At 43.9% G+C, this 62,994-nt stretch overlaps 1 protein-coding gene across 1 annotated transcript; it reads right to left on the bottom strand.

Moving 5' to 3' along the window:
• Positions 1-19,265: 19,265 nt before the first annotated feature.
• Positions 19,266-62,357, bottom strand: LOC134346090 (proline-rich transmembrane protein 1-like). Its single transcript, XM_063047394.1, has 4 exons — positions 62,180-62,357; positions 42,958-43,253; positions 27,293-27,466; positions 19,266-20,895 (listed from the first exon to the last, which is right to left on the bottom strand). Exons 1-4 carry the CDS (start codon positions 62,196-62,198, stop codon positions 20,719-20,721), a joined length of 666 nt encoding a protein of 221 aa, XP_062903464.1. The 5' UTR covers positions 62,199-62,357; the 3' UTR covers positions 19,266-20,718.
• Between the last annotated feature and the right edge of the window lie 637 nt (positions 62,358-62,994).

Here is a 62,994-nt window from a genome sequence, read left to right as displayed (position 1 = left end):
TTACTTTCCCTTTTCCATTTATGATTTATAATTAACATTTTTAATACTTACTATCGATTTGTACTCCAGGGAGCACGAAGAGAGGAATCAAATATCACTGTGATGATTGTACGTTCTAGTATCAATTGTTTGGCGACAATAAAGTATAAAGCATAAAGTATCTATGAATCTCTGCCTTAAATATACATACAGCCTTGGCCTCTACAGCTGCCTGTGGCAATGAATTCCACAGATCTCTGACTAAAGAAATTCCTCTTAATCTTTGTTCTAAACAGATGCCCCTCCATTCTGAGGCTGTGACCTCTGGTCTTACACTCTCCCACCATAGGAAATATCCTTTCCACGTCCACGCTCTCAAGGCCTTTCACCATTCATGTTCACCCCTTATTCTTCTGAATTCAAGTGAATACAGACCCAGAGCCATCAAACACTCTTCATATGACGAGACAGTCAAACCTCCTTTGAACCCTCTCGAGTTTCAGCAAATCCTTCCTAAGATAGGAGACCCCAAACTGTTCAGAATTCTCCAAGTGAGGCCAGAAAGGTGTCGGAGAAGGGCCATCAGCATCATAGGGAATCCCACCCACCCTGCTCATGGACTGTTTGTCCACCTCCCATCAGGGAGGAGGCTACGTAGCATCCATGCCAGGACCACCAGACTCAAAAACATTTTCTTTCCTCAAACAGGAAGGCTCCAGCCTTCTGCACCACCACCACCATTACTTTATCATTTCCTGTCAGTCACCTTATGTGCAGACAGTCCTGTGTCTGATGTCACTTTACGGACATACAACCAGTCTCTGTATATAGGCTGTCTTAAGCATTTATAGTTACATAGAAACATAGAAACATAGAAAATAGGTGCAGGAGTAGGCCATTTGGCCCTTCAAGCCTGCGCTGCCATTCAGTATGATCATGGCTGATCATCCAACTCAGAACCCTGTACCAGCCTTCCCTCCATACCCCCTGATCCCTTTAGCCACAAGGGCCATATCTAACTCTCTCTTAAATATAGCCAATGAACTGGCCTCAACTGTTTCCTGTGGCAGAGAATTCTACAGATTCACCACTCTCTGTGTAGACGTTTTTCCTCATCTCGGTCCTAAAAGGCTTCCCCTTTATCCTCAAACTGTGACCCCTCGTTCTGGACTTCCCCAACATCGGGAACAATCTTCCTGCATCTAGCCTGTCCAATCCCTTTAGAATTTTATACGTTTCAATAAGACCCCCCTCAATCTTCTAAATTCCAGCGAGTATAAGCCTAGTCGATCCAGTCTTTCATCATATGAAAGTCCTGCCATCCCAGGAATCAATCTGCTGAACCTTCTTTGTACTCCCTCTATGGCAAGAATGTCTTTCCTCAGATTAGGGGACCAAAACTGCACACAATACTCCAGGTGTGGTCTCACCAAGGCCTTGCACAACTGCAGAAGTACCTCCCTGCTCCTGTACTCGAATCCTCTCGCTATAAATGCCAGCATACCATTCGCCTTTTTCACCGCCTGCTGTACCTGCATGCCCACTTTCAATGACTGGTTTATAATGACATCCAGGTCTCGTTTCACCTCCCCTTTTCCTAATCAGCCACCATTCAGATAATAATCTGTTTTCCTGTTCTTGCCACCAAAGTGGATAACCTCACATTTATCCACATTAAATTGCATCTGCCATGAATTTTCCCACTCACCCAACCTATCCAAGTCACCCTGCATCCTCTTAGCATCCTCCTCACAGCTAACACTGCCACCCAGCTTCGTGTCTTCCGCAAACTTGGAGATGCTGCATTTAATTCCCTCATCCAAGTCATTAATATATATTGTAAACAACTGGGGTCCCAGCACTGAGCCTTGCGGTACCCCACTAGTCACTGCCTGCCATTCTGAAATGGTCCCGTTTATTCCCGTTATTGTGTTTATTATTATTATCACTATTGTGTTCCTTATCTTATTGTGTATTTTTATGCTTTATTGGATCTAGAGTAACAATTATTTTGTCTATTTTACACTTGCATACTGGAAATTACATTAAACAATCTTGAATCTATCTGAGTTTCTTAAAAGATACTAAAAGTTTTTTTTAAGTATATAAAGGGTAAAAGAGAGTTGAGGGTAGATATAGGACCGATACTAGACCGATACTAAACGATACTGGAGATATTGTAATGAAAGATGCAGAGATGGCAGAGGAACTGAATGCGTATTTTGCATCAGTCTTCACAGTGGAAGACGTCTGCAGTATACCAGACATTCAAGAGTGTCAGGGAAGTGAGGTTTGTGCAGTGAAAATTACGACAGAGAAGGTGCTCAGGAAGCTTAATGTTCTGAGGTTGGATAAATCTCCTGGACATGATGGAATGCACCCTCGGGTACTGAAGGAAGAAGCTGGAGAGATTTCGGAGGCATTAAGGATGATCTTTCAAGAATCGATAGATTCTGGCATTGTACCGGATGACTGGAAAATTGCAAATATTACTCCACTATTTAAGAAGGGTGGGAGGCAGCAGAAAGGAAACTATAGACCTGTTAGCCTGACATCAGTGGTTGGGAAGTTGTTGGAATTGATTGTTAAGGATGAGATTATGGCGTACATGGAGGCACATGACAAAATAGGCCAAAGCCAGCCTGGTTTCCTGAAAGGAAAATCCTGCCTGACAAACCTATTGCAATTCTTTCAGGAAGTTATAGGCAGGGTAGACAAAGGAGATGCAGTAGACGTAGTGTACTTGGATTCTCAGAAGGCCTTTGACAAGGTGCCGCACATGAGGCTGCTTAGCAAGATAAGAGCCCATGGAATTACAGGGAAGTTACTAGCGTAGGTGGAGCATTGGCTGGTTGGCAAAAAACAGAGAGTGGGAATAAAGGGATCCTATTCTGGCTGCCTGCCGGTTACCAGTGGAGTTCCACAGGGGTCGGTGTTGGGACCGTTACATTTTACAATGTATGTCAATGATTTGGACTGTGGTATTAATGGATTTGTGGCTAAATTTACCGATGATACAAAGATAGGTGGAGGAATGGGTAGTGTTGAGGAAACAGAGAGTCTGCAGAGAGACTTAGATAGCTTAGAGGAATGGGCAAAGAAGTGGGAAATGAAATACAATGTTGGAAAGTGTATGGTCATGCACTTTGGTGGAAGAAATAAACGGGCAGCCTATTATCTGGATGGGGAGAGAATTCAAAATGCAGAGATGCAAAGAGACTTGGGAGTCCTTGTGCAAGATACCGTAAAGGTTAACCTGCAGGTTGAGTTGGTTGTGAAGAAGGTGAATGCAATGTTGGCAGTCATTTCTAGAGGTACAGAATATAAGAGCAGGGATGTGATTTTGAGGCTCTATAAGGCACTACTGAGACCACACTTGGAGTATTGTGTGCAGTTTTGGGCTCCTTATTTTGGAAAGGATATAGTGACATTGGAAAGGGTTCAGAGAAGATTCTTGAGAATGATTCCAGGAATGAAAGGGTTACCGTATGAGAAACATCTGGCAGCTCTTGGGCTGTATTCCCTGGAGTTCAGGAGAATGAGGGGGGATCTCATAGAAACATTCCAAATGTTAAAAGGCCTGAACAGATTAGATAGGGTGAAGTTATTTCCCATGGTAGGGGATTCTAGGACAAAAGGGCATGACTTCAAAATTGAAGGACATCCTTTTAGAACTGAGATGCGGAGAATTTACTTTAGTCAGAGGGTGGTAAATCTATGGAATTTGTTGCCATGAGTGGCTGTGGAGGCCAAGTCATTGGGTGTATTTAAGGCAGAGATTGATAGGTTCTTGATTAGCCAGGGCATCAAAGGGTATGGGGAGAAGACAGGGGAGTGGGGATGACTGGATGAAGTGGATCAGCCCATGATTGAATGGTAGAGCAGACTCGATGGGCTGAATGGCCTACTTCTCCTCGTAAATCTTATGGTCTTATGGTCTTAAAAGTCCCTAATATATCCTGTTCAGCACCATCAACCAACACCTGGACCACAGCCCTTCACACCCCTCCCATCCATGTATTTATAAACACGTTTCTTAAATGTTGAAATCAAACCTGCATCCAACAGTTCCTCTGGCAGCTTGTTCCACACTTGCTCCACCCTCTGAATGAAGAGGTGTTCCTTAAATATTTTACCTTTCACCCTTAACCTAGGACCTCTAGTTGTCGTCTCATTCAAACGCAGTGGAGTCCTGATGAAAGGTGTCAGCTCGAAGTGTCTGTTGTTTATTCCTCTCCATAGATGCTGTATAACCAACCGAGTTTCTCCAGCAGTTTGTATCTGTCGCTCAGTGGAAAAGGCCTGCTTGTATTTACCTCTATCTACACCCCTCATGTAGAGGTGTAGAACATAGAATATTCAGGCCCTTCGGCCTGCAGTGTTCTGCTGATTTTAACCTACTCTAAGATCAATCAGAGTCATAGTCATACTTTATTGATCCCGAGGGAAATTGGTTTTCGTTACAGTTGCACCATAATTAAATAGTAATATGTAAATTATGCCAGTAAATTATGAAATAAGTCCAGGACCAGCCTATTGGCTCAGGGTGTCTGACCCTCCAAGGGAGGAGTTGTAAAGTTTGATGGCCACAGGCAGGAATGACTTCCTATGACGCTCTGTGCTGCATCTCGGTGGAATGAGTCTCTGGCTGAATGTACTCCTGTGCACAACCAGTACATTATGTAGTGGATGGGAGACATTGTCCAAGATGGCATGCAACTTGGACAGCATCTTCTTTTCAGACACCACCATGAGAGAGTCCAGTTCCATCCCCACAACATCACTGGCCTTACGAATGAGTTTGTTAATTCTGTTGGCGTCTGCTACCCTCAGCCTGCTGCCCCAGCACACAACAGCAAACATGATAGCACTGGCCACCACAGACTCGTAGAACATCCTCAGCATTGTCTGACAGATGATAAAGGACTTCAGTCACCTCAGGAAATAGAGACGGCTCTGACCCTTCTTGTAGATAGCCTCAGTGTTCTTTGACCAGTCCAGTTTATTGTCAATTCATATCCCCAGGTATTTGTAATCCTCCACCATGTCCACACTGACCCCCGGATGGAAACAGGGGTCACCGGTGCCTTAGCCCTCCTCAGGTCTACCACTCTTTTCACGTGGTCCTCCCTTTTTCTATCATCCATGTGCCAATCCAAGAGTCTCTTAAATGTCCCTAATGTATCTGCCTCTACCAACACCCCTGGCAGTATGTCCCACACAGCCACCACTCTGTGTAATAATCTTACCTCTGATGTAGAAACTTACCTCTGATTACATAATTTTGTATACAGAGAGCGGTGGGTGCCTACAATGGGTTTCTAATCATGGCATTTAAGAAGGAAGGTGCAGAGAATGGAGAGAAATGAGTCATGTACAGAGAGAAGAGATTTAATGTAATTTGGCATCATGTTCAGCACAGACGTTGTGGGCTGAAGACCTGTTCCTGTGCTGTACTGTTCTAAGTTCTAATTATCTGAACAACTTTGTGCCTGACTTTGAGCCTAGGCAGCTGATTTTGGATATTTTCCTTCTTTTTACTGAACGAGGTGTTATAATGTATATAACTTTGATTGCATTGGCTAGTAAAAATTTTGCTTCCTGAATATTTCTAGGTGTACCTTATCGATTTTGGGCAGCTGATCATGAAAATCCCCATGAAATTCCCCTATCATGCATGATTTTTTTTTCAAATCACCTCTATTTGTTATTTCAATTCGTAATTCAAGTCAGAATTACTGATGACAAGATTAAGGAAGGCATTTTTGTTGCTCCACAAATCAAACAGATCATCAATGACAGGCAATTCAAAGAACTTCTACTGGGACTGGAGAAAATTGCATGGAAGGCATTCAAGGATGTTGGTGAAAATTTTCTGAGCAACTGTAAAGAACGAAACTACATGCAGCTGGTGACAACGTGCTTTAAGCATGAAGTACAACATGTCACTGAAGATTCATCTTCTGCATTCCCATTTAAACTTCTTCTCTGCAAATCTTGGTGCTGTCAGTGACGAGCAGGGTGAAAGGTTTCACAAGGACATTGTGGTCATGGAGAAAAGATACCAGGGCAACTGGAATCCAACAGTGCTGGCTGATTATTGTTGGACACTTAGTGAGAAGCCTCAGACACTAAGTATAAATGAAAATCATCAACAAAACATTTTTAGCTAAATTGAACTATTGCAAGGTATAAGCACCATTATGCAATTATATTCAACAAAAGTTAATTTCTTGTTTCTCCAAATTCCTGTGTGATACGAGCAGTCTGAAATTATATTTGTGTTCTGATTCAAATGGTCTATCATAAACAAAAAAAATTCTGAGGACGCAACACTTTCCAAAAAAATTGTTGTCCAGTGTTAGCAATCATGATGTCTTAAGGTTGCTCCTCATTAAGGTCTGTGATATGTGACCGACTGCTCTGTGATGCAACCTTGGTTAGGATGGAGCTTGTCTGTCTCCATGGTAGAAAATCAGGCTGTGGAAATTCAAACCCAACACTGGAAGCATTATTTTTAATTTATAAAGAACCATTGTTGGCTTAAATCACAGAGAGAGAGAGAGAGAGCCAGATAGAGAGAGACAGAGAGACTGAGAGACAGAGAGAGACAGAGAGAGACAGAGAGACAGACAGACAGAGAAACAGACAGAGAGACAGAGAGACAGAAACAGACAGAGAGAGAGCGAGAGAGAGAACGGTTTTTCTCGGACAGGCTGTTTGCTGTTAGGTTGGAGTGTTCTCTGACCTTCTGTTTACTGCAGTAAATGATTGTTTTTAAATGTGCCATAATACTTACAAAATGCTGGAGGAACAGCAGGTCAGGCAGCATCTTTGGAGAGAAATTAACAGGAGCGTTTGGCAGCTTTGGGCCTTTTCTCACTGGAACTTTGAAGAATGCAGGGGGATCTCATTGAAACCTACTGAATGTTGAAAGGACTAGATAAGGTGCATGTGGAAAAGATGTTTTCTCTGGTGGGGGTATCCAGAACTAGAGGGCACAGCCTCAAAATTGAGGGGCGACCTTTCAGAACAGAAGGAAGGAGGGATTGTTTTAGCCAAAGAGTGGTGAATCTGTGGAATGTTCTGCCACTGACTGTGGTGGGGGCCAAGGCCGTGGGCCGTGGGAAATTGATAGATTCCTGATTGGTTGGGACATCATGAGAGGGCAGAGGGGTTAAATGGGATCAGATACTAGCCATGATGAAATGGCGGAGTGGACTTGATGGGCTGAATGGCCTAATTCTGCTGTAATGTCTTATGCTCTTATGGTCTTAACAGCAGAAGGTTTGGGCTGAAGAGCTTCGTCTGGCCGTTCATATTTGCTGCCTGACCTGCTGAGTTCCACCAGCATTTTAGGTGTGTCGCTCAAGATTTCCAACCTCTGCAGAATCCTTTGGAATGTTTTTGCAGAATATTTTTACCTTTATAATTCCTTCTCTTATAGAGGAACTGTTGGAATTTACAACAGTTGATGCATGTTTGCAACAGGACGCTGTCATGTGTTCTGTCTCCCCCTCCCCCAGCTCCGTCACTCTCTCCCCCAGGTGAAGAATGTGCATTACTCAAGCTTCACTACAGTCTGCAAGCGGTAACACCCCAAGGCGTCCGTGTGCTATCAGCAGTTAAATCCACTCTGGCAACCAAGAACCTTGTGTCAAAACAGGAAGCTGAAGGCTTGAGGGAAGGTAAATATGTCCCAGGGTATAATTATAATAACAGCGTTCCAAACGTTTTTGGATAAATGCCTGGATAGAAGGATATGGACAAATGTGGGCAAATGGTTAGCATGGATGAGTTGGGCCAAAGGCCCTGTTTCCACACTGTATGATTCTAGCAAAGGTGTGATCACTCGAGTCGCGTATGATGTTCTCCTAAGGGGTTGCTTATCGGTGGGTCCTCAGGTGGCCTCAGCGGCCGATCCGGGATCTACATATTCTGGTGCAGTGTGGGCAGGAGTAAGTGGTGACTGTGGTTAGTGTTCCAGCCTTTTGGTTGTTCAGTCTCTCCCTTAGCAGCTGCCACTTGTTCTCTGTGGCATGATGGAGATCGTTCTCCTTTAGCACAGCTCCCTCTTGAACAGATTTCCTCCAGGGGTATCTACACAGTGCAATGTCTCCCCAGTTTTTAGATGTAATGTTGAGTTTCTTCAGGCTGATCCTGACGTTATCTTTGAAGTGTTTCTTTGCCCACAAGTGACTCGCTGACCTTTACATATAACCATATAACAATAACAGCACGGAAACAGACCATCTCGGCCCTTCTAGTCCATGCTGAACTCTTACTCTCACCTAATCCCACTGACCTGCACTCAGCCCATAACTCTCCATTCCTTTCCTGTCCATATATCTATCCAATTTAACTTTAAATGACCTTGTTCCACTGGGAGTAAAAAAATCTGTTTGGAGCGGACGTGAGTTAGATGTCCAGGTGACATGACCTATCCATTGGAGTTGGTGTTGGAGTATCATGGTGGAAATGCTGTTCATGTTGGCCTTCTCCACAATGCTGGTGTTAGTGCTTCTCTGCTTCCAGATGATCCTCAACATCTTCCATAAGGATCTTTGGTGGTATTGTTCCAGGGTTTTCAGGTATCTGCTGTAGGTGGTCCATGATTCAGTTCTATACAGTAACACAGGAAGGACAATCGCTCTATGGAGCAGCAGTTTAACTCTATGACTTCATGGCTCCATAAGCAAACAAAATAAAATTGGTTAGCTCTGAATGGGGATCCTCAACCAGAAACAGTAAAGTACTTTTCTGAGTGTGTGAGGCATTTTCTACTTACTTCAGATTTTTAGCATCTGCAAATTTGAAGTATTTTGTGCAGTTCTGGTCACTGACTTACAGGAGAGATATCAATAAGATTAAAACAGTGCAGAGAAAATTTACAGGGATGTTGCCAGGACTTGAGGACCTGAGTTGTAGGGAAAGGTTGAGTAGGTTAGAACTTTATTCCCTGGAAGGTAGGAGAATGAGAGGAGATTTGATGCAAAATTATGAGTGACATGTAGGTCGCTTCCGGAATTTTTCTGGGTAGCAGACCACTTCCTCCCACGCCGTTCTGACGTAGTTGGAATTCGCATACGGGGCGAGTTACAGCAGCGGTTTGCCATTGCGTTCTGCCGGGTGAGTTTTTTTTCAAAGGGATCACCAGCTCTTAACCCTGCATGGATGGAAAGCGTGCCAGGGGCAGCCGGCTGGGTTTGAACTTTGGAACCTCCGCCCCGCAGTCCTGCGCTGATGCCACTACGCCAGCAGCCAGCATGCACGACGTAGATAGGGTAAGTACAGGCATTTTATCTCCAGTTGAGACAGAGAGTATAGGTTAAGTATGAAAGGTGATATATTTAAGGAGAACCTGAGGGAGAACTTCTTCACTCACAGGGTAGAGAGAGAGTGTCGTGTGAGGTGCCAGGCTGGGTGCAGGTTCGAATACAGCATTTCAGAGAAGTGTGGATAAGTAAGTGGATGGGAGGGGTATGAAGGTCTATGGTCCAGGTTCAGGTTGATGGGACTAGGCAGAATAACAGTTCAGTATGGACTAGATGGTCAAAGGGGCTCTTTCTGTGCTGTAGTTCTCTGTGACTCTGTAACATGGAGGAAAGACATTTGGTGGTGACCAGGAAGAAGTTGATTTTCCATGTTTGATCTGATCCATGACATCCCATAATAAAGGAATAGGGAGCACTGATAAAGGAACTGTGGTACATTTCCAAACACAGATTTAGTGTGACTTGGAGGGGAGCCTGTGTTACAACAGTGACATACTTGGCTGCGAGCAACTATGAATTTTAAAAAGGCATAAAAGATGCAACCAACATGGGAGATTTTATTTCTAATTACTGCTCCTCTGTCCGGTAATTCTCCAAAGGCACAACTACCTTGAGCTCTGGCTTCTTGCAGTTTCCCGATGATAATCACTTTGCCATTGGCAGCAATGTCTCCAGGTTCCTGTAGAGTTGTCATTGATGTGTTGTTCCTCTCCAAAACTCTCCACCTTCCCTTCATCCCTTACCAACTTCTTCCAAGATTCTCCTTAAAACCTACCTCAACTCCCAATCCTTCAGGCACACCCTCCTGTTATGTGGCCTGGTGGCGGGTTCTTGTCTGGTGGTGCAGCAGCATCAGTATACCTGGCCTTCAATGTCTCAGAGGATCTATCCCGGGCCCAACACATTGATGCGATCACAAAGAAGGTACACCACCTCTTTAGGAGTTTGAAGAGATATGTTATGTCGCCAATGGGAGATCAACATTCAGGGATATTCAATATTCAGGAGGGATAGACATGAAAGAAAATGAGGTGGGGTGGCATTGCTGGTTAGAGAGGAGATTAACACAATAGAAAGGAAGGACATTAGCCGGGAGGATGTGGAATCGATATGGGTAGAGCTGCATAACACTAAGGGGTAGAAAATGCTGGTGGGAGTGGTGTACAGGCCACCTAACAGTAGTAGTGAGGTTGGGGATGGCATTAAACAGGAAATTAGAAATGCGTGCAATAAAGGAACAGCAGTTATAATGGGTGACTTCAATCTACATATAGATTGGGTGAAACAAATTGGTAAGGGTGCTGAGGAAGAGGATTTCTTGGAATATATGCGGGATAGTTTTCTGAACCAACATGTCGAGGAACCAACTAGAGAGCAGGGCTTTCTGGACTAGGTATTGAGCAATGAGGAAGGGTTAGTTAGAAATCTTGTCGTGCGAGGCCCTTTGGGTAAGAGTGATCATAATATGGTGGAATTCTTCATTAAGATGGAGAGTGACATAGTTAATTCAGTAACAAAGGTTCTGAACTTAAAGAAGGGTAACTTTGAAGGTATGAAACGAGAATTAGCTAACATAGACTGGCAAATGATACTTAAAGGGTTGACGGTGGATATGCAATGGCGAGCATTTAAAGATCGCATGGATGAACTGCAACAATTGTTCATCCCAGTTTGGCAAAAGAATAAACCAGGGAAGGTAGTGCACCCATGGCTGACAAGGGAAATTAGGGATAGTATCAATTCCAAAGAAGAAACATACAAATTAGCCAGCAAAAGCAGCACTCCTGAGGATTGGGAGAAATTCAGAGTCCAGCAGAGGAGGACAAAGGGCTTAATTAGGAAAGGGAAAAAAGATTATGAGAGAAAGCTGGCAGGGAACATTAAAACTGACTGTAAAAGCTGTTATAGATATGTGAAAAGAAAAAGATTGGTTAAGAAAAATGTAGGTCCCTTACAGTCAGAAACAGGTGAATTGATCATGGAGAACAAGGACATGGCAGATCAATTGAATAACTACTTTGGTGCTGTCTTCACTAAGGAGTCATAAATAATCTTCCGGAAATAGTAGGGGACAGAGGGTCTAGTGAGATGGAGGAACTGAGGGAAATACATGTTAGTAGGGAAGTGATGTTAGGTAAGTTGAAGGGATTGAAGGCAGATAAATCCCCCAGGCCAGATGGTCTACATCCCAGAGTGCTTAAGGAAGTAGCCCAAGAAATAGTGGATGCATTAGTGATAATTTTTCAAAACTCTTTAGATTCTGGATTAGTTCCTGAGGATTGGAGGGTGGCTAATGTAACCCCGCTTTTTAAAAGAGGAGGGAGAGAGAAACCGGGGAATTATACACTGGTTAGCCTGACATCGATGGTGGGGAAAATGCTCGGGTCAGTTATCAAAGATGTGATAACAGCACATTTGGAAAGCGGTGAAATCATCAGACGAAGTCAGCATGGAATTGTGAAAGGAAAATCATGTCTGACGAATCTCATAGAATTTTTTGAGGATGTAACTCGTAGTGTGGATAGGGGAGAACCAGTGGATGTGGTATATTTGGATTTTCAAAAGGCTTTTGAAAAGGTCCCACACAGGAGATTAGTGTGCACACAGTATCGGGGGTATGGTATTGATGTGGATAGAGAATTGGTTGGTGGACAGGAAGCAAAGAGTGGGAATAAACGGGACCTTTTCAGAATGGCAGGCAGTGACTAGTGGGGTACAGCAAGGCTCAGTGCTGGGACCCCAGTTGTTTACAATATATATTAATGACGTAGACGAGGGAATTAAATGCAGCATCTCCAAGTTTGCAGATGACACGAAGCTGGGCGGCAGTGTTAGCTGTGAGGAGGATGCAGGGTGACTTGGATAGGTTAGGTTAGTGGGCAGATTCATGGCAGATGCAATTTAATGTGGATAAATGTGAGGTTATCCACTTTGGTGGCAAGAACAGGAAAACAGATTATTATCTGAATGGTGGCCGATTAGGAAAAGGGGAGGTGCAATGAGACCTGGGTGTCATTGTACGCCACTCATTGAAAGTGGGCATGCAGGTACAGCAGGCGGTGAAAAAGGCGAATGGTATGCTGGCATTCATAGCAAGAGGATTCAAGTACAGGAGCAGGGAGGTACTACTGCAGTTGTACAAGGCCTTGGTGAGACCACACCTGGAGTATTGTGTGCAGTTTTGGTCCCCTAATCTGAGGAAAGACATTCTTGCCGTAGAGGGAGTACAAAGAAGGTTCACCAGATAGATTTCTGGGATGGCAGGACTTTCAAATGATGAAAGACTGGATCGGCTAGGCTTATACTCTCTGGAATTTAGAAGATTGAGGGGAGATCTTATTGAAATGTATAAAATTCTAAAGGGAGTGGGCAGGCTTGATGTAGAAAGATTGTTCCCGATGTTGGGGAAGTCCAGAACGAGGGGTCACAGTTTGAGGATAAAGGGGAAGCCTTTTAGGACCGAGATGAGGAAAAACGTCTACACAGAGAGTGGTGAATCTGTGGAATTCTCTGCCACAGGAAACAGTTGAGGCCAGTTCATTGGCTATATTTAAGAGGGAGTTAGATATGGCCCTTGTGGCTAAAGGGATCAGGGGGTATGGAGAGAAGGCAGGTACAGGGTTCTGAGTTGGATGATCAACCATGATCATACTGAATGGCAGTGCAGGCTCGAAGGGCCGAATGGCCTACTCCTGCACCTATTTTCTATGTTTCTATGTTTAAATGGCTCTCACAAATTTCTACAGGCGTACCATGTAGAACATTCTGACTGCTTGTATGGTGATACCATAATGTATAGGAGCAGAATTGGGCCATTCGGCCCATTGAGTCTGCTCCTCAGAAGTACAGAATAGCACTTCAACACCCTCTGGTGCTTTCACACCTACACTCCCTCTAGTTTTTGACTCAAATCCATAATTGTTTGCATGATCAACATGCTAATGCCTTGGAAGAATTCTGACCGGTTGCATCACTGTCTGATGTGGAGGCACCAATCCACAGGATCGGAAAAAGCTGCAGCCGGTTGTTGAGTCAGCCATGACACAGGCCTCCCCACCACTGAGGACATCTGCAAAAGGCAATGCCTCAAAATGGCGGCATCCACCGCTGAGGACCTTCACCACCCAGGACATGCCATCCACTCATCAGGGAGGAGGTAACGCAGCCTGAAGACACACACTCAGTGTTTTAGGAACAGCTTCTTCCCCTCCGCCATCAGATTTCTGAATGGTCCATGCACCCAGGAACACGACCCCACTATCTTGTTCTCTTTTCAAGATATATTCTTATAGTAACTTATAGTAATTTCTATCGATTGCAGTGCACTGCTGCTGCAAAACAACACAACTCATGACATACAAGTAAACCTGCTCCTGATTCTGACTGAGCACACTGTACAGCATTGCAACGGGCAGAAGGGTAGCTGCCGGGAAATCCCAGGACACGGCAAAGAAGTGGGTCAGAAACCTGGTGAAGCACCTTGGGATTTAATCAGTCATCAGGTTCCCGATAAAGGGCCTGGACACATTTACAGTGCCAAGGTTGAAATCCAATACACGTTTATTGTGACAGGGGAGTTAGAAAGAAGTTGACCTCAGTTGCAGGAGAGTGCAAGTGAGAGTGCTTATTGTCTGACCGGCTCGGCAGGGGATTCGGGCTTGCTTTGTGAAGTGTGAAGCAGATGAGAACCCAGGCCTTACTTTCAAAGAAACCAAGGGGTCCTCCTGACTGTTTGCCTAATGTATCTCCTTCCATCGAGTGAGAGGAGCAGGGACAGCATTTCCACATAGGATTTTCTACAAGAAAGAATATAAACCCAGGATAATCAAGGACACGATCCACCCAGCCAACACCCTGACTGTTTGCCTAATGTATCTCCTTCCATCAAGTGAGAGGAGCAGGGTGTTTCATCCCTCCGCCCTCCGGGAGAAGGTTCAGGAGCTTGAAGACTCATACGGGCAGATTAGGGAACAGCTTCTTTCCAACTGTGATAAGACTGCTGAACGGATCCTGACCTGGATCTGGGCCGTACCCTCCAAATATCCGGACTTGCCTTGGTTTTTTTTTGCACTACTTTACTTTCCATTTTTCTATTTTTTATTTATGATTTATAATTTAAATTTTTAATATTTACTATCGATTTGTAATCCAGGGAGTGGGAAGCACAGAATCAAATATCGCTATGATGATTGTACGTTCTAGAATCAATTGTTTGGTGACAATAAAGTATAAAGTATAAAGTATAAAACATCTTTGCTCCTCTTCAGCAAAGATTTCCATGTAAAGTTTACTTTTAATGCAATCCCCTCTGGGCCTCACGATGATGACATCTCCCCATTTTGCAGTGTGGTCCTCACACTATAATCTGTGGCTAGCCTCATGCCCATATGGTTTACTAAGCCCCCTCATGCTCTCTCTCCTCTCCCATCAGGTAGAAGTTACACAACTCAGAAAGCACGTGCCACCAGGCTCGAAGACAGCTTCTTCTCCACTGTTTTCAGACCCTTGAATGGATCGCTTGTATGATAAGATGGATTCTTGGCCTCACAATCTACCTCGCGGTGATCTTGCACCTTATTGCTTCCCTGCACTGGACTTGATCTTGGTCAGGCACTCCTTCTTCTGCAGTGTGCTTCTCACACATCCCTACCATAGCGCAGACTGCAAGACAGACGTGTTGCAATATCGGGCTGCAGTCAAAGAAATCCCATCGTGCTAAACAAGGTTGGAACCCTTGTACTGATGTCAGCAGAGAGTCTCACCCAGACCTGCTGGAGTTGTTTGCTAAGTTCGTCGAGGAAGAACTGAGTGCCTAATAGCCTGGAAACTCTGTCACAGAGAGATGGGAACTCCTGTGGGATACCAACTACAGAACAGCCTTACTACCTCTGGGAAGAGGACCACAAAAGCAAACGACTGGCTCCAAGCCAAATCCAGTGAGAAGGCTGCAGCCATTGAAGCCAAGCAAGCTGTCCTAGTTGAGCATAAGCATTCGCAGACTGAGAGGAAGCTACAGATTCTCGGGGCTGCTAGAAGTAAAGTTCAGCAGATCTCCAGTCGCTGCGCCAGCGAGTGCTGGATGATATCCACACCGCAGCACGGACAGGCAATATCGGGGGTATGAATGATGGCAGCCGCTCTCAGACCAAGGTGGCTCCCCTCAAATCCATTAACGAGGAAGTAATCACAGACAGAGGCAAACAAATAGAGAGATGGTTAGAACATTACTCTGAATTCTGCTTCGGAGTGAACGCTGTCTCCGCTTCAGCCCTGGACGCCACTGAATGCTTGCTGACAACGGAAGAACTGGGCGCAGAGCAGACCCTACAGGAACTCAGCAAGGTGACCAGCAGCTTGGCCTCGGGGAAGGCATCTGGCAATAATGGGACAGCCCCAGACCTGACCAAGCACCGTTTGACTGCACTCTGTCAGTGCTAGCAGATGGGAGCGGTACTGCAGGATATGGAGCATGCCAAGACCATTACCCTCTACAAGAACTAAGACTAAGGAGCTGGTGGTAGACCTGAGGAGAGCTAAGGTACTGGTGATCCCTGTTTCCATCCGGGGGTCAGGGTGGACATGGTGGAGGATTACAATTACCTGGGAATACAAATTGACAATAAACTGGACTGGTCAAAGAACACTGAGGCTGTCTACAAGAAGGGTCAGAGCTGTCTTATTTCCTGAGGAGACTGAGGTCCTTTAACATCTGCCGGACGATGCTGAGGATGTTCTATGAGTCTGTGGTGGCCAGTGCTATCATGTTTGCTGTTGTGTGCTGGAGCAGCAGGCTGAGGGTAGCAGACACCAAAAGAATCAACAAACTCATTCGTAAGGCCAGTGATGTTGTGGGGATGGAACTGGACTCTCTCACGGTGGTGTCTGAAAAGAGGATGCTGTCCAAGTTGCATGCCATCTTGGTCAATGTCTCCCATCCACTACATAATGTACTGGGTGGGCACAGGAGTACATTCAGCCAGAGACTCATTCCACCGAGATGCAACACAGAGTGTCATAGGAAGTCATTCCTGCCTGTGGCCATCAAACTTTACAACTCCTCCCTTGGAGGGTCAGACACCCTGAGCCAATAGGCTGGTCCTGGACTTATTTCCTGGCATAATTTACATATTATTATTTAACTATTTATGGTTTTATTACTATTTAATTATTTATGGTGCACTGTAACGAAAACCAATTTCCCCCGGGATCGATAAAGTATGACTATGACTATGACTGTGACTGTGACTGTGACTGTGACTATGACTATGACTATGACTATGACTGTGACTGTGACTGTGACTGTGACTATGACTGTGACTATGACTGTGACTGTGACTGTGACTATGACTGTGACTATGACTGTGACTGTGACTGTGACTATGACTATGACTATGACTGTGACTATGACTGTGACTATGACTATGACTATGACTATGACTGTGACTATGACTGTGACTGTGACTGTGACTATGACGGTGACTATGACTGTGACTGTGACTGTGACTGTGACTATGACTATGACTGTGACTGTGACTGTGACTGTGACTGTGACTACTATAAGAACAAAGGTGAGAGAAGCGACTGTGACGACCACACTCTTCCATGTTGTTGGCAGAGTCTTTGCCCGGATTTCCTTGGTCCGCCTACAGAAACCGGCTGAATGTGTCTACCCAGAGCCACAGAGTGGTTTCCATGCTGGAAGGTGATCATGATTTTCTCTCTCTGCCAGCTCCGGGAGATATGGACTCAAGCAGAGGCCACTGCCAAGCAGGCCCACCAGCGCCTTCACTTCCTGAGAAAGCTAAAGAGATTTGGCCTGTCCCCTAAAACCCTCACTAATTTTTATAGATGCACCATAGAAAGCATTCTTCTCGGGTGCATCACAACCTGGTATGGAAGTTGTCCTGTCCAAGACCGGAAGAAGCTGCAGAAGATTGTGAACATGGCCCAGCACATCACACAAACCAATCTTTTGTCCGTGGACTCACTTTACACCGCACCCTGTCGGAGCAGTGCTGCCAGGATAATCAAGGACACGACCCACCCAGCCAACACACTTTTCGTCCCTCTTCCCTCCGGGAGAAGGCTCAGGAGCTTGAAGAGTCGTACGGCCAGATTTGGGAACAGCTTCTTTCCATCTGCGATAAGACTGCTGAACGGATCCTGACCCGGATGTGAGCCGTACCCTCCAAATATCCGGACCTGCCTCTCGGTTTTTTTGCATTACCTTACTTTCCCTTTGTATTTTCTATTTATGGTTTATAATTTAAATTTTTAATATTTACTATCGATTTGTAATCCAGGGAGCATGAAGCACAGAATCAAATATCGCTGTGATAATTGTACGCTCTCGTATCAATTGATTGGTGACAATAAAGTATAAAGTATATGCAGAAAACAAAAGGTGCCCCTCTACATCGTGTTATTGCTCTCACCAAGGCATTTGACCTGGTCGGCAGGGACGGGCTCTTTCAGATCCTCTGTAAGGTGGACCGCAGAGCATGATCAGATCCTTCCACATCATAAGGGAGCTGTGTAGTCCAACAGCAGCTCTTCAGGGCCGTTTGGCCTAAGCAGTGGCGTAAAGCAAGGCCGTGTCCTCGCCCCAATGCCCTTTGGGATCCTCTTTGCCCCTCTCCCGCGGCATGCATTGGCACTGCAGCAGAGGCGATCTAACCACAACAGATCAAACGACAGGGTTTTTAACCTCGCCCACCTAAAGGACAAACGGAAAGTGCGCGAGGCTATGATCACAGATGACATAGCAATCACAATGCACACTCTGCTGCACCTCCAGACTCTCTCCCAGGCCTGCAGGAATTTGGTCGGACTACCAGCCTGAAAAACACAAACATCCTGGGACAAGACGTGGAGGCACCACCAGTCATTACCATTAACAATTACAAACTGGATGTTGTCTATCAGCTCACATACCTGGGGGCCATTGTCAGTGACAACCTCTCCTTGGAGGCAGGAACTGACAAGCCCATTGGGAAGGTTGAACAACTCTTGCCTGTCTCACCATGCGAGTCCGGGAACTCTCAGTCAGAACAAAGGTGACAGCGTACAACACTTGTATCACCAGCACACTGCCGTACGGCAGTGAAGCCTGGACAACGTACGCTAAGCAGGAGAGAAGGCTCAGGCCCTTCCAGTTAAGGTGCCTTCATTGCACCTTGGGCATCTTCTGGAGGGACAGAGTACACAATACCCAGCTTCTCTTTTGTGCCGGCCTCCCCAGCATTTACACCCTTCTCAGGGAGCGCAGGCTGGGTCATGTCCACCGTGTGCAGGATGGCTGCATCCCAAATGACATCCTCTACAGAGAGTTGGCTTCAGTCAGGAGAACTGCTGGCCGCCCACAACTGTTCCAAGGATGCCTGCAAGCAGGACATGAAGCCTCTGCATATCAACGTCGAGTCCTGGGAGGACTCAATGCAGCTGAGCACACCAGATGGAGAAACACCTTGAATCAACGCCTTCAGTCAGGGGAGGGAAAGAATCCTAAACGCGCCAGAGGACAATCTGGCCCACAGAAAGGGACTCTGCATTCCAGCTTATAGATGTGACTCTTGCAGCAGACTCTCACATTGGTCTTGCCAACCACAGATGGTGTAGATAGCTGGGACATGGTCAACCTTGACCAACGGAGGAGCACTGCTTCCTCTCTGCAGTTATTTTACCTTCTTCTACCTCAATGCACTGCGTAGTGAATTGATCTGGACGAACAGTCTGCGAGGCAAGCTTTTCCCTGTATTTTGGTACTTGTGACGATAAAAAACTGATACCTAGGGGGAGTGAAATCTCCTCCTCTGTCACATTGCTGTCTGTGATGAGAACACTTATACATTGCATGAACATTGATTTCTCTAACTTCCGGTAAATTTTTCTCCCTCCCTCCTCCTCACTTTTGCCATTCCTCATTCTGGTTTCTTCTCCTCAGCTGCCGATCACCTCCCCCCGGTGCTCCCCCTCTTTCCCTTTCCCCCATGGTCCACTCTCCTGTTCTGTCAGATTCCTTCCTCTCCAGCTCTTTGCCACCTATCACTGCCCAGCTCCTTACTTCATCTGCCCTTCCCCACCTACCTCCCCTCCCACTCTCCTGGTCTTACTGCTGCAAATTTCTGCCTGTTATGTTTGATAGACGGTTTAGCACTGAATCAACTATTTGCATTTTAGAAACAGCTATTTATTTTTCACTCTTTAAGGATTTGACATCTGGAGACATCTGGATAATGCATGGCAGAACAACACAGAGTACAACAAGCAACAAGACAAAAGCAATAAAAGCAAGCCCCTTTCCTCACTCCCACACACACCCACACAAACTCAAACACACACGCACACAGACATACACACAAAATCACACTCACACACTATCTCTCTCACACGCACAAAATCACACTCACACACACTCACTCTCCCATTCGCACTCACACACGCACACAGACTCTCTCTCACACACACACACTCTCACACACACACTCTCATTCACTGTCTCAAACACACTCTCACACTCTGTCTCTTACACACACACTCTCTCTTTCTCTCACACACTCTTTCTCTCTGTCTCACACACACACACACACACACTCTCTCAAACACACGCTCTCTCTCTCACTCTCACACACAGACACACACACACGCACAGAGAGAGAGAGAGAGAGACACACACACATGCACAGGGAGACACATACACACACACACACACACACACACACACACACACACACACACACACACACACACATGCACAGTCCCCCAACTCCAGGATTCAGCCATCAGGCTTCGACTGGAATTCCGATGACCCTCAGACTTTGCTCTGTGACTCCTGGACTAACTAATGACGGGAATGATGGGACCTGGAAGTCCAGGCCTCGAACTCCGGTTGTGCCAACTCACAGCCCTCGTGCTTCCTGCTGGCACGGATATACAATCCCCAAACCCTCTGACCTGCACAGTCCGATATCCACGGACGTCTGTCATCACAGGTTCACTTTGCTGGACCGAGGATGGAGCAGAGGCCTGGGGCAGGTTGTTAGGCTGTGTAGGCTGTTAACACAAGTAATACATCTCACTATATGCCTCAATGTATATGTGATAAACAAGTGAATCTGAATCTGAATCTCCATCTGGGGAGAGTTTGTCTGGAGTGCGGAGAGAATCAGGTGTCCAATGGTTCCAAGATCAGTCTTCTTTGTTAAGGCCTTCAGATCGCCATCTTTGACAGGACATACCTTGAGAATCTTTCTCATGTAGCCTATAATGCCGTGGCAATTCACGTCTCCATCGGAATAACATGGATCTCCAGTGTTTGTAACAATAAATGCATTCAAAGAAAATGGAAGAGGATAATTATTCTTGAACGTGCCAGTTTAAATCTTGTTACCCCTGTCTGACAGAGAGCTCTGTAATTCCTGGAGTTTGACTGAGCCACATCTGCCAGACCCGCTCCCTGCGGGGGCTAGGGGTCCCATTCAGTGTCGCGGCGCTTGCCCTCAATCGCCACGACGATGGCCAAGATGGCACAGAGGACCATGGTGGAGATGCCCACGGCCAGGCTGATGAATGAGTAGTTACGAGCCTGGCGGGAGGAGATCTGTGCTGAGAGGCGGTCTCCCTGTGACACCGCTGTCCGAGTCTGCAGGAGCAAAAAGGTACGTTAGTCTTATTGAGTCAGTGCAAAATGAGGGCTCTTTATTAACACGTGTACCAAGGCACAATGGATTATTTTGGTTTGCATCCCCATCCCTACAGATCATTTCATCACATCAGTGCACTGAGGTAGTACAAGAGAAAACGATAACAGGATGCAGAGCATGTTACAGTTACATAGAAAGTGCCATGGCGAGGTAGATCCTGAGGTCAAGTGTCTAGCCTACTCTTCTAGGGGACCAGTAAGTAGTCTTTAGGCAGTAGGATAGAAGCTGTCCTTGAGTCTGCTGGTACACACTTTCAGGCTTTTGGACCTTCTGTCCGACAGGAGAGTGAGGAAGAGAGAATGTCTGGGGTGGCTGGGGTCTTTGGTTACCAGACATCCAGAGTAAACCCACACACTCACAGGGAGAACGTCCAAACTCCCTGCAGATAGAGCCCCAGTACCACCTTGAGATTCATTTCCTCGTAGGCATTTATAGGTAAGTAAGGAAATACAATAGAATTGAAGGAAAACTGTACGTAAGCAAAGGCTGACAAACAATCAATGTGCAAAAGAAGACAGACCGTGAAAAGGAGAAAATTAAATAAGTAATGCCGAGAACATGAGTTGTGGAGTCCTTGGAAAGGAGTCTGTAGGCTGTGGAATCAGTTCAGAAATGAGGCGCGTGAAGTCCCCCATCTAGGGAAAACATTCTTCTTCAGATCCTCATCAAACCTCTTCCCCCTCACCCTAAGCCTCCATCCCCTAGTCACTGACACCCACTTATGAGGAAGGTCACTCACTAATTCCATCAGGGAGGAAGAAGAGGATCTTTATGTTCAGGGGTTCATGGACCATCAGAAATCATCATCAACACTGGAGGGACTCAGTAGATCAAGCAGCATCTATGGAAATGAATAAACGTTCGACACCGCAGGTCGAGAACCACTGGTCCTGACGAAGGGTCTCAGCCGGTAACTTTGACTATTTATTCCAAACATGTCTCATGTTTGCATTCAGCAGAATACAATTAATCACAAATAAAGGGGCGGAGTCTGTTTACTGGCTATGACTTTTTCCTTAGTGGAATTAATTAGAATTTGTGCCCAACTCCCCGTTGCTTTTTACAGATGTCTCATTGATAAACTTGGTATTCATTTCATATCATTTCCCAAGAGAAAGTATCTCGCTGCCATCCCCAAGAACACTGGAATACTGATTTTGATGTAACAAACTGTTTCATAATCCCATGTGAGTCCGCAAGTCCAGAAGAGAAAGGAACAGAACTAGGCCATTCAGCCTATCAAATCTGCTCCACCTGATTTATTTTCCTTTTCTAACTTTGACACCTTTACTAATCAACCCCCTTTTTAACTATACCCAATGACTTGGCCTCCACAGCCTCCTGTGGCGATGAATTTCACAGATTCACCACCCACTGACTAAAGAGATTCCTCCTCAACCCTGCTCTAAGGGTATAGACGGCGTAACTGCAAGCAGGCTTTTTCCACCAGGGTTGGTTGCACCAAAAACTAGAAGTGATAGGTTAAGGGTGAAAGGTGAAATATTTAAGAGAACTCTGAAGAGGGTCTCCTTTGCTCAGAGTAAAGATTGAGCTGCCAGTGGAAGTGTTGGATTGGTTGTCACGTTTAACAGAGGTTTGGTTAGGTATATGGATAGGAGGGGTATGGTTAGCTATGGTACCAGTGTGTATTGATTGGACTAGGCAGACTAACAGTTCAGCACTGGATGAACATAAGGCCTTAATCTTTGCTGTAGCACTCCATGACGGTATGACGAGGTTAGTGCTACCACAGTCCAATCCACCTGCAAAAGGGGACTGATCCCAACTGCAGTGGTGTAAGGAAAGAGTTAAATTTGATTGCTACACAATGCTGGAGGAACTGAGCAGGTTAGGCAGTGTCTAGAGAGGGGAATATACAGTCAAGGCTTCAGGCCAAGACCCTTCATTACGATTTCCAACATCGTAGAATCTTATGTGCTTTAAATTTGATTCCTTCTTGGTAAATGTTCCAAAGTTTAGCACAAAATGGAAGTTTGTAAGACAAAATGGTGTTAGTCTGGAATGTGGGAATGTTTTGACAAAATCCACAGCCACGTTCTGAGAACTTAGTGTGAGTATCAGTCTACAGCCTTGAGAGTAGATCATGGCAAAAAATGTGTTTTCTGGAAAAGTATTACAGTAGATGGCCTTGAAGGTATTAAAAGCAGCAATTTCTTTGTGTGAGGGGGATTCTTCCCTTTGGCTGGGTTATGACAAGCGCTAAGAGGTGGAGATAGAGAGAAGAAAATCAGGAGGGAAGATGAGAGGAAGAGAGCGGGGGAGAGGGGAGGGGGGAATGAGGAAGGAAGAGAGAAGGGGAGAGAGAGAGGGGAGACAGGAGAGGAGAAAGGGGAAAAGAAAACCTGTTGGACACTTGCAGTTCCCTCTGGCAGTATATGTTTTGTGGAGTGGCTTAGGGATTGACTGATAAATATTATTAACCATTTTTCTTTCTTTCTGTATTTTACTCATTAACTCACCCTGACACAAGTGTATTTCTAAGCTACATTGACTGTTCTGCTGTATATCTTACTGTACATACTATTTACTACAAATTACTATAATTTGCACATGGCACATTCAGAGGGAGACGTAACATGAAGATTTTTACTCCTCATGTAAGTGAAGGCTGTAAGAAATAAAGTCAATTCAAATCAAGAAAGTGATTTCTTAAAATGTTTATAAAATGTGCAGTATCTCCTTTGTTTTATCACATACCTCACTCCTGAATCAGAAAAGAAGAAAGAACAAATTTTAAAATATTGTTATGACAATTTTGGTAATTCTCGGGCCAGGTTCACTTGCTCATGTTATTGTTGCCCGAGCTGTCAGCATCAGGAAGATACTCTGGCCTTCGGTGAGTCCTCTCAGCAGAAACGCACCGTGAGCAAACCTGGTGATAGTTACTGAGCTGTAATTACATCCACCACTGACCCGTGACAAAGCAGGTCACAGGGGATTTCAAGGGAAATGCACACAACTGGGAGTTTCTATTCATATTTGTATAGGAGTGGCCAGCTAATGAGAAGTGACTGACCCTGTCACCATTCCTGCTTCATTTGCCAGATTAGACACAAACACAAAGCAACGCGAAGAGAAGCATCAGTGAAAAAGCAGTCTGTGATGAAGGAAAACAGGCTATAGTTACAGGTTTGTGAATAAGACTGTGGTGAGGGTTGACTGTTATTTATTCATCTGTGAAACGAGCGGTCAGCACAAGTGGTGGATGCAGTTTCGATTTTAACTTTTAAGAGAAGCTTGGACAGGTACATGGATGGCAGGGCTATGGACAGCTATGGTCCATCTGCAGATCGATGAAGTGCTTCAGCATGGACTGGACGGGTTGTTTTTGTCCTGTAGCTTTCTAAGACTCTTTGACTCTATGGATCACAACAGAGGGATTTTGTTGAATGCCCGAGAGTTGGCTTTCTAGAGCAGCTTGTGCGTGAGCCTACTCAGGGAAAGGTTATCATAGACAGGGAGTTGTGTAATAACCGAGATCTTATTAGGGAGCTTAATGTAAAGGAAACGTTAGGAGGCAGTGATCATAAGATGATTTAATTCATACTGAAATTTGAGAGGGAGAAGCACAAGTCACATCTATCAGTATCACAATGGAACAAAAGGAATTACAGAGACATGAGAGAGGAACTTGCCCAGGTGGATTGGAGGAGGACACTGGAGGGGATGATGGCAGAGCAGAGATGGCTGAAGTTTCTCGGAGTAGTTCACAAGGCACAGAATAGATACATCCCACAGAGGAAAAAGTTCTCAAGTGGCAGGTGTAGACAACTGTGGCTGACAAGGAAAGTTAAGGACTGCGTAAAAGCCAAGGAAGGGGCATATAAGATAGCAAAAGCGAGTGGGAAGGTGGATGATTGGGAAGCTTTTAAAATCTAACAAAAGGCAATTAAAAAAGCTATAAGAAGAGAAAAAATGAAATGAAGGGCAAACTAGCCAATAATATAATGTTTCATTATATTGATGTTTCAGATTGCATCCAAAATATCCTGCAGTAGGAGGGAGAACAGCCAGAAGTCATGGTACATATTGGTACCAATGACATAGGTAGGAAAAGGGAGGAGGTCCTGAAAAAAGACTGCAGGGAGTTAGGAAGGAAGTTGAGAAGCAGGACCACAAAGGTAGTCATCTCGGGATTACTGCCTGTGCCACGTGACAGTGAGTATAGGAATAGAATGAGGTGGAGGATAAATGCATGGCTGAGGGATTGGAGCAGGGGGCAGGGATTCAGATTTTTGGATCATTGGGACCTCTTCTGGGCCAGGCGTGACCCGTACAAAAAGGACGGGTTGCACTTGAATCCCAGTGGGACCAATATCCTGGCAGGGAGGTTTGCTAAGGCTACCGGGGAGAGTTTAAACTAGAATTGTTGGGGGGTGGGAACTGAAATGAAGAGACTGGGGAAGAGGAGGTTGGCTCACAAATAGAGAAAGCTTGTAGACAGTGCGAGAGGGAGGATAGGCAGGTGATAGAGAAGGGACGCGCTCAGATGGACGGGTTTGAGATGTGTCTATTTTAAAGCAAGGAGTGTTGTGAACAAAGTGGATGAGCTTAGAGCGTGGATCAGTACTTGGAGACATGATGTGGTGGCCATTACAGAGACTTGGATGGCTCAGGGACAGGGCTGGTTACTTCAGGTACCAGGTTTTAGATGTTTCAGAAGGACAGGGAGGGAGGCAAAAGAGGTGGGGGCTTGGCACTGTTCATCAGAGATAGTGTCACTGCTGCAGAAAAGGTGGACACCATGGAGGGATTGTCTATGGAGTCTCTGTGGCTGGAGGTCAGGAACAGGAAGGGGTCAATAACTTTACTGGTGTTTTTTATAGGCTGCCCAATAGTAACAGAGATATCGAGGAGCAGATAGGGAAACAGATCCTGGAAAGATGTAATAATAACAGAGTTGTCGCGTGGAGAGATTTTAATTTCCCAAATATCGATTGGCATCTCCCTAGAGCAAGGGGTTTAGATGGGGTGGAGTTTGTTAGGTGTGTTCAGGAAGGTTTCTTGACACAATATGTAGATAAGCCTACAAGAGGAGAGGCTGTACTTGATCTGGTATTGGGAAATGAACCTGGTCAGGTGTCAGATCTCTCAGTGGGAGAGCATTTTGGAGATGCTGTCACAATTCTATCTCCTTTACAATAGCATTGGAGACAGATAGGAACAGACAAGTTAGAAGAGTGTTTAATTGGAGTAGGGGGAAATATGAAGCTATCAGGTAGGAATCTGGAAGCTTAAATTGGGAACAGATGTTCTCAAGGAAAAGTACGAAAGATATGTGGCAAATGTTCAGGGGATATTTGTGTGGAGTTCTGCATAGGTACGTTCCAATGAAACAGGTAAGTTATGGTAGGGTAGAGGAACCGTGGTGCACAAAGGCTGTAATAAATCTTGTCAAGAAGAGAAGAAAAGCTGACAAAAAGTTCAGAGAGCTAGGTAATGTTAGAGATCTAGAAGGTTGAGAGTGTTGGAGCTTTTCTCTTTGGCGTGAAGAGGGATGAGGGGGGATTTGTTAGAGGTGTACAAGATGAAAAGAGGCATAGACAGAGTGGAAAGCTGGACACTTTTTCACAGGTCAGAAATGGATAATAAGAGGGAGCATAATCTTAAGTTGATTGGAAGAAGCCATGGGTGTTTTGGTATTTACTTTATTATTTGCACAATTTGCCTTCTTTTGCAGATTGGTTGTTTGTCAGTTTTTATTTAAGTATAGTTTTTCATAAATTCTATATCGCTTTTCATTTTCCTGTAAAACCCTGTACGACAATGAATTTCAAGGTAGTACATAGTAACATTTATGGAATTTGCTAATAAATTTCCTTTATGTTTGGAAAACTACAGGCAGTTTTTCTTTAAAAAGAGAGTGGTGGGTGTGTGGAACATCCTGCCAGAGGTGGTGGTAGAGGCAGATATATTACAGACATTTAAGAGGCTATTAAATACACACATTGTTGAATTAAAAATAGAGGGCTATGCGACAAAGATGAGTTGGATTGATCTTGGGGTGGGTTAAAAAGTCATCACAGCATAGTGGGCTGAAGGGCCTGTACGTAGCTGTACTGTTCTATGTTCTATTTTCTAATGTCAGTGACTATGAACCTGATTTTGATTCTATATCTGTCAAGGAAATATCTCAGTAGGCTAGATCAAGTCCAACTGGCGAGTCAATGGGACTATGCAGAACAACAAATCAGCATGGATTAGATGGGCCGAAGGGCTTGTTTCTGTGCTGTCATGCTCTATGGCACTATGACCAGATGCTACACTGATGCTTAATCCATGGGAAGTGAGATGAGTGAGGGTGGCTTCATTTACCTCCAGCGCTTTGATAATGGCGAAGATCCCCGTTGGCCAAAAGCAGCAGATGGTGGTCAGCACGGCAATGGGGAGGTAGTCATGCGGCGATCTCGGGGGGTTCATGATTCTGATCTGGGACTGTGTGCCATTTGGAGCAATGCCCAGGTATCCAGGCAGACATGGCTGACGAGGCTGTAACAAAATAGCAAAACACTGTGTTAAATTCTGCGTCAGTATGCTTCCCGCCACCTCCCGAGCCAGCGGTCCCACAGAATCAGATTTAATATCACCGGCGAATGCAGAGAAATTTGTTGTTTTGTGGTAGAGTAATCAAAACTATAAATTACAATAAGAACTGTATTAAAAAATTAAATTAGTGCAAAAAGAGAGGAAAAAATACTGAGGAATAGTTCACGGGTTCAATGTCCATTCCGAAATCTGATGGTGGAGAGGAAGAAGCTGTTCCTGAAACATTGAGGGTGTGCCTTCAGGTTCCTGTACCTCATGCTTGTTGGTAGTAATGAGAAGAGGGCATGTCCAGGGCGATGGGGGCCCTTAACGATGGACACCGGTTTTCTCAGGCATCACCTTTTGAAGCTGGCCTGGATGCTGGGGAGGCTGGGACCCATAATGCAACTGGCTGAGTTTGCAGCTTCTCCCAATCCTGAACAGTGACGCCTCCATACCAGGCGAGGATGCAACCAGTTAGAATACTCCCCACCCTACATCTGTAGAAACTTGTGGGTGGCATTGGTGACACAGGGCAGATGTTAGGGTGCAATAATCCGGGTTGGGGGGTCACCCGCAGAAAGCAGCACCCTGCTGGAGGTGCCCTCCTTCCACTGAGATGTTGAACTTCCTGTTTCCTGTCCACCCAGGGTAACTTCCTGTTATCCTGGGTGAAAGCTTAAGATGCACCCAGCAGCAGTGAAAAGGGTGAGCTGCTTCAGGTTCCTGGGTGTCAGCATCTCTGACCATCTGTCCTGGGCTGAACATGTTAATGCAATTACGAAGGGGGCAAGACAAAGACTATATTTCATTCGAAGCCGGAGGAGATTTGTCACCAATGGCTCCAACACATTTCGACAAACGTAGCATGGACAACATTCTGTCTGCTACGGAGGGGCCAATGGACAGGATCAGATCAAGCTGTCAAGGGTTGTAAACACAGCCAGGAAGATCATGGACACCAGCTTCCACACTCTCAAAGACAATTTCAATAGGTAAACATCTCAAGAAAGTGGCACCCACCATTGAGGACCCCCACCTTCCAGGACATCTCCTCTTCTCATCATTACCACTGGGGAGGAGGTACAGGAGCCTGAAGACATGCGCTGAAAGCTTTAGGAACTGATTCATCCCCTCGACCATCAGATTTCTGAGTGGCCCATGATCACTACCTCACGTTTTGCTCTCTTTTTGCACTGCCCGTTTTTATATTCCCATTGTAACGTAACAACATTTTGTTGTGATGCACTACACTGCTGCCACAAAGCAACAAAGTTCACAACACTCACATGTCAGTGAACATAATCCTGAGTTTGGATGTCATGGCTACCGTTTCTATGAGCAGAGGAGGTCTCCTCACTGTCCTGGGATCAACACTTACTCCTGTGAGTCAACGCTGAGCTCCTTCCCTTCCACCCACCACCTTTTTCTGGCTTCTGCTCAATTCCTTTTCAATCCTGATGAAGGTCTTGACTGTTTGTTCCTCTCCATAGATGCTGCCTGACCCTCTGTGCATGAGCTACTCAAGTTCTTGGTGATGTTTACATCCTGGAAACTGAAGCTCTCAACCCTCACAGCCTCCGCACCAAATTGGATTGATGATGAAGGAAATCAGCAGCATCCCACACACCACTGGTTTCCATGACAACCAGTCACTTTGGGAAGCTACTTACTTCCTGCTCATTACAACATTGACATTTAGGGCAGCAATGGAGGTGCTCCATCTCTGAGTGTCCTTGGCCATCTTCTCTTTTGATCCCCAGGTGTGATTCGGGGCTCTCATTTCCGCCTCTACAGTGTGGCGCCAAGTTGTCTTTGGTTTCCTGTGTTTCTTCTGCCCTGCAGGGGAAAAGACAAGTGCTGCTTTGATGGTGGAGTTAGCCTCCCTTCTCATGTCTCTAATTCTTCTTCAGGATGACTGTGGTCATGTCCTCTTAAGGCACTGAAGTAGGGCAGTATTGGAGTTCATTCTTGACCAGAAGGTGTGGAGGATCTCCTGGAGACTCGTGGTGTGAAATGACAACAGATTGACAAGGTCACTCTCTGTCACATGCCAACATTCTGACCCATACAAGAGTGTGGACAGAACACAGCTCTGGTACAGCTTCACCTTGGTATGGACACTGTATTTGCTGATCCCCATATGTTTCAGGCTGCTGTTGATTGGTTTGCACTCCAACAAGCACTTCTCCATGTCTTTCTTCAAAATGTCAGCTACGCCATCATGACACAGACCACCTTTCCTTTCTGAGTACAAAACTGTTTCACCAATTTTGCCACTTAGTCCTGACAAAGGGTCTCGGCCCGCAACATCGACTGTACCTCTTCCTAGAGATGTTGCCTGGCCTGCTGCGTTCACCAGCAACTTTGATGTGTGTCACCAACTTATCTGCTTTCACTGACACCCAGTATATGATATGTAGGCTGTAACAATGCAATTCTGTGGTTAAACGTACCAGCTTGCCAGTGTTGTACATTCCAAAAACAAGTTTCATCTTGCTCTTAGTGAGATACTCAAACGTAAAAAGATTCCTCTTTGCTGTTCCTGTAACAGTTTTGTTTGACCAGTTTGGGTTGTTAGCTGTGAGCTGAACCTGTGAATCTGGAGAACCAGTGGTCCACACTTAGTCTGGCATCAACTCCTTGACCTGTTTGGCATGGGTGACCCAATTAAGGGCCAAAGCATAAAGCCCTGACTCCAGCCAGCATAGGTCTCTGGGTCACTGAGGCATGCAAGCCCCTGAACCATGATGAGGTTGCGGTCCTTTTGGAGGTTGTGGGAGATAACTATGCACAAATTGTCTGCTGAACTTCCCACATTACAGCATTGGGGTTATTCCTGAAATGGACAGCACAGAAACCGGCCCTTTGGCCCATCTAGTCTGTGCCAAACCATTTAGACTCCCTAGTTGCATCAACTTGTACCCTCCATACCCCTGCCATCCATGGACCTGGAAAAAGCCTGCCTACTTGCATTTAGCCTATCTATACCCCTCATAATTTTGTATACCTCTCTCAAATCTTCTACATTCCAAAGAATAAAGCCATAAACTATTCAATCTTTCCTTATAACTCAGGTCCTCCAGTCCCGGCAACATCCTTGTCGATTTTCTCTGTACTCATCTACAATCATTTTTGGAAAATAATCGGGGGGACCACTTCATTTAGTTATTGGCACCAACTTATGAGTAAGGTTACTGCATGTTTCGATGCACATGTGACAAATAAAGCTGATCTTTTTTTAAAGAAATCTCTAATCTTTAGACCATAAAACATAGGGGAAGGTTTGAAACATGCAGTGTAATACGTATTTTGTGTCACCAACTCAGTCCAGGGATGTACTTGGGTCAGCCTGCAAACGTCGCCATGCTTCTCGTGGTGACATAGCAAGGCCACGACGCACTAGCCCTGACCACACATTGTGGGAATGAAGGGAGAATCCAGCGCACCCAGAGGAAACCCACACAGTCATTGGCAGAACGTACAAATGCCTTAGAGAATTGCACCCCAATCCACGATCGCTGGAGCTATAAAGAGATTCTGCTAACCGCTACAGTATTGTGTCACCCGTTAAGAATATTCCACATTGTCACAGGCCTCTGTACACCCCTGCTCTTCAAAGGGCAGCAAAATCCCTTCCCTGAATGAGAATTAATGAACCAGATGTGTTTTTCACCAAAATCCAATTACTGATAATAGCCCTGTGATTTCAGAATTCATTCAATTACATTCATTAAAATCCCAGCTGCTAAACTGGGATTCAAACCTGTTTTTGCATCACTACCCCATGGTCCCTAGACACTTAGACATGATTAAATTGTACACCATGGAGATGCTCACTTATCACTGAGGAAGAGGATATTATTTGCCTCACTGGGTGCATGCTAGCCCGCAACAGAGTAATCCCATCAGACCCCATAACCTTCTCCATACTTTCCTAAAACTTTTTCCCATCAACACTCCTTTCATACACAAAACCACACTGAATGTTAATTGATAGCGGTCAGATAACCTGACAGCTCATCACCGTTGGAGGAGACTGGCTGGAGAAGGTGCTGGTGATGGTGATGTGGTTAAATGATGAAATCACAACAGTTGGCTTGCCGCTACTGCAGTTTGGGGTGTCCCAAAGTTCAGGGCTCAATTTCGCCGCCGTTCTGTAAGGAGTGTCTGTCCATCCTCCCCTTGGGATGCATGGGCTTTCTCCAGCTCCTTCCGTTTCCTCCTGCAGTCCAAACACGAACTGGATAGGCTTATTCGCCATTGTAACTTGTCGCGTGTTTAGTTTAGGGTTCCATAAGACAGCTGGTGGCTGAAGGCGTGTCCTGGCACCTTAAAACCAGTGCTTCAGGTAGGTGGAGCTCATCAGCCTGGGAAGCCAGTCCATCTAAGAGAGGGAAAACTCTGATTTCAAACCTCTGCTGCCTTGCGGCCATACCCACTCATGGGAAAGGCTTCGGGAGTAAACCCTGAGGACAAACCTGGAGCTGGAGTCCCTAAGGCAGTCCGACGTTGCCTTCAACCTTGTTCTGGCAGCTCCTGCGACGACACCGGTGCCAAGATGTATCGGAACCTTGCCCTTCCCTTGGACAACATCAGTGTCGTGGAGAGGGGAGACTTGCAGCATGGGCAACTGCTGGTCTTCCATACAACCTTGCCCAGGCCTGCGCCCTGGAGAGGACACTTCCTTTCCAGGCGCAGATCCATGGTCTCGCGAGACTAACGGATGCCACCATCACCGGTGGTTGCAGGTCAGTGTGGCTCGAAGGGCCGGGAGGGACGACTCTGCTCTGTACTCACGTACTGCCCGTTACAGTGCTGATGTTTGGGGCAGCAATGACGGCCCTCCACCTATCTGTCCTTGGCCACCCAGATGTAGAAGGATCTTTCGTTGCTATTTCCAAAACAGTTTTGTTTGACCAGTCAGAGTTGTTACCCCTGAACCCAAGGAACGATCGCCCAATCTACTTTTTGACCTGTTTGGCATGGATGACCTATCAAGAGCCCTCACTCCAGTCAACATAGCTCTCTGGGGCACTGAGACACACAATCCTCCAAACCATGACAAGGCTGTGGTCCTGTTGGAGGCAAAGTAAAAAGGTGATGCTTCAAGACAGCAGCATCCATCATGAAGCACTCTCACCATCCAGGACAAGCCCTCCTCTCTCATTACTGCCATCTGGAAGGAATAAAAAAGCCTGGAGACACACACTCAGCATTTTAGGGAAAGCTCCTCCCCCCTCCCCCCCTCAGATCTCTGAATGGTCCTGTGAACTCCACCTCACTCATTTGGTCTCTTTGTGAACGGCTTACATTTTTATCTATTCCTTATTGTAACTTACAGAAATTTATTTCATGCAATGCACAGCGCTGCTGACACAAAACAGCATTTTCATGACATTTGTCAGTGATAATGAACCTGATTTTGTTTAAAATTACCAAAGTAACCGCTCACAGCAGCATGGCGGCCATCCAAGATCGCCCAATTGTATCATAAGACAAAGGAGCAGAATTGGGCCATTCAGCCCAAAGAGTCTGCTCCACCATATCAACATGGCTGATCCCAGATCCCACTCAACACCATACACCTGCCTTCTTGCCAAATCATTTGATGCCCTGACCAGTTAGGAAACTATCAACTTCTGCTTTAAATATACCCATGGACTTGGACTACACCACAGTCTGTGACAGAGCATTCCACAGATTCACTTCTCTCTGGTGAAAAAATTCCTCCTTAACTCTGTTCTAAAAGGTCGCCCCTCAATTTTGAGGCTGTGCCCTCTAGTTCTGGATACCCACATCATAGAAAACATCCTGTCCACATCCACTCTATCTAGTCCTTTCAGCATTCGGTAAGTTTCAACGAGATCCTCCCGCATTCTTCTAAATTTCAGCAAGTACAGGCCCAAAGCTGCCAAACGCTCCTCACATATTAATTCCTTCTCTCCAAGAATCATCCTCGAGAACCTCCTCTGGACTCTCTCCAATAAGAACACACCTGGGACAGTGAGAAACATAGGAGGCCCAAAACAGTTGACAATAGTCCAAGTGCGGCCTGTTTAGTGTCCTATAAAGCCTCAGCATTATTTCCTTGCTTTTATCTTCTATTCCCCTTGAAATAAATGGCAACGTTGTATTTACCACAGACTCAACCTGTAATTTAACTTTCTTGGAGTCTTCTGCCTGGACTCCCAAGTCTCCCTGCACCTCTGGGGTTTGAATTTTTTTCCCCGTTTAGATAATAGTCTGCACTATTGTTTCTTTTACCAAAATGCATTATCATTAATTTCCCAACAGTGTATTACATCTGCTTCTTTTTTGCCCATTCTTCCAACTCACCTGTAAGTCCTGCTGCAATCACATTGATTTCTCAGCACTACCCACCCCTCCATCTGTCTTTGTATTATCTGCAAACTTTGCCACAAAGCCACCAATTCCATTATCCTAATCACTGACAAACAATGTGAAAAGTAGTGAAAAGTAGTGGTCCCAGTACTGATTCCTGAGGAACACCACCAGTCACTGGCAGCCAACCAGAAAAGGCCGCTTTATTCCCACTCGCTGCCTCCTGCCTGTCAGCCATTCTGTTATCCATGCCAGTATCTCTCCGGGAATGCCATATCTTGTTATGCAGCCTCATGTGTGGCACCTTATCAAACGCCTTCTGAAAATCCAGGTAAATGACTTTGCTGGTTACTTCTCTGAGGAACTCCAACAGATTTTTCAGGCAAGATTTCCCTTTATAGAAACCATGCTGGTTTCAACTTATTTTATCATTAGTCTCCAAGTACATTTGCAATCTTCCAGTCCTCTGGGACCATGCCAGAGTCAAGTAATTCTTCAAAGATCATGACCAATGCATCCATTACCTCTTCAGCAACCTTTAGCTGGACTCTGGGGTGTAGTCCATCTGGTCCAGAGGACATATCCATCTTCAGACCTTTCAGTTTGCCTTGCAGTAATAGCAATGCCACACACTCCTGCTCTCTGACACTCACGGATTTCTGGCACACTGCTAATGTCTTCCACAGTGAAGATTGATGCAAATTACCCATTAATTTCATCTGCCATTTCTTTGCCCTCATTATTACCTCACCAGTATCATTTTCCAGTGGTACAATATCAAATCTCACCTCCCTATTGCTCTTTATATAACTGAAAAAATTTTCAGTATCCTGCTTTATATTATTGGCTAGTTTGCCCTTATATTTCAACTTTTTTTGTGGGGAGGAGAAGATGGCAGCGTGACGTAGCGCGCGCGGCCTCTCCGATGAATGATATCTGTATTTGTTAAGTACGGTACCATGCACAATCCTGATTTGATGGAGACAGATGTGAGAAGCACGGAGGAACATCTGGAGAAACTTCTGAAATTCCCGCTTCATTGCCGTTGCTACTGTGCGATCAAGAATCTCCGGAGGGGAAGGGCAAAATCCTCGGCTTTGCCTATTGCTTGGTGGCCAGGGCCGGTGTCGAAGTGCTCAGCAGAGATGGTGCTCGGTGCTCAGAGTTGGAGGGCTGGTCGGAGGCTTGAAGTTATCGGACGGACTCAAGAATCGACTGTGGTCGGGTGCTTCCAGGGTGCTGCATCGGCAAGTTTACAGTGCTGGAGGTTCGTGGCAGGGAGAGTTTTCCTCCTTTTACCATCTGCATCAGATGATGGGACTTTCGAGAGACTTTGAGACTTTTTTTTACCGTGCCCATGGTCTGTTCTTTATCAAATTACGGTATTGCTTGCACTGTTGTAACTATATGTTATAATGATGTGGTTTTTGTCAGTTTTTCAGTCTTGGTCTGTCTTGTGTTTCTGTGATATCATACTGGAGGAATATTGTATCATTTCTTAATGCATGCATTACTAAATGACAATAAAAGAGGACTGTGTGTCCTCATAATCTAACCTAATCTTATGGCTTTTATAGTTGCCTTATGTTGAATTTTAAAAGCTTCCCAATCAACTTCCTTTGCCAGCCATGGTTGCCTACCCTTGCCATTTGAGAAATTCTTCCTCTGTGGGACATATCTGTCCTGCGTCTTGTGAGGTATTCCCAGACTCTTCAGCCATTTCTGCTCTGTTGTCATCTCCACCATTATTCTCCTCCAATCCACCTGGAGAAGCTCCTCTCTCATGCCTCTGTAATTCCCTTTATTCCATTGTGATACTGATATGTGTGACTTATGCTTCTCCCTCTTAAATTGCAGTATGAATTCAATCATATTTTGATCACTGTCTCCTAAGGTTTCCTTTACATTGAGCTCCCTAATAAGATCTGGGTTTTTACACAACACCCAATATAAGATAGCCTTTCCCTGAGTAGGCTCAAGCACAAGCTGCTGTAAACAGCCATCTTGTAGGCATTTAACAAATCCAACAGCAATGTGATTTTCCCAATCCCCTTGTATATTGATGTCTTCCATTACAAATGTGACATTACCTTCATTACATGACTTTTCCAGCTCCCTTTGCAATCTGAACCCCACATTTTGGCTACTTTTTGGAGGCCTATATATAATTCCCATAAATATTTTTTTTGCCTTTGCAGTTTCTTAACCCCTTCCACAAAGATTCAACATACTCTAACCCTATGTCACCTCTTTCTAAAGATGTAATTCCACCTATTACCAATAGAGCCACACCACTGGCTCTGCTTTCCTGCCTGCCCTTTCGATACAAAGTATATCCTTTGATGTTAAGCTCCCAACTTTCTTTCAGCCACAACTCAGTAATGCCCACAACGTCATACTGACCAATCTCTAATCTCTAATTGTCCACATTATGTGTGGGCACGTGGCCAAGTGGTTAAGGCATTGAACTAGCGACCTGAAGGTCGTGAGTTCGAGCCCCAGCCGAGGGAACACGTTGTGTCCTTGAGCAAGGCACTTAACCACACATTGCTCTGTGATGACACTGGTGCCAAGCTGTATGGGTCCTGATGCCGTTCCCTTGGACAACATTGATGTCGTGGAGAGGGAAGACTTGCAGCATGGGCGACTGCTGGTCTTCCATACAATCTTGCCCAGGCCTGCGCCCTGGAGAATGAAGACTTTCCAGGCGCAGATCCATGGTCTCGCAAGACTAACGGATGCCACCTTATTCCAAATGCTATCTGCATTTAAATGCGCACCTTCAGTGCTGCGTTCTTCACCCTTTTGAATTTTCTCTGTGGTAGAAATTAACTCTTTGCTCTGTGTGCTTGTTTTCTTCAGTGTTCACCTCATTTCTAAATATCACTGCTCAGGAGGTGTGCACTGAGTGGGAAATTCTGAATTATTCCGGTCACCATTGTGCCCCTGATTGAAGGTACTCCCGGGGTTGTGATACATTGGTGGCCTATCAAACCCCAGAGGTCCTGCTGCTTCACGGTTTGGGGTCTCTTCTCTTGAGTGTGTCCTTTTCGGGCCTTCTTTAGAAGTGTTTTTCCCTGTGGTACTTACACCAGAGACCAAAGATTACAAACACAAGAAATTCTGCAGATGCTGAAACTCTTGAACAACACGCACAAAATGCCATAGGAACTCAGCAGGTCAGAGAGCATCCACCGAGGGAAATAAGGTTATGTCTTGGGCTCAGGCATTTCAGCAGGACTGGAAAGGAAGGGACAGAAGCCAGAATAAGAAGGTGGCTGGGGGGAGGAGTGCAAGCTGGCTGGTTATAATTGAGAACAGATGGGTAGGTGGAGATGGGGGAGGAGGATGAAGTGAGAAGCTGGGAGGGAATAGGTGGGAGAGGTAAAAGGCTAAAGAAGAAGGAATCTGGTTTATTTATTATTTGGCAGTGCAGTGTGTAATAGGCCTGTCTATCAACCCCGACTAACCCTATCCTAATCACGGGACAATTTACAATGCCAACCCAATACATTTTTTGACTGGGAGAAAACTGCAGCACCCGGGGAAACCCTACACATTCCACAAGGAGGAAGTACAGAGACTTCTTACAGAACGATGCCAGAATTGAACTCCAAATTCCATGAAACCCCAAAGCTGCCCTGACTGGGCAGGGCAGTTGCCTATGGGAGAAGGTTCACCACAGAGCTGTGATAGGTAGGTAGGTGAGGAGAAGAGAAGGGGCAAGAGGGGAAACAAAATGGAGAATGGAAAAAGAGGGAAGGAGAGAGGAGGGAGAAATTCATGTTCATTTTGTCAGGTTGGAGGCTACTCAGACAGAATATGAGGTATTGCCCCTCCAACCTAAGACTGGCATTGTGGCAGTAGAAGAGGCCATGAACTGACAAGGCAGAAAGAGCAACACACATAAAAATTGCTGGTGAACACAGCAGGCTAGGCAGCATCTATAGGAAGAGGTTCAGTCGATGACTGCCTGGCCTGCTGTATTCACCAGCAACTTTTATGTGTGTAGCTTGAAGTTCCAGCATCTGCAGATTTCCTCCTGTTTGCATTTTCAAAGTCAGAATGAGAATGGGAACGGGAAGTGGAATTGAAATGGGTGGCCACAGGGAACTTATCTAAATAATGTCAACTGATTATGCTGCATGACCTGCTATGTCCTTCCAGCATTTTCTGTGTGTTTCTCAAGCATCTGCAGAATATCTTGTGTTTATAAAGAACAGTGGACATTTTGAGAAGAGAGAAAGAAGAAGAAGAAAAATCTGGGAAGTTGATTGATGAAGGAGATAAAGGGCTGGAGAAGGGGGAATCTGATAGTAGAGGTCAGAAGGCCATGGAAAAGAGGGAAAGGGGAGGAGCACCAGAGGGAGGTGACGGGCGGGTAAAGAGATAAGGCAAGAGAGCGAAATGGGAATGGGAAATGATGAAGGAGAGGGGAAGGGCCCATGAGCAGAAGTTTGAGAAATCAATGTTCATTCCATCAGGTTGGAGGCCACCCAGACATTCCATCAAGCAGAGCAAGTGCCACACCTGCCCCAACACATCCTCTCTCACTACCATTCAGGGCACCAAACAGTCCCACCTGATGAGGTGACACTTCAGCTGCGAGTCTCTCCTGTATCCGGTGCTCCCAGTGTGACCTCCTGAATGTCAGCGAGGCCCAACGTGGATAGGGAGACCACTTCACTGGGCTCCTCAGCTCCGTCCGCCAGAAAAAGTGGGATCTTCCGGTGGCTACTCATTTCAATTCAACTTCCCATTCCCGTTCCGCCATGTTAGTCCATGGCCTTCTCTACTGCCACGACGAGGCCACACTAAGGCTGGAGGAGCAACATCTTCTATTCCATCTGGGTAGCCTCCAACATCGCATAGACATCGATTTCTCAAACTTCCAGTAATTGCCCCTCTCCCTTCTTCACTATTCCCCATTCCTGTTTCCCTCTGTCAGCTTATCTCCTTACCTGCCCATCACCTCCCTCTGGTGCTCTCCCCCCTTCCCTCTCTTCCATGGTCTTCTGTCCTCTCCTATCAGATTCTGCACAGCCCGCATCCCAACCCCCACCACCCGCCTCTCCAGGCCTTTATCTCTTTCAGAAATCAACCATCAACTTGCCAGCTCTTTACTTCACCCCAACCCCCTGCCAGTTTCACCTACCACCTTCCATCTTCTCGTCTTCCTCCCCTCCCCCACCTTTCCTTTTCCTTTCCAGTCCTGATGAAGGATCTCGGTCTGAAATGCAGAACTGTTTACTTTTTTTCCACTGACAGGCCTGTTGAGTTCCTCCAGCATTTTGTGTGTGTTGCAAAGAACAGGGGTTGTTGGAGCACAGAAACAAAAGCATGAACTGCTGCTCACTTGTTCAGAGGGCAGCACAGTAGTGTGGCAATATTACAACTGGAGTTCAATTCCCGCCACTGCCTGTAAGGCCATTGCAGATTCTCCTCGTAACCATGTAGGTTTCCTCCGGGTGCTCCAGTTTCCTCCCACATTCCAAAGATGTACGGGTTAGGGTTAGAACCAGAATCAGAATCAGATTTAATATCACTGGCATATGTCGTGAAATTTGTTGTGTTGTGGCACAAGTACATTGCAATACACAATAATTAAAACTATAAATTACAAGAAGTATATAATAAAAAATAAATTAAATAAGTAGGGCAAAAGAGAGAAAAAATAGTGAGGTGGTGTTCATGGGTTGGTTGTCCATTCAGAAATCTGATAGTGGAGGGGAAGAAGTTGTTTCTGAATCATTGAGGATCCTGTACCTCCTCATTGATGGTAGCAATGAGGAGAGGGCATGTCTTGGGTGCTGGGGATCCTGAATGACGAATGCCCCGTTTTTTTGGCATTACATTTTGAAGATGTCCGGGATGCTGGGGAGGCTGGTGCCCATGATGAAGTGGCCTGAGTTTGCTTTCTACAGTTTTTCTGATCCTGTGCAGTGGCCCCTCCATACCAGATGGTGATGCAACTAGTTAGAATGCTCTCACATCTGTAGAAAATTGCGAGTGTCTTTGCTAACGTACCAATTCTCCCTGAACTCCTAATGAAATAGAGCCGCTGCCATGCCTTCTTTGGAAATGCATCAATATGTTGGGCCCAGGATAGTTCTTCAGAGACTGTGGTCTTCCAGTGAAGAAGTTGAGGATCCAATTGCAGAGAGAGGTACAGACCCCCAGGTTTTGGAACTTGATGATTATAACTGAGCGTATGATTGTGTAGAACACTGAGCTGTTGTTAATAAGGAGCCTGATGTAGGTATTACTATTGTCCGGGCAATTCAAGGGTGAGTGGAGAGCCGGTGAGATTGCATCCACTTTAGATCTGTTAAGGCAATAGGCAAATTGCAGTGGGTGAGGTGCTTACTTAGGCAAGAGTTGATTCCTTCTTTCTTTTCTTTTCCAATCTTTTTATTAATTTCAAAATTATAAACATAATAACAATATTAATGAACAGAGAGTGGGATTACATTACTAATAATTGACATTACAAATATAACATTGGTAATAATACAGATGTATAAAGTTTCCCAAACTCTAAATATAATTAAACATGATAGAGGGATAAATGAGAAAAAAATCTAAAGAAAACTTAAATTAGAAAAGAAAAAAAAGACATTAATTAAACTAAGTGATATTAACCTAAACTAAATAAAACTGAAAATAAAACAGAACTATAGAAAAAAAAGACAGGCTAACATATTACATTGGATAGATTCATTAATGTCATTAACTCCACTCCTCTATCGGTGTATTTTAAGTTTTAAAAAAGGATTCGAAAAGGTCAAACTACATCATATGGAAATGTTGAATAAATGGTCTCCAAGTTTCTTCAAATTTAATCGAAGGGTCGGAGGTGCCACTTCTAATTTTCTCTAAATTTAAACAAGATATAGGTTGAGAAAACCATTGAAATGTAGTAGGGGGATTGACCTCTTTCCAGTTCAATAAGATAAATTTTCAAGCCATTAATGTTAAAAAAGCAATCATCCCACAGGCTGAAGAGGATAAATATCTACCTTCCATCATTGGTAACCCAAAAAATTGCAGTAACAGGGTGTGATTGTAAATTAATACGCAAAACAGTAGAAATAATATCAAAGATATCTTTCCAATATTTATGCAAGAAAGGGCAAGACCAAAACATATGAGTCAAGGAAGCAACTTCAGGGTGGCAAGAGTTGATTCTAATCATGACCAACTTCTCAATGCATTTCATCACAGTAGATGTGAGCGCCACTGGACAATAGCCATTGAAGCAGCTCACCCTGATCTTCTTAGGTACAGGTATGATTATCTCCCTTTTGAAGCCGGTGGGAAACTCCAACTGCAGTAGTGAGAGGGTGAAGATGTCCTTGAACATTCCTGCAAGCTGGTTGACACAGGTTTTCAGGATCCTTCCAGGTACACCATCAGGGCCTGATGTCTTGCAAGGGGTCACCTGCTTGAAAGGTGTCCGGACATCGGCCTCTGAGACAGAAATCACAGGGTCACCAGATGCTGCCGGGAGTCACACAGGTGTAGTTTTATTCTCCCTTTCAAAGTGTGCATAAAAGATGGTTAACTCATCCGGGAGTGAACATTCATTCATGGTGTTAGGTTTTACTTTGCAGGAAGTTATGGCCTTCAAACCCTGCCAGATGACATGAATTCATCTTAACTTCAAACAGAATTCTTTTTTTGCCCTTAAAACAGCCTTCCATAGGTTATACTGTACTCCTTACATAGTTCTAGATCACCAGTCTGGAATACCACAGATCTAACCTTCAGCAGACTACGAATCTCTGGGTTCATCCATGGATTTTGGTTTGGGTATGTCCAGTATATTCTCAAAGGCACTCACTCATCAACACAGGTCTTGATGAAGTTAATGACAACTGTGGCGTATTCATTCAGATTTAAAGATGAATCCCTGAATATTGTCCAGTCCTGTGACTCAAAGCAGTTCTGTCATTGATCCTATGCCTTCCTTGACCCTTCTTGGTTCTTGCCACTGGTGCTGCTGTCTTTAGTTTCTACCTATAGACTGGGAGTAGAAGTACAGGCAGGTGACTGAACTTTTCAAAATGAGGGTGTGGGATGGCACAGTAAGTGCTCTTGATGGTGGTATAACAGTGGTCAAGTGTGCTGGCACCACAGTTGATAAATTGGTGGTAATTGTTCAGAGACTTCCCCCAGCTGGTCTGGTTGAAATCTCCCACAATGGTAGTGAAGGGAGTCTTGTTTCACGTCTGCTGATTACGTTGCTCAGCTCCTCCAGTGCCTGCCTGATGGTGGAAAACTCCATCGGCAGATAAAATGGACAAATTATGGCTGCTAGATGTTCCAGGTCAGATAACCAGGACTGAGACAGTACCACAATATTTGTGCACCACTCCACCTCCTCTACTGTTAATCAACTGAGCAGTCCTGCCTTTGCAGAGAATGGTGAAGCCGTCAAGCTGCAGCACTGTGTTTGAAATGGCGGCGGATAGCCATGTTTCCATAAAGCAGAGTTCACAGCAGTCCCTGATGTCCCTTTGGTATATCAATCTTCCTCTAAGATCTCCAATTTTATTTTGCATTTGCCAGCAGATAGTTGAGAGTGAAAGTCTAAGGCCTCTGTGGTTCAATTGTACCTGTAGACAAGTGTGGCATTCCTGCTTCTGTTTTCTTAAAGGGGAACTGCACTCGTGACCTGAGTATGCTGTCTGAGGTGCTTTGATTTTGTGTATCGATAGATTTTTAAAAAAAAATCTTAAAACAATGTTGCTTACCTATGGCTGTGACTGAATTACAGCTGTCATGTCCCTAAATGGGAATATTTGATGATTTCCATTGGAGCTGCATGCAAAAGTCCCCATCTAATGGCGCCATCATACTGCCATCAGTTTTGGAAATGCTACATTGGCGCATGGTAACATATAGTCTGCCCCAGCACATCCTCGGACTGTGTTGGTCATTGACAGAAATGACGCATTTCACAATATGTTTTGATGTGTATTTTGATAAAGCTACTCTTTTAATCCCCCGACTCCCCGCATCGGTTAAGATTAGGATGGCATTCAAAAATAATAGTTAAACAAACATTACGAGTTCGGGTCAGGACTGGACGATGAAATGGTACTTACATTCCCGAGGGGATAGACAGGAATAAGGGTTGTGTAGGGCTGCAGCTGGATGGCATAACCAGGGGGTGGTGCTGCAATGTAGGAGGAGGCGCCCACGGCTCCATATGGCAGCAGGGTGGTGAACCCTGGGGATCCGTTGTGGAATGCTGTCTCCTGCATGTATCCCCGCACGTCAACAGGAGGAGCGGGTATCTGTGTCTGCACGGAGTAAGTCGTGGACAGGGCATGGAGTCGTGGTTCGATCACCTGGCTGTAGGGGGGAGGCGAAGATGTTGGTACTGGAGCATCTGAAGGACCTACAAAGTATGGAGAAAAGGGAACAATTATTCACGGCCTGATCATCTTCAGTATCTTCAACATCTTCAAAAGGCAGCATCCATCATGAAGGGTCTTCACCATCCAGGACATGCACTTGTCTCATTACTACCATATGGGAGGAGGTGCAGGAACCTGAAAACACACTCTCAATGTTTTAGAAACAGCTTCTTCCTTGCCACCAACAAATTTCTGAATGGATCACGAACTCACAAACTCTGCCTCACTAATTTGCTCTCTTTCTGCAGTACTTATTTAGTTTTCTCGAATATTCTTTGTTGTTATTTATCATTATTTTCATGGTACTGCTGCTACAGAACAGCAAATTTTAAGACTTGCATCGGTGATAGTAAACCTGATTCTGATTCTGATCAGTACTTTTTATAACTTCAGTGAATTACCTGATAAATGCACTGAAGGTAACCTTGGTAAATCTGGCGATGATACAGAGTTCTTCAGGAGAGTGAGTAATGAAGAGGACATTTCACTGAGCCTGACCCAATGGCCTGTGTTTGACCCGTCTGCCTCTCTTCTCGCTGCCACCATTGGGCGGGAGGTGCATGAATCTTGGGTCTCATCATGGCAGGTACAGGAACAGTTGTTACCCTGCAGCCCTCGGGCTCCTGGACCGGCTTCACTCGCCTCAGCGCTGAACTGACTCGGAAGCCTGCGAACTCGCTTACAGGAACTCCGTAGTTCAGGAGTTCTATGTCTAATTTGTTTTCTTCTTTATAGTTTGCATGATTTGTCCTCTTTTGCACATCAGATGTTTCTTTCTTTCTTTTTAAATCTTTTTATTGAATAAGTATACAAAAAGGTAAGCCATATAGGCACTAATACACTGTTAGAATATAATAAAATTACAGGAGATATTAATACAAAAAAAAGATACAAACAATGTAATTTAAACATAACATACTAAGGTAACATAATAGTATACTAATTTTTATATATATATCAATAGAGAAAAGGAAAAAAAAAAACCCAAAAAAACACCGTGCAACTAACTAAAAGCAAAGCAAAGCAATGGGTTAACTTGGAACCAAGCAGAGTTAAAAAACTTAAAATCACGTCCTCAATCCCAACCTCCATTAAAAACAGTAAAAAAAAACAAGAAGGGTATATAAATATGGAGCAAAAAAAGAGGAGAAAAAAAAATTACATTAAATGAAAATATTGAATAAAAGATCTCCAGGTCTGTTCAAATTTAAGTGAGGAATCATAAAGATTACTTCTAATTTTCTCCAAATTCAAGCATAATATCGTCTGAGAAAACCAAAAAAAGGTAGTTGGAGCATTAAGCTCTTTCCAATGTTGTAAGATACATCTTTTCGCCATTAAAGTAAGAAATGCAATCATTCTACGGGCTGAAGGAGAAAGATTACTGGAAATTTTAGGTAGTCCAAAGATAGCAGTAATAGGGTGAGGAGAGATATCTATATTCAATACCTTGGAGATAATATTAAAAATGTCTCTCCAAAAAGTTTCCAGAGTAGGACAAGACCAAAACATATGAGTTAAAGAGGCTATCTGCCCCGGACATCTATCACAAAAAGGATTAATACAAGAATAAAAGCAAGCTAATTTATCTTTGGACATATGTGCTCTATGAACAACTTTAAATTGAATTAGGGAATGTTTAGCACAGATAGAGGAAGTATTGACTAATTGTAAAATCTGCCCCCAGTCATCCACGGAAATGATAGACCCCAATTCCTGTTCCCAATCTACCCTAATCTTATCAAATGGAGCTTTCCTAAGTTTCATAATAATATTATAAATCATAGCCGATGCACCTTTCTGACATGGATTAAGGTTAATTATAGTATCTAAAAAAATGTATTCTTGATAAATTATATCTACTAGATAATTGTTCAAAAGACATAAGGGAACCATCTAAAAATAAATCCAAAAACCGTGAAATACCCTTAGTTTTCCAAATTTGAAAAGCACGATCCGTAAAAGAGGGAGGAAAAAATATGTTACCTAAAATGGGAATTGCTAGCCCAAATTGGTTAGGATCAAAAAATTTTCTGAATTGAAACCAAATACGTAAGGTATATTTAACTATCGGGTTAGATACCTGTTTAAGGCGTTTCGAATCAAAAGGAAGAGAGGAACCTAAAATAGAGCCAAGTGTATAGCCCTGAACAGACTGTAATTCCAATGCTACCCATTTAGGAATGGATAGTATATCCTGGTCAAGTAACCAAAATTTCATATGTCAAATATTAATTGCCCAATAATAGAATCTAAAGTTAGGTAATGCTAAACCTCCATCTCTCTTAGCTTTCTGTAAATGTATTTTACCCAGTCTCGGGTTTTTATTTTGCCAAATAAATGAAGAAATTTTTGAGTCAACTTTATCAAAAAAAGATTTTGGAACAAAGATTGGTAATGCCTGAAATATATATAGAAATTTTGGCAAAAAAATCATCTTAACTGCATTAATATGACCAATCAAAGTTAAATATAAAGGAAACCATTTAGATGAAAGTTGAATAATATGGTCAATTAAAGAGTAAAAAGTTAAGCTTAAATAAATCTTTGTATTTACAAGTAATTTTAATCCCAAGATATGAAAAATAATTATTAATCAATTTAAATGGAAAGTTATGATATAAGGGAAGTTGTTTATTAATCGGGAAAAGTTCACTCTTACTAAGATTTAATTTATAACCTGAAAAGAGACTAAATTGTGCTAATAACTCTAAAACAGCAGGGATGGATTTTGAGGATTAGAAATATATCATCAGCATAGAGTGATATTTTATGGGACTTTAAGCCCCGAGTTATCCCAGTAATATTTGGAGATTCTCGAATGGCAATTGCAAGAGGTTCTAATGCAATATCAAATAATAAAGGGCTAAGAGGACAACCTTGTCGAGTGCCTCGAAAAAGAGGGGAAAAAGGTGACCTTAGAGAGTTAGTACGGACCGAGGCCACAGGAGAATGATATAACAGTTTGATCCAGGGTATAAATTTCGAGCTAAAATTAAACATTTCAAGCATCTTAAATAAGTAAGGCCATTCTACTCTATCAAAAGCTTTCTCAGCATCTAAAGAGATAACACACTCAGGAACATTTTGTGAGGGGGTATAAACAATATTTAACAGTGTGCGAATGTTATAAAAAGAGTAAGGACCTTTAATAAAACCCGTTTGGTCTTCCGAAATAATAAAAGGAAGTACTTTTTCTAATCTGTTTGCTAATAAAAGGAAGTACTTTTCTAATCTGTTTGCTAATAACTTAGAAAAAACTTTAGAATCAACATTTAATAAAGATATTGGTCTATAAGATGCATATTGAGCAGGATCTTTATCCTTCTTTAATATTAGAGAGATTGACGCTCTATTGAAAGATTTGGGAAGTTTACCAAGTTTTAATGAAGCCTCGAAAACCCTACAGAACCAAGGGATTAATGAAGGTGCAAAACATTTATAAAATTCTACGGTAAACCCATCAGGGCCAGGAGCTTTCCCCAAATTCATAGAGGAAATAACATTCTTAATCTCATCAGTGGTAATGGGAGTATCTAACATAGAAGACATATCCTGTGAAATCTCAGGGAAGTCTAGGTTATCTAAAAAATCATTCATATATTTAGAGTCTCGAGGAGACTCTGATTGATATAAGGAAGAATAAAAATCACAGAAGGTTTGATTAATCCCCGCATGATCAAGTATCAGTCGGTCATTATGATTATAAATCTGATTAATTTGAGATTTAACATAATGAGACTTCAATTGGTTAGCCAGCAGTTTGCCAATTTTGTCACTGTGTACATAAAATTCACTTCTTGTTTTCTTTAATTGGTTTACAATCGAGGACGAAAGTAATAAACTGTGTTCCATTTGAAGTTCAGTTCTTTGTTTATATAACTCCTCAGAAGGAGCTGTAACATATTTCTTATCAATTTCCTTAATCTTGTCCACAATTACCAACTCCTCCTGCTTCAGCTTCTTCCTCAAAGCAGCAGAATACGAGATAATCTGACCACGAATATAAGCTTTAAAAGTATCCCAAAGAATGTTCACAGAAATATCCTCCGTATAGTTGATAGTAAAAAAAAGATCAATCTGTTCATTCATAAAGTTAACAAAGTCCGAATCCTGAAGCAACAGCGAATTAAAACACCATTGTCTATTATTTTGTGTATTGCCTGAATTTTAATAGAAAGCTTAAGTGGAGCATGATTCGAAATGGTTATAGAGTCATAATCACATTTAATCACTGAAGAAATAAGACGAGAGTCAATAAAGAAATAATCAATTCTTGAATAGGAATGGTGAACATGTGAATAAAAAAGAAAAATCTTTTTCCGGAGGATGCAAAAAACGCCAAATGTCCGTCGACCCAGAATCAGAAAGGAATGAATTAATCAAAGTTGCAGATTTATTAGGTAAGGTCCGTAGAGGAGCCGAACGGTCCAAAGCTGGAGATAAACAGGTATTAAGATCTCCGCCCCAGATCAATGAAAACTCATTCAAATTCAGGAACTGATTGAATAATGATTTATAAAATTCTGGACAGTCCATATTAGGAGCATAAACATTAACCAAAACTACCTTTTTATTAAATAGTAGACCACTAACCAGTAGAAATCTACCATTCGGATCAGAAATATCATGTTGTATAAAAGAAACTTAGGAGTCTATAAAAATAGAGACACCTCGAATCTTAGCGTTGGAGTTCAAATGAAACTGTTATTCCTTCCAAAATTTAAAAAAACGTAGTCTGTCCCCCCTCTGCACATGGGTCTCTTGTAAAAATAAAATTTGTGCTTTAAGTCTCCGGAACACTTTAAAAACTTTTTTCCTTTTAATAGGATGATTAAGACCATTAGTATTCCAGGAGACAAAATTAGTAATAGACTCCGTAAACCCTAAAGTCAACCCGCAACAAGGAGGATTGATGATAGGCTCGACCCATGAACCCGGAAAGGGAACAGAACAAATAAGAGATACCGGAAAGGAGAACGCAACCAATACTTCAATAGTGTACATAGCCCAAGAAGAAAGAAACTAAAACGTGAAGCCCCTCCCACCATCCCCACCCCATGACCTCAAGGCTAAATCTAACACAGACCAGCCAGAAAGAAGCAAGCACTAAAACTACCCCCATGACTTCCGGTATATGCTCCCTAAAAAAAGTGTAAATATAAAAAAGATCAGCTAGTTATAAAACAGTAAATGATAAAAAAAAAGGTAAATCAATTAAAACGAACACTTAATATAACAGAGAAAAAGCCAGAAAATATAAAAAAAACGCAACAAACCCCAGACCCTATGAGTAAACAAAAAAAAGAAATGAAATTATTAACATAAACTAGTTATGAAAACCTACAAAAAGTAGATTAAAAAACTACAAAATTTAAGGCCTCAAAGGAAATACGTAGAATGACGTATTCATTCAGACAACATCAGATGTTTGACAGTCAATTTACTCCGAACTTTGGTAAAGAGATACTTTATATAAAGAGAACTTTGAACTTTGATAAAGAGATACTTTGTATAAAGAGAACTTTGATAAAGAGATACAGAGTCGTAAAGCAACTCAGGCCCTCTTGCCCAGTCCACCTTTGCTGAGCAAGTTACCTACCTGAGAGAGTTCTATTTGTCTGCTTTTGATCCATATTGCACTAAAGCAGGGATTGACAAGCTTTTAAGCCCTGGACCAATACCATTAACTGAGGGGTCCATAGACCACAGGCTGGGAATCCCTGCTGAAAGCATTCCTCTCCGTAGATGCTGAGTTCTTCCAGCTTTTTGTATTTGCCGCTCAAGATTAACAACATCAGCAGAATCTTGTGCTTTCTCTCTTTTTTACTATTTATTGATATTTATTGGGCGACAGGGCGGAGATACGTCTCTAGCAAAGGAGGTGTAAGGTGCTCCTTCTCTCCCCAAACCTGCAAGTTAGAGTGGCACCAGCTGCTTAGCCCCACGTGAAGTCATGGGAGCAGGTGGTGGATGGTCGCAAGGGCAGTCGGTCCACATCACAAACCCTGGTTATGCGACCGCTGACACCGGGCAGACAATCTGAAGAGTATTGATAATGGCTGGGATCACCTGACTTGTAAAGACACTGCCCAGAAGAAGGTAATGGTAGAAACATTTGTCAAGGGTGATCATGATCGCCCATGTCATACGACACAGCACATAATGATGATGATTTAATATAAATATATTATATATTCTTATCGTAATAGTAATTTATAGTCATTTTTATGCATTGCACTGTCCACTGTTTTAAAACAACAAATTTCATGACATATGTCAGTGAGAATGAACACAACTCACATTCTACTTGTTAAGGGAGCGAGTGAACAGTTAATGAGAGCAGGTGGGATGTAGAGTTCAGATACAAGTGGATCATCCACGTGGGAGTAGGGTCAAGGAGCTGAGTTGCCTGCTCCTGTTTGTAAGTACAATGGGCACAGAAACTCATGGAGCTGGACTTCGTGTGGATCGTACTGCTCTCGGCGACAGAGAGGCATCGGAGGAGTTGGTGTGCGAATGCGATGTGCAGTCTAACAGCAAGTGATTGCATTTAGTAGTTTTTCTTGTGATCGCAAGACCCTGTCGGACATTGGTAATGAAGAATGCTGGTGGTCCGATTCTCTGGTTAATTGGCAGGGGAGCTGCACGGTGTCAGTGGTAGAGATGACGAGGCCTCAAGCCGCTTTGTTGCCTGTTTGCAGCCGTTCAGGCGAGAGGCGTCAGAGTCAGCGTGCTCCACCGCAGTACTGGAGGCAGTGTGGTACAGCGTCCACACTGGAGTCGGTGCGGCCTCACACTGTTCACTGGCAGAAGACAAGCTGTATTGTGTTTGACTGCAGACTGCTGCAACATACATAGACTCAGGGACTTGGACATTTTTTTGTGTGTGGCTGTATTTTACTGCGACCTTATATGTGCTACATGTGCCTTCTGCTGTGTATGACTGTTGGTATTGTGTTTTCACCTTGTCCAAGGAGTAACACTATTTTGTTTCGCTCTATTCTGGGTATTCATGCATGGTGGAATGACAACTGAACTTGAACTGAAGCATACTCAGTCCTGAGCAGCCATTCTGTCAGTGATGTCCTCCTCACTGAGCAAATCATCTCTGGCTGCAATATCTGTTCATTGTTGACCACAAGTTAGGAACCCATGGAAGGGTTTGTATTTCCGAGCCACCCAACCTTTTGCTCCACGGTTGAGTCAACAAGGAATGTAGCTGTTCCCGAACTGAGGGTCAGGGTGAATGACACATCAAGGAGGACTGGAGAAAGCAGCACAACTGATTGGATCCTAACCCTGCCCACAGTCAAGGACATCTTCAAAAGGCAGTTCCTCAAGAACAACAGCGAGTTGTTTGAGAGTGATGGTGCTGGACGTTGTTGTGTTGCCACCTGGACTTATCGTATGCTGTTGTGCCGAGACAGTGTTCGCTGTGAGTGATTGCCTCGCACGTTTTTATTGTAATCCCAATACTCTGTTGTACATTGGTAACATAAAGTACTGCAAGTCCTTCTCACTGGTTCATTGGCAAGACAAACGATGGGAGAGCTGTGTTGCCTCGGTTGGGGCAAGGAATGGGCCAAGACCAGGGAGTCACCTGCCACAGCGGACCAGAAAAGGAGCCGCTGAGTTGGTGTAGAGTAGTCTCAGTGGGGTGCACTGGAATCTGTACTGGTATTGGGGGCTGGCCCTCCTGTGCATGTTCAGTAGAAGATCAAGCTGGACCAGGATAACTTAGCATCAATTCTTCAGTCATGCCACTCAGTGATTTGAGCTATATTATTTTTTTCCTTTGTGATTGCATGTTTTTCTGAAATAGTAACCATATGTGTTATTTGTGCTGTGACAGCGTCCTGAATTACCCCTATGAACTGTGCTTTTGAAAAGAGAGAAAGTTATTTGACACTGACATCTTATTTTGAAAGGAGAGAGAGAGAGAGAGAGAGAGAGACGAAGACTAACTTTTGGACTGTCACTTTAAGGCACGAGGAGGAACTGAGAATAACTTTTGGATTTCTGCTGAGTTGGAGAGAAAGGGCACCAAGCAGCTCGTAAGTCGCTATGGTGACCGAGGGCGGTGTTATTTGACGGACAATCAACGTTATAGTTTCTCTGGAACGTGTTTATACTTCCCAAGGACATTGCCTGCTTGCACATTTCTTACACAGACAGAGATGGAAGGAGTTACTTGAATGACAGCCGGTACTCAGTACGGTGAGATAAATAGGAGGTCAGCTGATAGTCCTCAGGCACATGTTTTTGGACACTGAATGAGCTTTGTTGTGCCCACAGAAAAAGTGGGTTTTTGGAGGATCGATCAGGCAGATCGATCAGTGGCTCTTGCAATGTGAAAAGGGATTGACCAGTGGGGAGCTGTCCATGTGTCCACCCTTGCCTGGGTTGATGATTCCACCACGGAAAAATGGTCCCCTTTGTTGAAGTCACAGTCAGTGACTTTTAAAGGACTTCGGAGGACAACGAGAAGATCGACAGCGTCAGCTCACCTGAAGACTCAAATCTCTCCCTCTCTGTCTCTCCATCACTACTCAACTCAAAACCACGAACTGAACTGAACTTTACTCATTATCGTAAGACTGTACCTTTTTACCCCTAGACTTGAAGAAGCTTGGTTTTTCATATATATTTCCACACTTACTGATTTACTTACTTATATATAATCATTGCTAACCTGTTTGATTTATCTACATTTATATTACTGTATTGCGTAGTTACTAATAAATATTATTAGTTAATAGCAATACTGGACTCCAAGGTGTTCTCCATCTCTGCTGGTTCTTTAACCCATCACGGGGTATATGACAGTGCTATGTGCAGTGTGTTGTGTGCTGTTGGTAATGTGTTCTGCAGCTTGGTCCTGGAGGAATGCTGTTTTGTTTGGGTGTATTCATGTATGTGTAATACCCTGGTTAAGATCATGCCTTATTGTATTTCTACAGCTATGCTCAGTATCAGAATCAGGCTGTTGGGTATTTTATTTTCTACAGCTTTTCTGTAAAACGCAGTGTGTTACTGCCAGTATTTTGGTTTCTATTAAGATAAGGAGTCATTTAATCAGCTTAAGAATGTTGTGTCAGTCAATCAGGTTTACCTTGATAACGTGCTGTCCAGTGGGTTGCCATGGAATATTCGAGAGAGATTGGCGACATCCAACTTCTAGGAGGACGTGGGTTTTGGGTAGAGGTCTTTTTGCAGGAGTTGGGGGAGAAGTCGGGTGCGGGGCAGAGAAAATGGAAGGCACTCGCAGAACCCTGTCTGAAGGAGAGACATCATTGGAAGAAGTGCTTGGTGCAGATGAATGGTTCCATGGATGAAGTGTCAATGGCTGAGTTAGCCAGTTCATTCATAACAGACTTGGAGGGAAGTTTGAACTGTGGCTGGTGGCTGTTACGCAGAATGTGCGTTCAGTGCTGTAAGTAATTAAAGCAAAGCACCCGACTACTAGCAATGAGCTCCAATGTTTATGTGCACATTACAGATTGGTTGAACTGTAATGGGCCCTTTTTCTGTAAATTGTTTGTTAAAGTTGAAATATCTGTAAATATAACTGCCACTTTAAGTTTATGCTGGTGTAAGTTCCATTATTTCCTGGTGAAAAGTAATTTTGCACTGGGCAGTATTTATATAGCATTCACCATAACTTTATTTTGTTTGAACCTGAATCATACCGACCCTGGACATGTGTTGTTCATTGGAGATGGCCATCTCACTGTACCCGAGTATCACTGAGTCACTTGGCTTTTAACCAGGGATAGCTAACAAGCCTAATTTTTTTATGAGCCACGGTGAGAGGGTTACGTAGGGTCGAATGATAACTAAAGTAATTATCTTCTACACTAATGCTAGCACTGTAGCATTAGCGGCTAGCGTAATGCTTTACATCAACAGCAATCAAGGTTCAACTCCTGCCACTATCTGTAAGGAGTTTGTAGGTTCTCCCCGTGACTTCATGGGTTTCCTCCAAGTGATTTGGTTTCCTCCCAAATTTGAGAAATGCATGGGTAAGTGTGGGCATGCTACGTTGGTGCCCTAAGTGTGGCGACATTTATGGGCTACCCTACAGCACACCCTTGGACTTGGTTGGCCGTTTTTGCACACAGCACATTTCACTGTTTGTTTCAATATACACGTGACAAATGAAGCCAATCTTTATCTTATCTCAGGCTGATTTCAAATAGAGGGAGAAAAAAAAAACAACAGTACAGACAATGGAAATATAGGTTTCTGTTGAACGATCAGTAAGAGTTAGCATTTTAAAAAATCGTTCTACACTCAGAAGTTCCTGGTTCATTGACTGTGTATCTGAGAATCCAACAAAGAGGTAAATGGATAATGGCTCAGCCAGCTGGTTTCCGCTGTCCCTCTCCAAGGGGGACATCCTCCAATCAATTATCACCTTGTTGGCAAGACTCCGATCACATCAGGCACTGCTCACACCATGACCAAAGGGCAAAGAGATTCAGCAGATGCTGGAAATCCAGAGCCACGCACACAAAATGCAGTGGGAACTCAGCATGGCAGGAGAGGAATAAACAGCTGGCGTTTGGGACTGAGACCCTTCATCAAGACTGGAACGGAAGGTGGAAGAAAGAAGAATAAGAAAATGGGCTGAAGGAGAAGGATTCTAATAAGAGATGAGAGTGGAGCTTGGGACAAAGGGAAGGAGGAGAGGGGTCGATGGGCGGGTGAAGAGAAAAGAAGGGGTGAGAAGAGAACAAGAAAGGGAATTGGAGAAAGGGAGAAGGGGTGGGGGAGAAATTACTGAAATTGGGAGGAATTAATGTTCTTGTTTTAAGGTTCAAAGTTCAAAATTCATAGTAAATTTATTAACAAGGTACATAGATGTCACAGTATGCAACCATGAGATTCATTTTCTTGAAGGCGTTCACAGTAAATGCAAGGAACAAAATAAAATTAAGTAAGGACTGCCCCAGCCCCAGAATAACAGACAAAGTATCAATGTACAATAGACAACAAACTGTGCAAATACACTGCACTGAAGAAATAATAATAAATATTATAAGCAATAAATAGTGAGAACATGAGAAGAATAGACATTGAAAGTGAGTCCACAGGTTGTGGGCAAGTGAAGTTATTTCCTCTAATTCAACAGGTTGTGGGGCAATAACTTTTCCTGAACCTGGTGGGGCGAGTCCTGAAGCTGTTGATGGCAGCAGCGAGAATAGACAATGAACTTAGTGGGGGTCCCTGATGATGGATGCTGCTTTCATAGAAACATAGAAAACATACATCACAATACAGGCCCTTCGGCCCACAAAGCAGTGCCAAACATGTCCCTACCTTAGAACTACCTAGGCTTTACCCATAGCCCTCTATTTTTCTAAGCTCCATGTAGCCATCCAGCAGTCTCTTAAAAGACCCTATCGTTTCCGCCTCCACCACCACCGCCGGCAGCCCATTCCACACACTCACCACTCTCTGCGTAAAAAACTTACCCCTGACATCTCCTCTGTACCTACTCCCAGGCACCTTAAAACTGTGCCCTCTCATGCTAGCCACTTCAGCCCTGGGAAAAAGCCTCTGACTATCCACACGACCAATGCTTCTCATTATCTTATACACCAACAGCAACAATTCGTGTAGATGTACTGAATGGTGGGGAGGGCTTTACCCATAATGGACTGGGCCATATTCCCTACATTTTGTAGGTTTTTCCATTCAAGAGCATTGGTATTTCCATACCAGTCTATATACACTCCACCACATATCGATACAAATTCGTCATTTTTAGGTGACATGCAAATCTTCATAAACTTCTAAGAAGTTAGAGGCACTGCAGTGCTTTCTTCATAACGGTGCTTACATGCTGGGCTCGGGAAGGTTGGAGGCTACCCAGATACCACATCACGGCAATAGCAGAGGACACGGACCAGCATGCCGGAATGGGAAACACCAACTGTTCTAGAAGCACCTAGACATGAGCTGTTACGTTGCCAGTGGGTGTTTGATTCAGTCCCTGCACTCTTGGACTGAGATAGAAAGAGGCCTCAGCAGCTGCACCCACAACTGGGCAGTCTTATGTAGGATCCACTCTGCTCAGCCCACTCAGGAAATGGTGCCTTAAAAATAACCTGATTCCAAAGCTCCCATTTGGATTATTGTGTCCAGACAGATCACCACCCATGGTCAAAAAATAAAGAAACATGACTTTTCTGGCCTGGAAACTGCACACTCTGATAGTTAGTTTAACCAGTGTTCGACCAGAGAGGAAACTCTAAAAATTGCCAGAGAGCTATGAGATGCTTATCACATGAAGAGTGTTTGACAACTCTGAGCCTGTACTCACTGGAATTCAGAAGAATAAGGGAATGTCCTCATTGAAACCTATCAAATCTTAGAAGGCCTCGGTAAGAGTGGATGAGGAGAGGATGTTTCCAATGGTGGGGGAGCTTTAGAACAGAGGACACAGTCTCGGAATAAAGGGGCATCCTTTTAGAATGAGTATGAGGAGGAATTTCTTGAGCCAAAGAATGGCGAACCTGTGAAATTCATTCCCACAGGCAGCTGTGGAGTCCAAGTCATTGGGTATACTTAAGGCAGAGGTTGATAGATTGTCAATTGGTCAGGGCATGAAGGGATATTGGAAGAAGGCAGGAGACTGGGGCTGAGAGGGAAACTTGATCAGCCATGATAAAATGTTGGAGCAGACTCGAAGGGCCAAATGGACTAATTCTGCTCCCATGTCTTATGGTCAAACTCTTATGCCACATTGACCTAGCTACCCTTTCTGAAATTTGTCTGGCAGATGAAGGGCAACTGAAGGGGGAGAAGGATGGTTACAGATTCTTCTGGAAAGGAAAGACAGCTGAAGACTCAGGATCCATGGTGTTAGATTTCCAATCCAGAACCAGCTTGTCGTGAGCTTGCCATGGGAGATCAGTGAGCATCTTACGACAATGTTTAACCAACATACATCAAAGTTGCTGGTGAACGCAGCAGGCCAAGCAGCATCTATAGGAAGAGGTGCAGTCGACGTTTCAGGCCGAGACCCTTCATCAGGAGTCCTGACGAAGGGTCTCGGCCTGAAACGTCGACTGCACCTCTTCCTATAGATGCTGCTTGGCCTGCTGCGTTCACCAGCAACTTTGATGTAAGTTGCTTGAATTTCCAGCATCTGCAGAATTCCTGTTGTTTACGACAATGTTTCGTGCTTACCAAGAACTAGATGGCAAACATTGTGAGTGCTTGTGCCCCAACTCTGGACTTGTGTGTATGAAAAAGAGGCCTTCTACAGTTGCCTAGATGTGACACTATCAAGCATCCCCAATGAGGTTAAGATAATTCTTTTAAGGGACCAATGCCAGGGTCAGTCAGAACTTCAACCGATGGAAGAGTTGCCATAGGAAAAGGAAGGCATTGGTAACATCAACTCATACTCTCACCATGTGTGCTGAGCACAATCTTATCATTATGAACAGTCCCTTCCACCAGAAGAATAAATTCAGGCCATCCTGGCAACATCCCCAGACTAGACAGTAGCATCTCATTGACTATTTCACTGTCCCAGCTAAGGACCATCATTATTTAAATAATATAAGGGCCACGATTGAAATGAAATGAAATATCTTTATTGTCATTGCATAGTACAATTTGTCATGCACCAATACAGCGAAAATGAGTTTGCAACTCTCGTACTCAATGCTATAAAACAACAAATAAAGTAAATAAACAATAAATAAAATCAAGTAACCAGCCAGTACAAGCAATGTCCAGCAGTACAAAAGCACAACTCAGATGCATGACAGCCATAAAACCAGTATTAAAGTAGCAATATAACAATTTATGGATGATGCTTGATCGATTGGTTCAGAGTAATTATAGCTCTGGGGAAAAAGCTATTTTTCAGTCTGGAAGTGCGGGCATAGAAAATCTTATAACGTCTACCAGATGCAAGAAGTTCAAACAGATGACTGCATGGGTGTGTACTGTCCTTACAGATGCTTGTGGCTTTCCTCAGGCAGCGAGAGCTGTAGGAGTCCTCCTGATGACTGCTGGACAGATCATCACCTGATCTGTTCCACCATGTCTATCACATGAAAAAGAGAAGGGTTCATAAGAGGCAGACCAGACCAAGTCTAAAACTTGGGAGCTTGCTAGACACTGCCACCCAACAGCAACTTCATGCTTTTTTTGGAGAAAACCACCAACAGGAACATTGGAGGATATTGAAGAACACTGGGGTCTGCTTAAATGCATCATCATCAATACCTGCCAAAGCATCCTTGGGTACAAGTACAGAAAACATCAGGATTAGTTTGATGATAATGACATTAAGAGTGAAAGACTTGTCTCCAAGAAAAGCCTTTTCCGCCTGCCAGAATAATGACAACAGCAAGGCCAAAAGAGAAGTTTACTCCATATGCAAGGTAAATGTCTAGTGCAGGGTACAGGAAGTTAAAGAATTCTTGGTAGACTGTGAAAGCCTGGAAATCCAGAATCTCAGACTCTGGTAACATGAGAAGCTTCTTCAGTGCCACCAAAGAAGTCTATGGTCCAAGTTAATTTGGATTATATCCCCCTTGCTCAAAGGATGGGAAGAACATGTTAAAGGATTGGAAGGATGTCAATGATGGATAGAGAGAGCACTTACAAGAACTTCTTAACCAGATATTACTCACCAAATCCAGAGATTTGAGAAAACCTTCCAGTTGGAAAGAAGTCCATGCTACCATGAGAATCAGAACCCTTCACTGTCAAGACAGGAGTCAAACAGGGCTGCCTCATGGCACCCACCCTATTTGCCATCTTTATTGCTCCATCCTTCACCTCGTTGGCCAAGACATGCCTCAGGGAATCCCAATCATGTCTAGAATGGACAACAGGCTTTTCGTCCTCAACTGGTTCAAGACCAAGAAGAAGTACCGCTTCGATGTGTGAATGATAAAACATTTGCAGTGCTCTTTGAAGAAGACCTCCAATATATTCTGAATACTTTTGCCAAGGCATATAGGGCTCTGGGTCTTGTTTTGAATATAAAGAAAGACATAGGTCCTATGTCAGCCACTGCCCAACCAGCCATTTATCCAGCCCTCCATAAATGTTGACGATATCACCCTGGAAAATGTAGACCACTTTCCCCAACATTGCAGCATTCCCTCCTCAAAAGCAGACATTGACTCAGAGATCTACCACCACATAAGCAGTGCTGGTGGAGACTAGAGAAGATTAAGGACAGGATTCTCTGAAGACCGTGACTTACAGGCTCAAACAAAACTTTTGGTCTGTGGAGCCGTCATCCTTCCTACATTACTGAATGCAGCTGAATCATGGACCTGACAGTCGGCACATGAAAACCCTGCAATGATACCTCCAAAGACCCTTACGAAAGATTTTGAGGATCATCTGGAAGGAGAGATGCTCCAAGCTGTAATAGCGTCACGCTAACCACTAAGCTACCATGGCGACAAAGTTTCCATGTACACATGATAGATAAATCTGGCATCTGCCTCTCTAACTAAATTTACCTATCCCGCTGTCCCCTCCTCCTCCTTGCACAGTATATTTCTATCCAGCTCCCATTGCCCTCGTTCCCCGGACTCTCTCTGACACTCCACAGTGCCTTTGCCTTTCTTTGCAGTATCTCCTTTTCATTCTTGCTATAGATAAAGTCCCTCTGCAGTATGACCATCCCCCACTCTCTCTCTCTGCAATGCACCGATCTGTTTCTCTCCCCTTCTCTCTCTTCTCTCTTCCTCTCTCTCTTTTTCTCCCTCTCTCCTTCTCCATCTCTTTTTCTCTATCTCTCTCCCCTCTGTCTCTTCTACACTCTCTCCTTCTCTTTCCTTCTCCCTCTTCCTTTCCTGCTCTCTATCTCCTTCTCTCTCACACACTCTCTCTTTCTCACTCCCTCTCTCCCCACTCTCTCTCCTTCTCTGTCACCTTCTCTTTCTCCCTTCTTCTCTCTCTCTCCCCTTCTTGTTCTCTTTATCTCCCTGTTTCCTTCTCTCTCTCCCACCCACTCCTTCTCTCTCCACCTCCCCTCTTCTACCTCTTCTCTCTCTCTCTCGGCCTGTCTCGGACTGCAAAGCATCTCTCCCTCTCTCCTCTCTTTTTTTCTGTGCTACTCGCTACTGCTGCTGCAAAACAAGTTTCACAAGATATGTCAGTGACAATAAAGTCAAGTCAAAGTACATGTCTTTATCAAAGTAGTTACATGTCACTAACTTGAGATTCATTCTTTCAGGCATCCTCAGAAAAATAACAGAATTTTTGAAAGAAAAATTATTCAAAAATAAGGACTGCTGAACAACCAAGGTGCAGAAGAAGACAATGTATGCACATAAAGTATAATACTGAGCACAGGAGCTGCAGAACCCTGGAAAGTGAGTCTGCACTGAAGCCTCTTACAGATTCTGATTCCACACCCTGTGTCTGAATTATCCACCCACACTCCTGTTCCTGTTTGCTGGCCTCTCAGGTTTCTGGCTCTCTCTCTCTCTCAGAGAAGGGCAGTTTCTCACATAAACAGACTCACGCTGCCCTGGTTTTCCTCTGCATCACCATCCCCACAGCAAAACGCTGATCTCTTTGGCTGATGCTGGACATTCCCATATCTTGAATTTCATTGCCGCAGACATTCCGGGCTGATAAATGATGTTTGCAGCATGTTTTCGTAATGACTAGCAGCTCTGTGTGAAATCTATTTTTATATAACAGAATAAACTAAATTACCATGGCCTCACATGGCCGTAGAGATACCTGTACATGGCCTCCTCCCAGTTTGAGGAGTAGCCAAGGGCGCTGATTGCTCTAACTTCCAGTAAATTCTCCTCCTTCTCTCTTTTTCCATTCCCAGTTCTGACTCCCCTCTTACCCCTCCTCTCCTGCTTGCCTCCCGTCATCCCCTCCAACATATTTCATAACATACAGTACTGTGCAAAAGCTTTAGGCACATCTATATAGCTAGGTCGCCTCAGACTTTTGCCTAGCACTGTAGTAATTTTATGTATTGCACTGTACTGCTGCAAAAAAAAACAAATCCCATGACATATGTGAGTGATGATAAACCTGATTCTGATTGTGGACTGAGAGTAGGAATGGGGCAGGGAGAGGGGAATTGTGGTTGGGAAAAGGGGAACAGAGGAGGAGGGAATGGGAAGCACCAGGGAGACATCCTGTAATGATCAGTAAACCAGACTCCTTCTCTGCCACCTGTCCCACACCCTGCCTGGGGTCTCAGCTCTCACCATTCCCAACACCCTTTGCTCCCAGTAGACTTACAAACTCGCTCTCCACTCCACATTGAAAAGTTCAATCCTGAGCAAAACTTGTAGGCACCCTAGCTATGCACATATGCACAGTATTGTGTGTCAGTACTGTATGAAGTCTGATTCTGATTATTAAGCTGGTGTCCCTTTCTTCCATGGCCCTCTCCTATCAGATTCCTTCTTCTTCAGCCCTTTACCTTTTCCACTTATCCCCTCCCAGCTTCTTCCTTCATCTCCTTCCCCCAATTACCCACCTTCACCTTAAATATACCCAATGTGCTGGCACAGGAGAGCGTCCAGAAGAGGTTCACGAGAATGATCCCAGGGATGAAAGGGTTAATGTATGAGGAGCACTTGATGGCTCTGGGCCTGTACTCCCTGGAGTTTAGAAGAATGGGGAGGGCGTCCTGGTTAAACCTATCAAATATTGAAAGACATGGATAGAGTGGATGTGCGGAGGATGTCTCCAATAGTGGGGAAGTCTAGAACCAGAAGGCACGGACTCAGAATAGAAGGATATCCCTTTAGAACAGAGATAGGGAGAAATTCCTTTAGACAGAGAGAGGTGAATCTGTGGAATTCATTGTCATAGACAGCTGTGGAGACTATGTTAATTGGTATATTTAAATGCTCTTGATTAGTGAGGCCATCAAAGGTTATGGAGAGGAGGTAGGAGAATGGGGTTGAGAGGGATAGTAAATCAGCCATGATGGCCCAAATGGCCTTATTCTGCTCTTATGTCTCATGGTTTTATGTTACACACTAGCACCAAATCAATCCCTTTCCAGGGGTTCCCAGTCCACCAGCTACTGGCTCTGGTCAAAATGTACATTGTGGTCATTAATACTACGGTGCTGTGATATTAAGAAGTAACACTATTACAATTGTTCAGTGTGTTGCGAAATTTCTAAATTTAATAACATCTATCAATCGCTAACATACATGGAATGAAAACAATTAATATTTTTAAATATCAATAATAATGAAACTATTGCTACACTATCTATACAACAAACAAAATGAGCATTTTTATTAATGGGCTTAATTTGATGCAATATTAATATGCTTAATATTTCCTTCCAAAGAGGTTAATAACCTCACTCTCTTAATTGAGTTAAACATAAAGAGGTTAACCACATATAATGTGCTTATTAATGCATTATTTACTAACATTATTTTGTTATTGCACTTTGCTACAATACATTTTCAATAATACGATGGCTATTATATCGCAACATTAGTGCAGTTAATGTTACAACTTTACCAGACTGCATTGTATCAATAAAGAAGTCAATAATTGTTTCGATCTTAATACGGTCAATACTATGTTGGAATATTACTACGATCAATAATGTGTTGCAATATTAATTCTATATTGCATTTGTAATATTAATATTGTTTTATTGCTATTTTAACGCAATTAACACGCTGCCATATTAATACGGTGATTGCCGTCATTAATACCACTTTGCAGTATTGTTGCGATAAACATCATTTTAGGAATGACGCGCATTTGGCTGAACTTGTCACATCATGGGACTGTTCCTTTAAAAGATCCAAACAGAACTCTCCCAGCCCTCTCAACTCAGCAGTAATCTGATCCAGAATCTCTTTGGGCTGACAAACATCAAAGTCAGAAGGGAACGTCTATTTACCTGTTTTTTCAGTTGACATGGTCGCTGTGTTAAAATGGGATTTTCAAAAAAAAATACAGAAGAAGCCTCACGTTTGTTGAGATTAAAGGAGGGCAAGATTGATAAACAGATAAAATAAATTGCAGTAATCCCTCTGCCTGCCTATATCGTCTAATAGTAAAAACTGTACATGGTCGCACACTCAATCTGACCTGCAAAGCCTGCTTGCCGTTCAGTGGTGCTAAGAGCACAAGAGCCCGCCCTCGTTTGCGAGTAGCCGTTTTGATTGCTCCATCGCCACGTCAATCACAGACTCATCCGCTCTGCCGTCGCCGGAGTCTCGGTTAACCCTTTGGCTGCCTTGCAGAGATGCCAGGCGTACGGAGAGACATAGGGCAAAGGACCACTGGAACAAACGGAGGGTATCTCTTCATTTCTCCTTCCTTTGCTTGTTTCAATGTACAAAGACGTTACGGCATATAATCCAAATTCATCTGACGTTTTTGCCCCCATTCTCGAGTTTTCACATGTAGAGTTCACAACTGATCCAGTGCCAAATGCTCTTGATGACAGATGGTTTGGTTTCATGATCGTTTAAAAAATTCATTCTAATTCTATATTATTTATTATTTATTCAATTTTTATTAATAATTGTAGAATGTTGCTGCATTTCATTGCGTGTCCTGCCAAAGCAAACAGCAAATTTCTGTACGTAAACACGAGGAATTCTGCAATGCTGGAAATTCAAGCAACACACATCAAAGTTGCTGGTGAACGCAGCAGGCCAGGTAGCATCTCTAGGAAGAGGTACAGTCGACGTTTCGGGCTGAGACCCT

Source organism: Mobula hypostoma, chromosome 5 (genome assembly GCF_963921235.1).
Source record: "Mobula hypostoma chromosome 5, sMobHyp1.1, whole genome shotgun sequence".
Taxonomy (NCBI): Eukaryota; Metazoa; Chordata; class Chondrichthyes; order Myliobatiformes; family Myliobatidae; genus Mobula; species Mobula hypostoma.
Note: the sequence above shows the minus strand (reverse complement) of the source record. Positions and strands in the feature narration are given on the sequence as shown.

What these genes read in the sequence shown, in the direction of transcription:
- LOC134346090 (XM_063047394.1), bottom strand. An exon ending in CTGTCTATCCCCTCGGGAAT is followed by an intron (nt 27,467 to 42,957) that starts GTAAGTACCATT and finishes ATTTTGTTACAG; the next exon opens with CCTCGTCAGCCATGTCTGCC. An exon ending in CCATTATCAAAGCGCTGGAG is followed by an intron (nt 20,896 to 27,292) that starts GTAAATGAAGCC and finishes TTGCTCCTGCAG; the next exon opens with ACTCGGACAGCGGTGTCACA.